Here is a 71,222-nt window from a genome sequence, read left to right as displayed (position 1 = left end):
CACATCAGGGGCATCAATCATCACACCCCCCCCCCCTCCCCCCAAATCAAATCTGTACACTCCCTATTAAAGATAACACACTGGTCACAGAGCAAAGTATTTGACAGAAAAAAAGTACTAGATTTCATTACTTTTGCTGTGTTTAAAAAAGACATGGGAATAGATGGGAAGAAAGCTGTCAACATGTTATATACATTTAGCGTCATTAAACTTGATATTCTGAAAATTCTTGACCATATGGATTGGAACTGAGTTCCAAGGACTACATTTTGTACATGATTGAATTACATGTATTTACAATTATGTACAAAGTGGTTCTCAAAGACACATCACTACCTATTTTTTTCTTTCTCTCTCTTTCTTTTTCTTTCCTCTGTGAAATACATGAAAAATTGTTGACATTAAATTGTAAAGTTGATAATAAATTTTATGAGAGACCTTGTAAACTTTATGAGGAATTTGGATGGAGAATAAATTTACAAATTGGGGCATAATGAAAAGACAGTATTATAACAGAATTATTTTTACATCAAATTTAGACCAAGACATCCCCAGTGAGAATGAAAACATTCTATCAAAGTACGACACTACATGTATGTAGTATTCAGGTTTAGGCAAAAAAAAAATTTAAAAAGTTTTTTTTTTTCTGGCATGCGTCACTTAAATACCCAATGTCAGTTGTTTTGTGTGTGTGTGTGTGTGTGTGTGTGTGTGTGTGTGTGTGTGTGTGCTTGTCCAACTCATGCAGTCTGTAGATCTGAGGGGGAAAACAAAAATAACCCTCTCTACTTCAGTGAAGACAACTGCAGAGCCAATCATGAACAAGCAAATGACATCTGCCCCCATATACACACTTGCTCTAAAGTACTAAATAAAAAGAACAGTAACTGCCATAAATAGTAGACTGAGTGATAGGTTTGTTGAGAATATAAAAAAAATTGCATTGTCACACCACTCTAGACAAAATGTTCTGACCAGAGACATATTTTTTTTATAGCTTTACACTAAATAATGTTGCAGAAAATATAATGTATCTGTTTGTTGTAGGGTTTCATCTACATTTACAAGTTGTTGATTGGATTCTATTGGTTTTGTTTCCAACAAACATAATGCTAGCCCTAGTTATATCTGTCTTTCTCATTACCCAGTTGACCATAGATTTCTTCAATCTAGCTATATAATAAAAATAAAATAATGCCCTCTATGGCAGGAAAAGAAAAATTCACAGTATCACTGATGCCAGTGATGGTAAGAATATGAACCTACTAAGGCATATCTGGGTGAAAATTATCATTTATCGCTGAAATTTGGGAAACAAATGGTTTATAGATTCCTTATGACTTTACTTATCATTTCTACGGTATCTAGACTGGTAAAATATGATTATGAAATAAAAGTATTATGAAAATGTACAAATACACTTTTTCAAAAACAACAACCAACCATCCCATCCTTTTTCAGGTATTATGAAGCAGAATCATAGAATGGAATAGGGCTGCCCTAATGTGTAACATTGAATGAAATAGGGCTGCCCTAATGTGTAACATAGAATGAAATAGGGCTGCCCTAATGTGTAACATAGAATGAAATAGGGCTGCCCTAATGTGTAACATAGAATGAAATAGGGCTGCCCTAATGTGTAACATAGAATGAAATAGGGCTGCCCTAATGTGTAACATAGAATGAAATAGGGCTGCCCTAATGTGTAACATTGAATGAAATAGGGCTGCCCTAATGTGTAACATAGAATGAAATAGGGCTGCCCTAATGTGTAACATTGAATGAAATAGGGCTGCCCTAATGTGTAACATAGAATGAAATAGGGCTGCCCTAATGTGTAACATAGAATGAAATAGGGCTGCCCTAATGTGTAACATTGAATGAAATAGGGCTGCCCTAATGTGTAACATAGAATGAAATAGGGCTGCCCTAATGTGTAACATAGCTTGAAATAGGGCTGCCCTAATGTGTAACATAGAATTAAATAGGGCTGCCCTAATGTGTAACATTGAATGAAATAGGGGTGCCCTAATGTGTAACATAGAATGAAATAGGGCTGCCCTAATGTGTAACATTGAATGAAATAGGGCTGCCCTAATGTGTAACATTGAATGAAATAGGGCTGCCCTAATGTGTAACATTGAATGAAATAGGGCTGCCCTAATGTGTAACATAGAATGAAATAGGGCTGCCCTAATGTGTAACATAGCTTGAAATAGGGCTGCCCTAATGTGTAACATAGAATTAAATAGGGCTGCCCTAATGTGTAACATTGAATGAAATAGGGGTGCCCTAATGTGTAACATAGAATGAAATAGGGCTGCCCTAATGTGTAACATTGAATGAAATAGGGCTGCCCTAATGTGTAACATTGAATGAAATAGGGCTGCCCTAATGTGTAACATTGAATGAAATAGGGCTGCCCTAATGTGTAACATAGCTTGAAATAGGGCTGCCCTAATGTGTAACATTGAATGAAATAGGGCTGCCCTAATGTGTAACATAGCTTGAAATAGGGCTGCCCTAATGTGTAACATTGAATGAAATAGGGCTGCCCTAATGTGTAACATAGCTTGAAATAGGGCTGCCCTAATGTGTAACATAGAATTAAATAGGGCTGCCCTAATGTGTAACATTGAATGAAATAGGGGTGCCCTAATGTGTAACATAGAATGAAATAGGGCTGCCCTAATGTGTAACATTGAATGAAATAGGGCTGCCCTAATGTGTAACATTGAATGAAATAGGGCTGCCCTAATGTGTAACATTGAATGAAATAGGGCTGCCCTAATGTGTAACATTGAATGAAATAGGGCTGCCCTAATGTGTAACATTGAATGAAATAGGGCCGCCCTAATGTGTAACATAGAATGAAATAGGGCTGCCCTAATGTGTAACATAGAATGAAATAGGGCTGCCCTAATGTGTAACATTGAATGAAATAGGGCTGCCCTAATGTGTAACATAGAATGAAATAGGGCTGCCCTAATGTGTAACATAGCTTGAAATAGGGCTGCCCTAATGTGTAACATAGAATTAAATAGGGCTGCCCTAATGTGTAACATTGAATGAAATAGGGGTGCCCTAATGTGTAACATAGAATTAAATAGGGCTGCCCTAATGTGTATTATCATTTGTCTGTTGTGACATAGCCACATGTGTGACATTATTGTGAAATCTTATGAGCTATACAAAAACATACATACCAGCAATACAAATATACAATATATGTTTAGATTAATTTTTTATAATATATTTTCAAAAATAATGTCAGGGGACTAGGTTTTATCTAGTCACTGTTAAAAAAGTTGTGTAAAATTTGCACACATTCTAAGGTCAAATGATTCATTAGCCATGTACAATTTTAGGGAGTATCATATTGCCCAGTACACTATTTCCAAAATGCATGTGATTTATCTTTTTGAGTTCAAGTATTGATTTCACCTTAAATACACAAATTTCATCTTCAAAGTTGTGAAAATAAGATACAAGATACTGTGTGGTACTGTAAAGGATTGAGTCCTTCACATTGCAACCATTATCCTACCAGGTCCCCACTTATACATTTGGGTTAACTTGTAAACAATCTTGGTCTACATCTTGTCCAAGGGCTGTAGTCATACTGAATTAAATGCTCGTGAAATGGCTCAACTGACAAGTTTGCAGAATCTCAGCTGGCCACACTAACCAACCAACCATCTTGACTCCAGAAAAGTCAATAAACATGACTTGACAAATATGCCATAGAGGGCGCTCTTTACTTGACATGATATTGTGTACTCTATTTTTTAATCCAGATATGTTTTCATTTCCATTCCAGTAATGGTAGAGTGTTTGATAGAAGGAAAGATGAAATGATTTTATACCAAGATGTGAAGTCTATCCTGCAACTAATCCAGGCTAAAGGGATTCAAATAGCTGCTGCTTCAAGGTATCTTATCTTATGGTATTATAGCGAATAATAACGATAATAAGAAGAATCATTATTCATCCAATTAAATAAAGAAATTTGTTGAATGGTTACCACGGATTAGCACCCTAATGCCCTAGTATTGAAAAGCAGGAGGAAACCGAAGTACCCGGGGAAAACCTGCATTGTTTGGCAGGGTCAAACTGAGCATCACCCTTCTTACATACAGACATGGTTAAATTTTAAATCAAACCCAGCCAACACCTGGCGGGTTCGAACCCAGACTGTAGGGGTAAGAAGCGTATGAGCTAACCACTTGACCACTGACAACCCATAATTGGAAACTGTTGTAATAATATATTGATATTATCAGAACTATGTATACTGTTCTAGTTGATAACAATCACATATATTACTTTGGAAAATGTGCTATTGGCTAACCAAGATAGACAAACTGTGGAAAATGCGCTATCGGCTAACTAAGATAGACAAACTGTGGAAAATGTGCTATCGGCTAACTAAGATAGACAAACTGTGGAATATGTGCTATTGGCTAACTAAGATAGATACAAACTATGGAAAATGTGTTATCGGCTAATTAAAACATCCATGGCCAGAAGTCAGATATTTTGCACGAAATACATTTTTTACATATAACTCATGCACATTTTACATTTTTTAAAGAGAAGTTAGAAATCATTAAATGCAAGCTACCCGGACCATCACCGAGAAAAAGAATGTATTTCGTGCAACTCTAGAATGTATTAAATGCATTAAATGCATTAAATGTATTAAATGCAAGCTACCCGGACCATCGCCGAGATATAGAATGTATTTCGTGCAACTCTAGAATGTATTAAATGCATTAAATGTATTAAATGTATTAAATGTATTAAATGCAAGCTACCCGGACCATCGCCGAGAAATAGAATGTATTTCGTGCAACTCTAGAATGTATTAAATGTATTAAATGCAAGCTACCCGTACCATCGCCGAGAAAAAGAATGTATTTCGTGCAACTCTAGAATGTATTAAATGCATTAAATGCATTAAATGTATTAAATGTATTAAATGCAAGCTACCCGGACCATCACCGAGAAATAGAATGTATTTCGTGCAACTATAGAATGTATTAAATGTATTAAATGTATTAAATACAAGCTACATGGACCATCGCCGAGAAATAGAATGTATTTCGTGCAACTCTAGAATGTATTAAATGTATTAAATGTATTAAATGCAAGCTACCCGGACTATCGCCGAGAAATAGAATGTATTTCGTGCAACTCTAGAATGTATTAAATGTATTAAATGTATTAAATGTATTAAATGCAAGTTACCCGGACCATCGCCGAGAAATAGAATGTATTTCGTGCAACTCTAGAATGTATTAAATGTACTATATGTATTAAATGTATTAAATAGTTGATTTCCCGTCGATAGAGGGTATTGCTAAGCACTAGTCTCCACACACGGGAGATCGCAGGTGATAACAGGTACGATTTTTGGACAAATTTGTCGTTTTGTCATTTCTTTCATGCTCTTCTTCCAAGTGCGCTTACGAAAAGCAATATCCACTGAGTAGAACGACAAATAACGTGGACAAACATTCGATAATGTCTACGTTATGAAGATTAAGTGTAGCCTACTGTAGGGTTTCTTGTAATGTTATAATGCATTGGCAGCCATGTTTACAAATTGGAGTTGTTGCTGAGCAATTGCTATTATGAAGATCGAGGACCGGCTATGTGTTATTTTAGTCAACATTTCAGTTTGGCAATCTTTACACTCTCACATCCAGATTACAATAATGTGTTGACAGTTGTGAAGTTTATCTTGTCAGTTTTGAATACAACCACAATTTCTATGGTTGACTCAAGTTCAAGAAAGAGGGACATTATGTTTAAATTTTGACAGTAAATGGGTGTGTTGATAGAATAGTATTCTAATATGGCATGAATATAAACATTGTAATATTTACAGCCCCATTTTAGGACCGTCATCTGTAGACAGTCTAGGATATTTACCTGTGTTTTTTTTTGTGACAACTGCACAGATAATGAACTCTCTTGCAAACATATGTATATGCGGCCTTACCTCTCTATTTGATATTTATTTTTCACAGATATTTTTTTTTACTAAAATTGTTGCATAATTACTAATCTATAATAATAATAATAACAATAATAATAATATCACTTGTAAAGCGCCATATATCCTAAAAGTCCATAGGCACTGAAACACTACAAAAGTGATAAAAACTACTAGTGGAAAACATACTAAAAACAGTCTCAAATCTCAACGATGTTCAGCTTTATGATAGCCATTTAATATTTTGTTTGTTCTGAGCTGAATGTAATACAGAAAGATCAACAGTTTATTTCATAATATTATTCAATTTTATTGTAAAAATTTGTGCATATTTATAATTCATCACCTAATGAGCTATTTCCAAATATTTATTCATTTATGTTTATGTTTACTTGAATAAAAGGGAAAACAATGGAACATCGTTCATGATGCCTGAAAGAACTATCAATGTATTTATTCTGTTTATGTTTACTAGAATAAAAAGGGAAAACCGTTGACGTGAATCTGACCACAAGGGCACAACTGGACATCATTCAAGATGCCTGAAAGATCTATCAATGTGTTGGAGGATCAGATCCGAACTAAGATTCTCTCCAGACGAGCTCGTGTGACCGAGTTCTTCAAAGACTATGACAGACTCAGATCTGGTTACATTTCAAGTAAGTTGAAATAATCTACATAACATACATTGCAGTACACAGTTTCAGAAGTGTGGGGACTTTCACTCTCTACATACCACATATTACAGCTCTTTGCAGAAAAGCTTGCCCAAGCTGTTAAATGAACTATTAAGATCAGTGAGTCTGATCACAAGGTTTCATGTTGAGATAGACACAAGAAAGATAACAGACAAATATCACATACACAGTGTAGACTCTTTATTTAGTTAACTTAATGATATGAACAGTAACTGCATGAAAGAAACAGTTCAGTTGATTGCTGACCATGGATTTTGTTTGAACTTCAAGAAATTATACCTCGTGTCTAGTGTAATTGTAGTAGTGTGCATGCTGTTACTGTTAATATCGTTAACTAAATGAAGAGTTGATATCATAATTATTTGCCTGAGTTGAACAATAAAAAACATCTTTAAATGAAAGTTCATCTGTGTTGGTAATTCAGTGTTGGTAATTTTTAAACTTTTGATCCAAACACAAACTTGAAAATTGTTATCTGATATTTTTGACTGCGTACTTCAGTCTTTGTCAACAGATTGACCCATTTATTCAGAAAATTATTATTAAAAAACATATCTATATTGCTATTCTACGTATTACATATTTCTCACATGATGGCAAATAAAAATGTAGATAAATCCAACATGGTCAGCATGACGTTATGTATTCAGATCACTAACTCCACATAATCATCAATTTTCTAGACTGTCATGTGGGGATTTATGGCTCTTGCCTTCCCTACAAAGACAAGAGCCAAAAATCCCTGATGACTATTTCCTAGGCTAAACTCTCCTTAAAGTAACGTAGTCTGTTATTCATTCTACTGATAGGGAGTTCAAAGCAACAAACCTATAGACTTGTTGTAAGGCAAAAAAATTGTTTGGTTCTGGTTACCCGAACCCCACCTATAGGTTTTCACTGTCGACCCTAAACATTATTTTACATATTCAAGGGAAAAAATCAGGACAATTGTGATATCTCTCACAAGAAATAGTGGATGATGCAAAAACTGGCACCATCTTAAAAAGACAATATAAAACTGTTCTTCCAGTCTGTACTGGCTGTACATCTGATGAGAAGAAACCAATAACACAGAGACCATATGGAAAACAGTGGAAAACATAACTACCTAAACTAGACACTCACACATGAAAAAATATATACCCCGGTATATAAAAAATAACGATTCACACCTGATAACATAAATCTGTCTTTATTTTACCTTTACTTATTTACAAAAATGCACCATTAAAAGTGTGTGTATTTGAATCTGGAAACACTGACTACAACATTGTTGAGAGGACAATATTTGTAGAGAAAGTAGAAAGACGTGTGTTTCAAAGTGTGCTACGATGAAAATTGAAAAATTCATTTTTGTTCACTAAAGATTATGTGCCTAAGGGATGATTGCACAATGTTGCACAAGCTCAATAAATGAACTTTATTCGTTTAGGACAAAACCCCTTTCTTCCCTCCCCTAACAGAACATTCACAAGTGCGACACTGTCATGTTTATATATGATGTAAACCACAATGACAACTGTAGCGGTCACACTACTACGATCGATGCAATGTAAAACATGATGGCAAACACTTTAAAATACTACTGGAAATGTTCAAACCCAACAATGTATCTCACATTAGAAGTCAATTGTAAAAATATAGATATCAACATGTCGGTAGTAAATACAGAACCTGTTTTCAAAATTTGGTTCGAAGTGCAAAAATGAAGTTCAACAATCGTATTGGTGCCAGAATCCTCTAAACGAAAAAAGTTTGTTTATTGAGCTTGTGTGACATTGTGCGATCGTTCCTAAGTATCAAGGTACAGTAGCATTGAGTTGCATTTCCTACTAATACCAGTGGTATTAGCTATTGTTATGGTGATAACTTGACGATGTGTATCATACCACTGTATTTACATCTTTTTTCACATATACAACTACTGACATCAGATGGTGGACGAACTGAACCTCTTATAAACAAGGAAAGTAAACAAATGAATTGGATTAATAACCTTGGTTGAGAATGTTGGAATAACAGAGACTTGTATTACACACCATGGTTTGAAAAGAACAGTTTAATGGCCTCTTTATGTGTACATGAAATGCCATGAGAACTGTACATTTGTTTGTGAACTCAGCTAATAGGTAAAGTGGCCATAAAACTGTTCTTATCAAATGATGGAATGTAATACAAGACTCTGTACTTCAAGCATGCTGTGCCAAGTGTTATCATTTGTTTACTTTCCCTGTTTGTAACAGGTTCTGTTTGTCTGTGGTCTGATGTCAGTAGTTGTACATCTGCATTCATATTCAAACCAGGTCACAGTGGTTGCAGTGACAAATATTTCAATCTAGCAATGATGTTGTACAAACACAAACGACGCACTGTACAATATTTTACTCACAACTCTCTCTGATTTATACAAATCTCACCTGTGTACAGGATTTTGTAAAAACATTTTTGCCATTTTCAAAACGTAGATTGACACTGATGAGTTTCTGAATACATATTTTCATTGGTTCTGGTATCAATGATTTATTGTAGAAGTAGCAATTTTAGAAATTTGTCAACAGATTTTCTTGAAAGATATGCAAAATATTTTCTATGAAACTAAGGAAAATATATGCACCTGTTATGACTTTGCCAAAGATATAGATTTATTTGAATAGGTATGACAAAAGAACTTTACATATTAAAACTCATCATACACACTGTCTACCCAAGTTAGTGATACTTTGACATTGAAAAGTGTTTTATTCACAGTACATGTTTCATTTAGTTGTTAGCACATTTTATGCATAATTTAGAACTTTATTTTTGATTCCTAGACGCACTTTTGTTGCATATTGATTAAATGTAATTACGATGCTTAAAATGTTGACAAATATGGGTTATTGATGATGTTATAAAATAAGGAACTTCCAAGCATACCAATCAGAGAGAGTTGTGGGTAAGATAGTGTACAGTGCGACGTGAAATGTTAGTAAATGATAAAAAAAATGCTTTGAAGAGTATAAAGTTGACAAAATCACTGATAATTTACAATAATAGTAAGTTTATAAAAAAAATAACATTCCAAAATGTGACACAAGTCTCACTATGAAACCAGAGTAATTTTTCCCTCTCACTAAAAAAGTGAATGTTACATTATTTACAGATGCCATGATGGAATAATTCCACTAAAGGTGATATCTAATCAATATTTACTATCAATATTTTTGCTAAAGTGGTCATATGGATGAGGATTGGGTATTTATTTTGGATTTTTAATTTATAAAACAATTTTATCATGGCTTCCTACTTGAAAATCAATGTGAATCAACACTGACAAAGTCTGTATTTGTAACTTAATACAGAGCAAAAAGGTTTATTTTTTAAATGTGTAAAAATATTCATTATTGTACGTACACATTAATTAATGAGTTGCAAACAAGGACTTTGTTAATGTTGTTTCACAGTGATTTTCCAAGTAGGAAGCCATAAAAATCTGAAATAAATACCCCCAATCTTCATCCATATGGTGACTTTTAAGGGTGGTAAGCAGGTAAAATCTATCGGAGGTTCCCCTCATTTTACCAGAGATCGCAAACAAAATTAAGGTAGATTGTATGGAAAACTTTACAACTTTTACAATTTCCACATTTCTGTTATTGGGGTTCCCTAACCTTAGCAAAAAACACTGACTATAAAGTATAAACTTAAAGTTAGATATTTTTAAGAAATTTTTGCGATTGAAAGGTGTTCACCAGTTCCTATAGTCTAATTTTTGCACGTTACTAAGCCCAGTACAATGGTCAAGAAATTTCACCTTCATATTTTGTCTTTGGTGAAAATTTCCATGTTTACAACATAGTGGATAGGTAATACGTTTTTGTAATCTTATATGAGTTTAGTAACTCTCTGTGTTTGTAGAGACAGGAAGCTATTTTCTATGCAGACTGCACTGAGAACAAGTCAACCCAAGACTATGGATGATTACTAATACATCCGTGTCAAGACAAAAAATTACATCATACTTGAAAGTTTTAAGTAGAGAGAAAAAAGAAAGAAAAAGCTTTCACCAGAATACATACTCCTTGTCTATGAGATAGAGAAATAAATATCTATTTTAGCCACATACAAAGCAAGGGTTAGTTCAAAATACAAAAACAGTACATCTGCTTTATTCATCATTTTCATGTACTATTTTAAGATGTCCACTTCACTTGTTTGGGTAGATACAACTAACATTTGTTCTCAGTACAGCCTGTTTGTAAATAGCTTCCTGTCCAAACATAAACAAGACTTTGTTCTCAATTATACTCCCACTGTGTACAGACAGTAAAACTGCTGTTATAACCATCTACTGCTACTAGAACAGCAACTGAGGCAATAAAGTGTTGCCATTTCATTTTATTACCCTGAGGGCTGTTATGTAGCAATTATTTCCTGAAACTGAAAGCCAACAGAAATAGCTGCTACATTAATTCTTGTTTAGAATTCATAGATAGAAATCTACAAATGTATTTCAAAATTTGTTTTACCATGTAACTAAAATGCAGAGACAATATATACATGTAAGTATTGATGGGTGCTTACTTTGATTCTTTTTGTTAAACTGTATGTTATTCTTGTAATTTCAGTTGTAATGGATGGTAGAGCATACACATATGAAACACTTGACTTGGCAGGTTGTAATGCCATGTTAAATAGTAACGATGTGAGTGAATATCTCAAGATATCACCCAATGGTTTAGAGGTAAGTAAGAATAACAATTCTCATAAGACAGAGTGTATTTTCCTAGTGACGCAATGAAAACTTGTCTCACGGTGGCACATGTTGTACCTTTGCAGCAATGAATAGGTCTGTGGTTTTATGATGATGAATATACTGTAATGTCACAATAACTGTAACTTTCTCTTATTCTTCATCACATGAAAAATACACCCAACTTTTTGGAAACAATTCAAGCTGTCTTACTACTTGCTGTATATACATTACCGTACCGGATGTTATAAGCTGTACATTCTGTGTTGATGTGTTCGCTGTACATTGTGTGTTGATTTCTTTGGTACATCTTACATATTACAGGCACGATGCGATGCTTCGTCATTTGAGAGTGTCCGCTGTACATTCTGTGTTGATTCTGGAGTCTGGTATTATGAAGTAACCATTATTACACCCTGTGTTATGCAAATTGGATGGGCAACAAAAGACAGCAAATTTCTTAATCATGTGAGTGTGTAACAGTTGTTTCCATAGTAACATAGGATTATTCTTTTGATCAGTTTTTTTTCTATAGCTCTGCCAGACAAGTTTTTCATACCTAAATCCCTAAACTTAAACTTAACCTGAACTAAACTAAACTAAACTAAATGGTAAATTAGTGGACAGTGATATCTCTCTGCACTTAATGTCATAGATATATTCAATAATTCCTTGATAATTTCATATCGTTTACCGCCCTCTACAGGAAGGATATGGTATAGGTGATGATGAGTTTTCTCTCTCCTATGATGGATGTAGACAACTGTTCTGGTACAATGCTAAAAGTAGAGCACATTCACATCCAACGTGGCAGCCAGGTATGACAATGTCTGTCTGTCTGTCTGTCTGTCTGTCTGTCTGTCTGTCTGTCCGTCTGTCCATCTGTTCATGTCTACATTTGTACGGCTGTTGGCATAGTATGTATGTGTGTGTATGCATATGTGTGTGTGTGTGTGCCTTTATGTCTGTTTGCTTGCGCATGTATGTATGTATGTATGTATGTATGTATGTGAGTGTGTGCATGCGTGCGTGCATGTGCATGCATGTGTGTACGCGTGTGTGCATGTGCATGTATATGTATATTTGTTTGCAAATGAAGAAAGTTACAACTGTAGATTTATTTTTGTTGTAGGAGATGTGGTTGGATTTCTTCTTGATTTAGAGAAACAAGAAATGATATTTTCATTAAATGGGAACACTTTGCCACCTGAGAATCAAGTCTTTGAATCAGCTGGGTAAGAGAAATTTCATTTGTATTGCAAGTGGTAGGACTGTAAGAACAGAATAGAATTACAACATTTGACACAGTGCACAATCAGAGGCCAGTGAATGATCTCCATTGAAATTCTGTCATTATCATGACATTTGAATACATTGCATACATGAATACTAAGTGGCCAGACATTTTACACTAGATTTTGTTTTACATATATTTCATGTGTGTATCTTTCAAGGAATATACACTCATCTCAGATTCCAGCTGATGTTTCCAATTTTGCATGTTTGCATGAAGTTAGAGTCTGTAATGGAAAAAGTCTTTCACAAATCTCTACTTGAAGACAAAGTGATGAACGCAGAGACCCTATTGAATAACTTAAAGTTGAAAATTGCTTAAACCAATCATACACAGCAAGAATAACAAAGTATTTCCAAAAACTATCGATCGAATAGAACCTTTAGCCTGTCTTGTTTAGTACTTGTTTACTTATTCATATATAGCATTGTGTTCAAACCTGAGAGTTGTGTATTTTAGATACTGGATACTAAGCTAACAAGACATTTCTGTTTTGATTGCAGTATTGGCTTCTTTGCAGCAGCTAGTTTTATGTCCTTTCAACAGTGTGAATTTAATTTTGGTATGATGCCTTATAAATTCCCACCATCACAGAAATTTAACAGTTTTAATGATCATGCATTACTAGGTGATGAAGACAGGGTTATTCTACCAAGGTAAGTACTTCCTGGGTCAACTTTGAATCTATTTAACAAAGTAAGTACTTCCTGGGTCAACTTTGAATCTATTTAACAAAGTAAGTACTTCCTGCACCAAATTTGAACCCATTTCGATACATTTTGCTGAGTGTTATGTTGTTATTGCTCAGTAATCGACTCAACTTAATTCCGATGTAATCCAACTCCCGGCAAAGTGGTTTGGGTGAGATGGACTTGAACTTGTCATTTGTATAGTATATGTCACTTGTCTGTTTGTCAGCAAGCTCAGCACACAGTCAGAGAGGAGAAATAGATATTCCAATGTTCCTGATCCTTACCAGAATATACACAAGAATTGTGATTCCCGACAAAAGAAATTCTTATTTACCGCACAACACTTTCAAAAATTCCTACAATGTTATGACTGAAAAGCCAAGTAAACAACTCCTAGACTGTAGCTGTGATTTGCTGTGATTTGATGTCTATATGTCACAACATGTTGATACGACAGTGATAAGCTATTGAATGTCTGTTCGTTTTGGTAGGACAGCTCTCTGAAAGCTAGTTTTATAAACCTGCAGTGTACAGTTTTAGGACTTCCACTGTTTACACTATCTTGATCACAGGATGATTAGAATTGCACAACAGAGGAACCACTATCAGCCACTTGTGTAATCTACCACATCAAACAATATTACTTTTAGTTTATATCTATCTTAGTAAACTGAAGCCTCGGCTACCAGAGTCGTATTTCAGAGTTGGGAGTTTTGTATGTTCTTTCAATTTGACCATTTGTTTATTTGGTACAATGTATAAGTACTGATTTTATGTTATATTTGTTTGCTCTATCATTACCACCTTACAGGCACAAGAAGCTAGCCTTGTTATGGCATATCAGTGTGAGTGAAGGTGCCTGCAATCTCTGTTTTGACAAAATGGCAAATACAATGTTAAAACCATGTGAGCACAAGTAAGTAGTATCAGTTTTATCGTATTTCCAAATTTTGCTACTTCAATTACTCTCAAAGATTTTACTTGTGTCCTACGTAGAAAAAAACATTGTCAATATTCTTTTGTAATAACAAGCATTGTGAGTCAACTTTGAAAATTACAAAAGTTGTCTACCCATACACTTTATTTATATCTGTATTATATGAAATACCAAGTGAATTGAACACTGGTGGGGAAGGAGACTTAATGTGAAATGGGCCATAGAAATAAACCTTTACTGTTAATCTGTTCAAGAAATGTCCAACCCATAGTTAAAATTAAGAGTTGGGGTCACCTTACAAGTACATGTAGATACAATAGAGGTCAAAATGATGTAAAAAATTGCCATTTTAAAATCCAATATGGCCACCAAATCCAATATGGCCACCAAATACTGCATTAACTATATGGGAAATTATTATTGTCAATCCCATTGCAAACAAGACAAGAGACAGACCTCAAAATTTCTTTTATTATTTCAAAAATACCACAAGCAAGTTTTCTGATGACAAATATTGGGGAAATGTTAAAAATCTTTATGTGAAATTCATCTCTGAGGCATATTGTACCTTAAGTTGCTTTAAATGAAATTCAAATGACCAGTATGAAAGGAATAGACACAACTGTGATTTTCAAGATAAACTCAATTGATTCGACCCCTGTTTTATAAACAATTACACTCTTTGGAAAGTCCAATTCAAACAATCAACGCCAAGTGATCTGATAACAGGAGGTTGTAAAATATAACACCGATATGTAGACTGAGTGAAGTTGACCTTACTAGAAACACTATTTTTAATAGACAATCTTACAATACAATGGATTGAACCTTAGACTGAGATTGAATACAAGACATCTATTTTACGACCTCCTGTTATCAGATACCACACTTAGTTGAATTGTACTTTCCAAAAGAGTGTAATTGTTTATATACAGGAGTTTATCTTGAAAATCACAGTTGTGTCTATTCCATTCATGCTGGTCATTTGAATATCATATATAGCCTTAATAATATATAGTTTTTATTGCATTTCCAGGCCTCCGGCCCATTTGCAAGGAGGTTACAAAAATTCAAAGTCAGATCATGACTTTCAGTTACAGAGTGCGTGAAATCAAGGGATCTACATTACAGTGAAATCAAAGCACAGTTACATACAAACATACAGAGGTACGGTAAAGTTATAAAAAATCAGAATCAACACTTAACTTGAAGACAAAATTTCTTTACGTCTCTGAAAAGCCTTATAGATATAACTTGATAGTTTTCTAAGGACAGCATCATCTTTTGAATTTACAATAAATTTACATAGGTTAGGAAACAGTATGAAATTCTCTGGAATAAATTTCAATCTCAAATCATTATAAAGGAAGCATTCAAACAAAAAATGGTACTCGTCTTCAATCATATTTCTTTTACAAATTTGACTAAATCTAGCCGTACTTTCTATACCCTCATGTCTACCTATTTTAATAGCTAAAGGCAAACATGCACACCGAAAACATGCCATAATCTGTTGTACTTTAAGATCACAGTTCAAAAACAAATATTTCTCGGGTTCAAGTAAACTCTTAAAATTTACATATGTACGCAATTTAGGTTTAGACTGTATATGAGTCCACCATAATTGTTTCGAAATGTCTTGTGCTCTTGCTACAAATTCGCTAATAAAGGTATCCTTATTTCCTACTTCTTGACAAAGCCATACGTGTCCAAACCCATAAGAATATAAAATATTTTTAACAGAGGATACCCAGTTGTGTCTACCCATTAAATCTAAATTATATAACATAAGATACGCTTGACGAGGCAATCGATGGGGAGGTAGCTCGATTAATTTAAGCCAAAAATTAACACAACGTTTAAGTGACCATACGAAAACTGGTACGCGTCCACACTCTCCTACAACTGCCTCGTTAGTCGCACTAGGTGGTAAGCCCAGAAAGACCCTACACCATCTACGCTGAAGACGTTCAATAATATCAAAACACTGATAGCCCCATATTTCAGAGCCGTACAGGATAATGGGTTTGATCATTGTATCAAACAGCATGAAATGTATGTCAAAAGGGAAACCGCCAATTCTTTTACTTGCAATTAACAAAATATTCAGAGCTTTGTTTGCTTGCTCAGCTAAAGTAGCAACGGCCTTGCCCCAAGTATTTCTGGAGGAGAGAAGTAGACCTAAATATTTGTAATAGCTTACAACATCAATAATTTGCCCATTCAAAACCCATTTTTCCGATTTGGCTCTATGTCCCCCTTTCTGAAAATCATAATTTTCGTTTTGTCCATATTTACCTTCATTTCCCATTTTTCACAAAATTGACCTAAAATATTGATAAGTCTTTGCAAGTATACAACTGTATCCGCAAAAATAACAACATCATCTGCATATAACAATGAGAAAAGGTCATGCAAATCCTGTGTTAATTGAATGCCAATAGAATCAGAATTAATTAACATATTATTTAGTTCCTCTATAAAAAATGTAAATAAAATTGGGCTGAGCATACAGCCCTGTCTAACACCAACTGGACAATCAAAAGATCTCGACGCAATTTCACCTGCCTTAACACAAGACTTTACACTTGAGTACATTGAACGTAAAATGGAAAACATATTGCCATCAACACCAAGAACAGAAAGCTTATACAGTAATAAAGAATGGTTTTCCTTATCAAAGGCTTTAGAAAAGTCAACAAATAAACAATAGAATTTGCCTTTTCTGACACTTAAATATTTTTGAGTTACGGCATGCAAACCAAAAATGTTGTCTACAGTGCTATGATTCTTACGAAAACCAGCCTGACAATCGGAAATAATATTGTTACTGTCAGCCCAATTTGATAGCATAGAGTTTAAGATAGACGTGAAAATCTTCCCAAGAACATTCAATAGTGATATGCCCCTATAGTTGTTTACGTCATTCTTGTCTCCTTTCTTAAACAATGGAATGATGACCCCTCGTGACCATGTATCTGGGAAATTTCCCGATTCAAAAATTGAATTGAATAAGACAGAAAGAAAAGGCATAATAATATCTACAGAGTATTTGTAAAATTCACCAGGTAATCCATCAGGACCAGGAGCCTTTCCAGATTTCAAACTTTTCAAACTTGCCAATATTTCATTTTCTGTGATCGGAGCATTTAGATCATTGTCATCTTCAACTGGAGTAAATAACGAATCCAAATTCTTTAAGGTATCATCAACTGACTGTAGAAAATCTTTATCACCACGCTCTGAATCCCCACATTGCTGATAAAGATTACAAAAATACTCGTACCACTCATATAAGCTTATATCATTTGAAGCATAACTTTTACGTTTGATAAAAGAGTTCAGAATTTCCCAAATATTTGAAGAACCAACTTTCGTAGCTTGCCTGAGTTTCTCCCTCACAACATTCTGATAAATTTGTTTCTTTTCTCTGCACGTAAACTTCCATTTTCATCCTTCCCAATTCTGCCGTTCAAAACATGAATATTAAATTTCTTACATAAATCAATCAAAGCCTTACCAGCAGGTGTTATAGCCTTGTCTTTAGACGTGCGAGCTTTACAAAAATCGTCAGACACATACTGTACATTATCTAATGCAGGAATGTGATCAGTTGCATCGTCGATTATATAATCGTTCAATTGACCAATCCTTGCGTTAAAATCTCCTGCTAAGATTATACATTTGTCTAAATTTACACCCAGCACATCTGTTAGATGGTCACTCAACTTTTCAATCTCATCTGTAGAGTTTTGCGGCCGAAAATAGCAGCAACCCAATATGATGTCCTTGTCAATATTTAATAAACTTTTGTCGAAAGTGAGAAAGACGCAATTTTCTAACGACTTGTCATCAACCTTCAAAATCTTATCTACCAGAACCTGTCTAACATAAATAGTAACACCGCCACTAGGACGTCCCCTATCTGACTTTCTAATTGCTGGAAAAGAAAAGGCTCGATAGCCATGTAAAAAACTAATTTCGTTTTCCTTACAAAATGTTTCCAAGACACAAACTATATCATACTCTTTACAAAAATTTACGACATCTTCGTTATTTTCATGTCTTTTCAAACCACGAACATTCCAGGTTAGCAATGACACTGAATTCGCGCACCGCTTGTTCGGACCTTGGCCACACCCCTACGAAGAAACCAAACTCCCATCAACTCCTCGGTGCTTAAATAATCGTTCCACTATCTCATCGGAAAATTCGTTTACTCGAAATTCTCGTTTACAGTCCGACTCTACAACAACAAGTTTATCATACTGTAGATAGGCTTTAACGCTTGGGTTGCCTTCTATCAGGGTTTGTCTATATCTTAATAGCCTTGCACGTATATTGCGTACTCTCCTTGAAAAATCTTCCCCAATAGAGATACCGGTACCTTTTAATTTAAAGGCCTTGTGTAGAACTTGTTCTTTAATCTTGAAACTTCTGAAACCTGCAACAATAGGTTTAGAGCCTCTAACATGTGGTGCGTTGGTAATTCTGTGTACACGTTCAAATTCCACATCTCCGTCCACTTTCAGCTGGTCATGAATAATGTTTTTCACTTTTTCTTCCGAGTCCACCCACTTTTCATTTTCTCTGTCTTGTGGTACACCAAAAAACACCAGATTGTTACGTCTGCTTCTATTTCCTAATTCATCCTTATCTCTTTTGATGACATCAATAGACTTTTTCATATCGCGTAAAATCGAGGTCAACCAATTTTCAGACATTTCTCCCGAAACAGCCATATTGCCGTCTACTTTTTTTGCGTGGTAATTTTCAGCTGTAAAATGCTGTAGTTCAGATTGAAAAGCTTCAAGGCCAGCTAGTTTCTGAGTGTTTTCCGAAGTTTGTTCTCTCAATTCGGACAGGTCGTCTTCCACATTGTCTATTCTCATTTGAAGCAACGTAAAGTTGGTTTTGAGATCTTTAGTTTCTTCTAAAATGGTGTCCAATTTTACGTGAAGAGTGGCAATATCCTCTTTTGTAGCTGCCTCTGAGCTTCTCAGTTTGGGAGGACCAGGGTATTGTTCGACATTGCCGATGATGATAAGTAAACCAGCTAGACATACCTTGATGGCCAAAGACATCTGACAGTTAATGAGCGGGATACAAAGGGAAGCCATCTTGGGTAGCCTTAATAATAAATTTATTGTAAGCTTACACTGCCAATATTGTAAGTCCTTCAATCCTTGAAACATTTCAAAACTAATTAGCTGATTTACCTCTCTACTAGTTATTGATGGTACTATGTACACTGGTTTCTTTTTATACCCCAATGTAATGAGAAACCCCTCTGATTTAGATGGGGGGGGGGGGATTCCATCTCTGTCAGCAAAACTTGTGAAAACACCAACGTAATAAAATACTCAAAAGAGGAAAACAAAAAAAAACATATAAATGAAATTGTACATGTTCAGACTCAGTTAATTTATACAAGCTTTTGTTTTTCCTCAGCATAAAGGTTTAATTCTTATTACTGAAATACCACCTAGGCAAGTCATTAAAAGTAACAATATTTGATTTCTAAGTTGACATTTTGACGTCCATTCTACACATGCATTACTATAGCTGTACTATAGCTGTACATGTCAACTTTGTTTTACTCCCTAGGAGCATGATATAAAATGATGTTACACAGGTACCAAGATTTGACTCAATATTATGATCTTTCTACAGGGGGCTGTGCATGGAATGTGCAATGCAAGTTGAGACATGTCCACTGTGCCGAACTTTCATAACAGTACGAGTACACAGTGGAACTTTCATAACAGTACGAGTACAGGAAGATGAGAAAGCGTCATAGCAGACAACATGTTTTTGTGTGTACATGTACAAACTGTAATTTACATGGACACAGTATATCATAACAAGGGATATTGTTTTTTTTGTTCTTTTGAATGCATTTACCATCAAGATAATATTTGTTGTACAATATTGAACCATAGTTTTAATACAATATGTACATGATTACTCTTCAGTATTCACTTGTATCAGAGGTCATAAAATCATGGGTTTTTTTTGTAGTTACCTGTCTGGGGAACACCAGATTACAAATGGATTTGTTACCCCTGAATCAGTTTGTGCAACCCCTTCCCGGGTGACAATATGCTTCCAAATAGCACCCTCTAGTGGCCAAACTATACAATCTTTTGTTTTTCAATAATCAAAGCATAGTCAACACAGAGACTTATTCCAAGATAACTGGTTATGACTATGCCTAACCAAATGCCACAGCTTAGCTGGTTATTTTTACAAATTTAGAATTATGTGGTCAAGCAAAGAAACAGAATTTAATGTTGATATTACTGGCATTGCAGATGGCTAGAACTTATCAGACTTGTATATGTAGGGCATTTTGTGTAAGTGAAATTTTGTGTACACTGATGAAAAAAAAAAACGTCATTCAGAAAACTTTCGTGCAATGTTCTTATTTTCATGCAGGAAAATCTTTTCAGTGTTTCAGTGATTGTTAATACCCATAGATGAATAATTCTATGTTTATGTTTATACCATTTACATACAAATGTTTTGTTTTTTTTAGACCAGAAAGTTTGTTAGTCAGAGTTTAGAGAGAGTTTTGTCACTAATTCTCTAGTAAACAAGCATGTATAGGAAATTTAAATATGACATGAACTTTAGACTGTAAGATACGTCGTGATGTTTCACCCTCACTGGCCTCCTCTAACAGTAGGTGGAAGGGGTTGGTCGATGTGTGAGGGCGCCCTGTCACGGCATACCTTACAAACTACATGAACTTCAGAAGATGTCAAAAGACCCCTTCCCCCACTTCACTCTGTTTCTCTATCAAACAGTTAAGATATATAGAATATTCAGAATTTGACACTAGGTCCTCCCCCTCTTCCCAACCGGGACTTTATGTTTTCATGCAGGTGTAGACAGCCATGTTCTAATGTGATATTTGCTAAGACTTGCCAAAAAGTCAATTGTAAATTGCCATATTGAATATATACATTCACTGTAGTACATTCACTCTGAGTATTACATTAGTAGTAATCCAGTACAAAAACAGTTTGGTTCTTTGACTAGTTGTGCACTTGAGTGGTCTTTTTCATGAAGAAATTCAAGTATTAGGGCAAACACTTTGTATTTTGGAACTTCATGTAGTAAAATTGTACTATTTCATTCCCCGAGAAGCCTCATTGTCAGTCAAATTGGATGTATTCTACTAGCTAGTGGTTCACAGATACTTCTATGGTGTTTGCATACTTGCTGTCTTGTACAAATGCTACTTTTATGAGTTTGTGCATATTAAATTAAAATTTTATTTTGTCTCTCTCAGACTTAGCCATATAGGTGAAATTAGTGTTGTCATGGTAACAGACCGATTCAGAGAAAAGTAAGCTAGCCAACAGATTCATCAGTTATCAAGAGATCAATTATTGCTTAGGTAAAACACACACCCCCCCCCCCCCCTTTTTCTACATCTACCAAGGTTTTCAACCTCCTTGCTGAGTCACAACTGTTGGAAAACCAGTTTTGTGCATGAACTCCATCACCAGCAACAAAGTCAACCATTCCACCTCCTCGTTATAATAATAATCGTATAGGGATAATGTCATTTATTGGTCCAAATGAATTTAGGAATTTGTTGATATGGTAACCACTGAACAGGGTGCAGGTGTCTTATATCGTTAAACCAGGAAACTGGAATACCTTGGGAAAAGCTTTGTTATTTTGCAGGGTCAAACTATGTTGCAACTCTTAACATGCACCCTCTGCATAACCAGTGTCTCTTTAGTCTGTGAGTAATGCAGTGATAGAGCGCCCTCACACATCGACCAACCACCTTGGCCTGTGAGGGCAGTGACATGATGTATCTTACAGTCTAGTATATACTCCATCAAATTTCAAATTTTGAAATTATTCTTCCTTCAAATTATCATATTTATTCAGAAGAGTATAAAATTTACAAAAGTATAATAATAATAATAATTATATAATAATATGGTTGTGATCATAATGTCATATTCCTGGAATCCTGTATTTCTATTGTTGAGTTATTACGTTTTCAAATTTTACAAATTCAAAGACATGGAAATCTCCAGAGAAAAACCATTTGGACGATGATATTAATAATTTGAAAAAATTATTGTGATGATTAAAATGAAGTTACCAGCAACTGTCGAAAAGTGAGCAAGAAAACTAGCTATGTAAAACAACATAATTGGTCACCTTGAGTCAGGGTAATTTGTAAATGACATTACTGTGGAGCTTTGGGTTACGTGAAAATGGAATGCATTTCATTGCATTTTGGGTACCCAGAGAAGCCATGAGCTAGCTACATGCGCTAAATCTGTGATTCTCAATAAATAAATTGTTTCATCTCAAGTTTTACAGGGGAGGTCAACAAAATAATGAAAGCTGTGGCCAAATTTCTTTCCATTAGTCTGTGTATGACTTACATATAACAAGCAGTCTGCCAAGTGTAAGAACACTTACATCTGCATTTTTAAGAAAGTATAGCTTTAGTTGTATTAACACCCCTATTTCCTGCAGTAGAATGGACTAATCCATTACATTGGCTATGGAGGGTTGTTTCAATAGACATGTAGATAGGGGTGAACTGTTTAGGGAATGATCCATTTGGTGAAATGACTTTTCAAATTTACTCAACTTTGTTATGCTTATTCCTTTTGTCTAGTACAGCATTCTATGGTGGTTTACATTTTGTAATATATAGCTCAATAAATTAATTATGTATGAAATTATGGGATATATGTGTCAGGGTTCCATGTCAGCCAGAAAATACCTTGAAAATCCTGGAATTTTAATCCACTCTGGAAATTCCTTTGAAAGTCCTGGAATTGTAGACCACTCCTGGAAATGTCTTTGAAAATCCTGGAATTTCAACCACTCCTTGAATGTTGAATGTCCCAGAATTGCAGACTAATCCTGGAAAGTCCTGGAATTTCAAACATCTTGTAGAAATTTCTTCGAAAGACCTGGAATTGTAGACCATTCCGGGAAAGGCCTTTGAAAGTCCTGAAATTTCAAACTACTCCTGGAAAGACCTTCAAAGTCCTCAGAACCTCACCAGGAAAGTCCTTGACTGTTGTGGAATTTCAAATAACTTTTCAAAGACCTGTTATTTATTCTATGTCAAATCTGTTCACAGCCCAGTAATTTAATAGTCTATTGGTACAAATCCAAATATCACTCTATGTATCTCATTGACACTAAAACTCCTGAAAAATGTTATTTGTGTAAAAATAACCCCAAATGTCATTAAAAACACTTAAAATTGAAGTTTTTGTGAAAGAATGGACCGATAAAGGTCATATTTAGCATTACATGTGCATGGCTGTGTTCATTTATTATGTTTTAATACTGTGTGATATGCTATTTCTCAATATCTTGAACTTGTTGGGATAGATCTTTAGTATATCACCAGTTGCCATGGTATCTGGTTGCTAGGATGTGCTGTAAAACTTACAACATTAACACATCTCTTCATATTCATGGTTTTATAAGTGCAACTGGACTTCTTGAACATGTCTGTCTGTGTGTGTGTGTGTGTCTGTCTGTCTGTCTGTCTGTCTGTCTGTCTGTCTGTCTGTATCTATCTGTGTCTGTGTGTCTGTGTCAGTCTGCGTGTGCACGCTTTACTTGGATGTCCAGCAGATTCCATTCCTGTGATGTAATCTTGTTGGTATGACATACAAACTTTTACTATGGAACAAACTCAAATCTTTCATAACCTGTTATTCTATTGTGACCAGGAGTAAGTATAGTCTGTAGTATACCCCATGATGGGGCGCCCTCACACAGCAGGCTGGTGAGGGCAGAGTGACACAACAGTATCTTACGTTCTCGATTGGGTACTTAGCGAACACATGAAATAAAACACATCACAACAATATTTACAATTAATGTAGCTCAAAAGTTGACAGATGTCTTTATTACTGATTAAATGTGGATGCCGAAAAATACATGAAATGAAAAATTCTTTACTGATTCAGAAGTACAAATATATTCTTTAAATCACAGTCGCTTGTAAACTGTTATTCCTTTCCTAAATGGTTTTATTCTTGTCTATGACGGTCCTAATACAGAACAATGACGTTATTATAGGTATTGGCGATATTCTTATAAAATCGGTAGCGATGTCATACCCCCCCCCTACTGTTGTATGTATGAACCAAAACTTATATAGCATCACATAAACTAGGTATGATAAAACAGGTATTATGAATAACATGGGGTCAGAGGTTACCAGCACTTAACCCACCGTTGGGATAGATCTCTACCATCTATCCAGATTTCATCTTCTTTTGAGAGGACAAATTTGAATATTCCAAGATTTCGTAAATAATGTTGGGGTCAGAGGTTACCAGCACATAACCCACCGTTGATATAGATCTTTACCATCTATCCAGCTTTCGTCTTTTTTTGAGAGGATAAATTGAGATCTTTACCATCTATCCAGATTTGATCTTCTTTTAACAGGAAAAAATTGCATATTCCAATATTTCATGAATAATATGGGATCAGAGGTTACGAGCACTTAACCCACCGTTGGGGTAGATCTTTACCATCTATCCAGATTTCGTCTTCTGTTGACACGATAAATATATACATTACAAAATTTGGTAAATAACATGGGGTCAGAGGTTACCAGCACTTAACCCACCGTTGGGATAGATCTTTACCATCTATCCAGATTTCATCTTCTTTTGAAATGAAAAAAATGTGCATATTCCAAGATTTCATAAATACTATGGGGTCAGAGGTTACCAGCACTTAACCCACCGTAGGGATAGATCTTTACCATCTATCCAGATGTCATCTTCTTTTGACGGGATACATTTGAATATTCTAGGATTTCGTAAATAACATGGGGTCAGAGGTTACCAGCACGTAACCCACCGTTGGGATAGATCTTTACCATCTATCCTGATTTCATCAACTTGAAATAATTACGTCAATGAATGAAGTTCGTTAGAGAGGGTAGGGAAGGGAAGGAACTTTACTTTATTTCTTGAGAAACCCCCTAGGGGCTTTTCGCATCGCTTCAATGACCACAAACAAGTATGTGTTAGTTGTCTGTACAATGACGAAGTAGATATCACACACTGAAAGCAAGAAGTTATGTTGGTCGTATTGTTATGACGTCATGAGAAATACTTTTTGGGCACAATGATGCTAAAGTCGACTTTATACATTTTGTCTTCAAACATTGCTGTATATTATAAAGGTATTCGTAGTATACTTCTTACTGCACTGGGATAGCGTATCTAACCACCATTTGCTATTGACTGATCAGAACTCAATACTTACTTACTTACTTACTTAGAAATGATATACTCTAAAAATATATACTTTGCAAACAATTGTTCTTGCAATGTCAGAAGACAAGTGTAATGTCGTGAAAGGTATGCACGGACATTATCCTACAATAGTTGAAGCTATAGCTAGGTTTTATGTGAATATTGTGAATAGTGTAAAGTTCATAACCTCATCAGTGATAATCCTGAATCTGTTTTCGATGGCAAATAAAATGACGGATACCATTATAATGTGGTATGGGATATTAATCGATGGGGATATTGAAAGTAATCTAAATTAATCAATTGCTGCACGAACCTTTGCACCATGAAGTTAAACGAAAATGATAGAAAATTGAAACAATCGTAGTTGTCATAAGAGTTTTCAGATGATACTAACTCGGTCCTCGAAAACAGTTGTATTCGTATGGCGTACGTATATGCGTAGTGGATTGCGCCCTCTGTGTTGAGAATGGTAGTAACGCTTGTTTTCGGGACGAATGGTAAATCTGCTCATCTATAGTTGTTTTTAGTCGTAAATAATGTTGACTGCGAGTCTAACCTGGACATATGCACCTTTCATGACCTCCGTAACATAAAGAGAAAGTAAATTTTCAGTATTTTGAATCCATGTACTTACAAATTGACGATTTTCTGTGGTATATGGAGAGAGGACTGTGCCGCCGCTTTCATCGTCTTCGCTCACAACCGAATTATGGAATCGTCATCGAACGAATAGTAGATGATACACGTGACCGTACGGTATTTTTGTTGCCCTTGGCAACTAAGTTCTCTGACTTGTGTGTGCGCATCAACAGTAGCTATCACACAGATCTCGTGTATTACGAGACTCAAATGGTCAAGAAATAAACCGTCAAAATAGAGAGAAATCTTGATAAACTTGTGGAAGGAAAATTGATACATTTGATGTATACGTACACAAAAGGTTATCAGAGGGAGGGGAAAAGTCGCGATAAATGTTTAGTTATAAACTTGCTTCATTTGTGTACGTAGGTGTATGGGTATAGTGCTTTGCACATTAGTGTTCACTGTTTTCATTTGATACAAACATGCATACAGAAACCAATATTAAGAAACTGTACATGCTACACTCTGAACTATGGACAAGAGATCGTTATTTGACATATTTGACATCGACAGTATTGACAGTCTAAAATACATCAAAAGTGTAATGATGGTGCTTTCTTTGAAGACAAGACCAAAAATGTCAATCGAGTAGCACGATTGGCATTTTTGAAAGCTGACATAGTCGGGGAAAACTTTCCATGATTAATATTTTTGAAAAAAATGTCAATCGTGCAATCTGTGTAATCCAGAAATATTTTAATTAGCACCTTCTGATATATTTTGAATTTTATAGCTGAGATTTTCCTTACAGAGAGGGATATGTATGGAACAAAGAATAAATACAGTGATGAACTATGTTTTTCTTGTTTTAGGGGTACAATGAAAGTATTTGCTTACTTACTCACTCACTCACTCACTCACTCACTCACTCACTCACTCAATCACTCACGCACGCACGCACTCACTCACTCACTCACTCACGCACGCACGCACGCACTCACGCACGCAGGCAGGCACTCACTCACGCACGCACGCACGCACTCACTCAGTCACTCACGCACTCACGCACGCACGCACGCACTCACTCACTCACTCACTCACTGACGCACGCACGCACGCACTCACTCACTCACTCACTCACTCACCCACTCACTCACTCACTCACTCACTCACTCACTCACTCACTCACTCGTTCGTCATGTATAATGTGCATTGTTTAAATGGTTGGTGTAACTATAGTACTGGGACGATGCGTACTTTAAAATTGGCATATAATAACACAATGTGGTTAAACTTTGACTTATTAGAGGTGCAGTCGGCATTAGTAATATCTGTGTAATCCAGAAATATTTGAATTAACACTTCTGATATATTTTGAATTTTTGTTACCTACCAAGAAATCAGCCAATGTGATAAATTTTACATCATAATTTTCAATATTACACTTTACAGGTGAAACTACTGCAAAACAATAATTGTTATCCAAGGTTTTGAAATGTTGTATTTTAATTGCAAAATATCAAAAAAGTGGAAGAAATCAAAATAACAAATAGATTAGGTGTAAATTTTACATCATTTCATCGAAATCTGCTGCATTTAGTAGATGTATTATATTTTAATTCGTAGACACACTTGCTCAGAATCCCACTTTTTCTCCGGTTTCTGAAAAAAATTGTAGCCTTGTTTATGTATAGTTAGGTAATTGTTTCTTTGTTTGTTAAAAACTCTACTTTTGTATGGCATGACATGTAAATATAATGAACCTAATAATGGTGTGATACAGTTTGTAGAGCTTTAGATAATTGGTAGTCTGTAAGGTACGCCGTGACCGTCGGGGCGCCCTCACACATCGGCCAACCCCTACCTAGACGAGGTCGGTGAGGGCGAAACGTCACTACGTATCTTACAGTCTAGATAATTGGCTAACCTTGGATAGTATTGTCATGTACCAACTACAGCTTATTAGCCACATGTAGTGGTACGTGTAAATCTTGGAATACAGTGACATTTATCGACTATGATTTCATTGAAATCAGGGAGATAGTGATACAAACGGCAAATATCCTTGACTTTGTTAATATTTTTCCAGACGAGTCCGATAGATTTTATTCAGTGACGTACTGTTTTATTGTAATAGTAAAGGTGAGTGATAAGAGTGTTGATTTGGAATAAAACCTAAACAATGACATACTTAGACTGTAAAATGCGTCGCTGAGGGCGCCCTTTTCACCCCTACCTATGGTGTAAAAATGCACCCCTCCCTACAATGTAAAATGCGTTGCTGGTGGCGTGCTTATCATCCCTCCCAAGAATGTTTTGTGTGTACGTTTTAATATTACATTTTGTCATTAGTGTATGTATATTGTTTTATTTGTGTATTTTATTTACTATTTTCTTTGTATTCTATTTTTTATTGTTTTTTTCTCATCCTGTTATTGGACTATGCCTATTGGATGGTATGTGAATAAAATAAATAAATAAATAAAGATGTCGCCGGGTGCGTCGTTATAATCCCTCCCTCGACTAACTTAGTCTCGGTTACCTAACCTCACCGCTGATGGCTCACTTCATAGCCTAGGTTGAGAGTCAGGGTAACCGAGATTAGACTGTACCAGACTATAAAATGCGTCGTCGGGGGCGTCGTCGTCATCCCTCCCTAGACTGTAGACTACATCACTGGTGGCATCCTTATAATAAAGGGTTCAAAAGAGCGCCCACAACGGCCGAATTTTCTTTTGTGATCAGGATTGCCTATAACCAATCTGATTAAAATCCGATGTAGATGTCGGCTAATCGTTCATTTTGCTATAATACTTCGTTATTTAGCCTGAATTGACGTACCTTCGTGGTACGCATGTTTACGTTTTTATCCTGATCGCCTCCTCTGATCGCCTTCTCTAGTAGAGGAGGCGACCAGAATAAAAACGTAAACATGTACCATGACGGTCAATTCAGGCAATATAACGAATGTAAAATAGCAATGAACGATTAGCCGACATCTACATCGGATTTTAATCAGATTGGCATATAACCAGCACACAAACATAAAACACGTCACAACAATATTTCCAATGTACCTCAAAAGTTGATGGGAATGTCTTTATTACTAATTAAATGTTGGTGCCAAAAAATAAAGGAATTACTAAAATCCATAATTGTTTACTGATTCAGAAGTACAAATGTATTCGTTAAATCTTGAGATACAAATACTCTGTCTGATTATTTGCTGCGAGGCGGCTACGAAACCCTTCCTTCATGCCAAACATTTACAAGGCAAAAATGACCCGAGAAGTGAAGCGAGACTAGACGAGACATAGCTTGGACAGCGATCTTGATGGGTGTACAACTTACAAGGAGGTGCTGAGCTCTAAACAACTTCTTCAGCAACACCACTCGGTTGAAATCTATTGAAACAATCAATCTTACACTCACAATAACACCATCTAATCTGAGTACGGCACAATGAAAGACATGGGGGAAAAAGCCTTGTTTATGGAACAATACAGTAAAAGTATATGCTGACTAGACAGATTATCATTTCACCTTGGCTTGTTTACTTTGCAGTAATATCTCAAAGAATTATCAATGAATTTACATGAAACTTAGTAGAAAGATTAATAATGTAAGGACCCAAGTATGTGTTTATTCACGTGTCTGATGGTATTTTGGTTACATTGTATGGTATGGTGCCAACAAGTCTTGAAAACTATAAACAATGTAGCAGTTAGAGAGACGTCTTTCGAGAAACAATTTGGACCAGCTGTCCTTGATACATCTTGCTTTAGTCTATCAAGAAAACATACATCATTCATCACTGGTCAATAATAAATTGCATGATTTCTTAGGTTAGGTCATCGAATCAACTGCAAATTTTTCCATGATTTTATTTTAAAATAGTTCTGTGAAAAAAGAAACAAACACTAGTGACTGGAGGAAATATAGTAGATGTGCAAGTGGAAGTAAAAGAAATATATTGACATGGGACATGCACAAGAGGAAATATTTAGCAAGATTTTATATAAATGTTGAAATAAAAAAAAATAATATTGATATTTATATAAAGGTTAGAACAAAAATTCTTCATATTGACATGTCACAATATAATGTGATTCTACTTATAATAACTGATCATGAGCCAAAAAAATCATGTTATGCTATATTATTTTTATATATGAATATAATAATTTTGATTTTAATTAGGCCATGACAATTAATATAGTCCGGTATATTATGGACAGAACTGTCTTGTACCTACAGAAACTTGCTGAGTAATATTTGTTGATAATGGCAATAAGCAAATGAAAATATAAATCGATTGCAAAGGTGCATAGACCACACAAATTATCAACTATGTGGACTCACTGGACAAGTGATAAGTTTTCATAATCTTTTTTTTCACCCCTTCAACCTGTCCTACTAATGTTCAGCTTGGTATAGGAAATGAATAGAGAAACACATGTAGGTTCTAAAAAACAAGTGTGCAATACTCCATGGATCTGCTACATGCAGGCTGCAAGAGAAACAAAAAAAAAACATAATTGACAATAAACAAGAAATGGTCAGGCACTACTCAAAATGCTATGATTAAATAAAGTGAAAAAATACAATCAACACACACAATCAATACTGACATAACCTTTTTTTTGCTAGAGCTGTTAATTTACAAAGATTTCACAATGTAGTGTTCTGATGCAGCCAGTGATGACACTAAATTAGATATTTTTACCACTGAAGAATATCATCGACAATTCAAATAAAATTACATCACAAATTACAAATAATTGCAAAAGTGATCAACACATTTTTCTCAACAAGAGACATTTGACTGGTTTTGGTATGTAAATAAAAATTCTCAAATGTTGGGTGTGAAATCATCAAGGTTTTGAATAAAATTGGCCATTGCATGTTTGATATATGGCTTTACACAGACAGACCTTGGACACATTGAAATAGCACCCACCCCTTTTTTTCAGGCACAGAACAAACAAAAAAAATCTTTTTCAAATGTCAATTTATTTCAATGAATGACCTGCAATTGTACATGCTCAGTCATTTATGATTTACCAATTGAACCTTGCCCTTGTATTTTAGCAAGATATATGGTAAATGTGTGAGAAAAATGGTAACATTTACATACTTCATAACCTACATGTAGAGGCTCTGGCACAGGTAAAAGGAAGGAGACAGAGCTGTGGGAGTGTTGTTTCAGTGTTTTTTGTTAAGGGCGGTAAGTAGGCAAAATCTACCTGAGTTCCCCTTTCATTTTACCAGGATTCCCCATCCCACCACAATCCTTGTAAATAGTGTATGGGGTAACTGTCAGTTTTACCAGATTTACTACTTCTTGAATTGTTACCAGGGTTCCAAACCCTTAGCAAACACACTTTCCATTAGAAGAGTACAGGACAAATTTAGTTTCCTCAAGAATGCTGAAATGGGGATTTAATGGATGATGCAGCAAGGCAGTTGGTTATTTTCATCTATTTCGATGAAATAAAATACAGCAAATCAAACTGTCAATTTATGATTAAATTAGGATTATGTTGCTTAATTGACACACACTAGTACTTCAAACTTTCTAGGTGCAAGAAAACCTAGATTTATTCTTAGATATTTTTACACCAAATGTGATGTTTTTATTTATTATTATTATTATTATTATTATTACAAGTGAAGGGGTTTAAAAAGTATATAATAATAAAGCATTGTGTGAGAAACAATTTAGAGGAATGGTGCCTTTTGGTCCTATTGTCAATAAAATGCATCCGTTTGAGCATATATTAGCTTAGTCTGTAAGGTACGCCGTGACGGGGCGCCCTCAACCATCGGCCAACCCCTAACTGTGTGAGAGGAGGCCGCCCCCCCCCCCCCCCGATATTTGTCTGAACAGCTCGCATCACGACCGAGCAAGGTACAGACAAATACATTGTTCTGTAATGATTTATAAAGTTGCTGATGACATTCCCTGAAAACAATATTTGCAATGCGTCTCACAATATTTGTAATATTATTCCGAAACCACTGCTGTTTTCAAATCATCGTAGACTTTCACAACATACTGTTACAAATATTCCATGAAGTGTTTAGTAGTAGTATTTCTACTACATTGTATGCAGCAGTACATTGACAGGTACAAAATTTTGATAATACAGTGTTGCAAAGTTTACTGAAAAGATAATCGATTTTTCCGACACCCTACAGGCGCTCTGAGCTGTGCGAGTGTTATAAAATTTGAGCCAGGTTTTTGAGCTATTGCCGTGCTTATTATATTGTGGAGTCAAATGATGTATCCATTCGTGGCAAAATTTGGCCTCAGATTTCTGTTTGCTATGAAGACAGGTGTACTTGATATTTAAGGACCATTTACAAAAATAAAAGTTACCAACGTTAGATTTGTTTACGAATTACGTCACTGTACCCATCAATGTCGCTCATCAGATTTCACACTAAATGCTTCCCATCAGAAAATTTAACTGAAAGTAAGGGAATTTATGATCGTAACATATTCAGTCATAAAATAATCAGGTTTCTGGCAATTTCCATGACTTGTTTAGAAAGATTGCAGTTCAATAATATTTGGAAGCAACAGCATAAAGTTAGTGCTAAATATTACGTGATCACAATCAATCGCAGTCAACCAGATGCACATGTGGTATGTTTGTGCCTCCTGTATGGTGTACTGACTGGCCTGTCTGTCAGTGTCACATTTGCTTCTTATCGTCAAGATGTTGTAAGAATTTGAAAATAGTCTGTGTCTGATCAACAGAATTTCTCTTCCACTAAAGTTTAGACAACATTTAGTTGTACTCACTCATGCAAACGTTGTTGATCATGCTTGAGATGTCACACTGACCTCGTTAACTTCGACGTCCTTATGAAAATAGGTCAAGGGTTAAATTCACCTAGAACACTTTCGCTCGTGATTGCCGCGCAATCGTCAAATATTTTCTAGATATCTTATTTTACACTTTGGGCTTTTTAGTTTTGTCTGATAACCAGCCACCTTGAAAACTATGTACTCACGTTATTTGATTTTCTCTTGATTGCGTTCATTACCATCCACAGAGTGACACGAAGCATTTTCGTTGTCTTTCAAAAAACTTCCCGTCCCGTGCGTGTACTGAAGACTCACTGTACATGTGGCATGGTGTATCGTCTATGACTATTTTTGTCTTGTAAAATAAAATTTGAACATGCTGAAGAGAACTATGGCTAGGAATGTCTTATTTTTGTTTTATCTATTTATCATTTTGTTTTGACGTATTGACTGTACTGTGTTATGACCATATATGTTATATGAATCTGTGTTTGCCATGATCCAGGTAGACACAACAATATGGCAACACTGAATTGCAACACCAGTACAGCGTTGTGTCTTTTTATGTTGATTTCGACAATGATACATGTTATAATTATGTATCAAAATAAAAGCAATCAACTCTCGGTAGTCTGCTATCATCATGAAGCTGACTTGCCTTTATATCAGTTCAAACACAATTTTCGATTTCACTTTGATCATGAGCCACAAGCGGGGAACTACTTAATTGGTCAGGGAACCAGTTACATTTACTGCTGGCCTTCAAAACGTTCGTTGAATCGGTAAAGTTTATTGTGATGACCATTGGCAAGTATAGTGTGTATATTTTTTAGAGTGTTGTGTTTCTTGGTTCATTGTGCACGATTGAAATAGAAACAGGTGAAATGCACATAAAATCGTAATTGCTAATTCGGGTTGGAAACGTGGTAAAGGCAAGGTACTAACCAGTCTAACGCAACGTACTCCTACTAATGCACGAGTCAATGTATGAATGCCCGAGGGACCCCACCTCGGGCGATTCGAGACAAATGTGGGGGATTAGACCGTGTTTGCCATGAAACAATGCCCGAGGGGGTGGGGCAATTGCCTCATATTCACCCCCTAGTCATTTTCACGGACGTAAAAGAGTGGTTGTGTGTCAGTCAGAATTTGTGAATGCCCCACCCATTAGGGTGGGAGAAATGTTGGGAGTATTACTTCTTTTAGGTGGTGATTTTCCAGAATGTCTTGCCCCAGGGAGTGGGGAATTTGACAAATTTTATAAGACTAATTTCCAAATCCCCCACTATGCCCCGAGGTGGGGGGGTGACATTGACTCCTGCATAAGGCACATGTTGAAGCCTGTATTACATGTAAACAGACGTGTCGTGTAGTTCTCAACTTGTCATACTATACTATACTTGCTATACTGTAATGTACGATGAAGCAAACTGAATCTTTACAACAACAACAACAACAACAGCAACAATAACGACGTTACAAAGAGATACAGAACAACATGTTTTAGGTCAAATACATGTATCGGCCATGGATATACATGTATGTTATGCAATTCCCTAGAAAGTATACGTAAATAACCGTTCCCCCACATCATCTCAGTTTCACGTTTGCTCGCGATATAGACATCATTAAAGATCAGTGGATTCAGTGTACTTTATTAGGCAACCGTTTATCAAAGGTAACCAGTACTTATTATTATTCATAGAAATACTCCTCAAATTGATGTCATAAATATCCCACACCTCAACAGACACTCCGAAAAAACACTGCATATTAACATTCGCCTATGAAATGTCGGAAAAAATATATGCAATGTCCCTTGTTGTTTTAACTCATCCATAATTTTAGCAACTAAGTTTAATGTAAATTAATGATGATTATTCCTCATCGTCGGCAAAGTCATGTAAACAATACATTTGTAAGCTGGCGAGTTTGTTTCTATCGTTGTCTATTTCACTTTGTATGTGATGTGTGTACCGCGGTACCGCATATGCAAACATACGACAATAGCCCCATCTACACGTAGGTCGTCCTACCTGAGGCAGCCGGGCCAAGTCATACCTGAGGTAGGATAGATTTGTGTCTTCACGTAGGAAGGTTACAGCGTGGATGTCGCGCGTTCCGTCCTGACTGTACATATAGGACGAAGTCAGGAGGGTTTCAGGAAACCTCTCAAAGGTGTCCTAAGTCAGGACGGTTTCAGGACAGGTTCAGGACGCGTTTGCGTCTACACGGGCTTCAAACTATCCTGAATCCTACCTCAGGTAGGATTTTTAGTGCCGTGTAGACGGGGCTAGTGTAACGCACTTTGCTAGGTGACGGATCATCTCGTCCCAATTTCAACTCGTCCCATTTCAACTCGTCCAATTTTCAACTCGTCCAATTTTCAACTCGCCCCATTTTCAACTCGCCCCAACTCTTTGCAATATAATTTACCTGTGCATATATGAAATCGAAGCTAGTAGTACTCAGTTTGGAGGGTCTGTGGTATCTCGTATTCCACTAATGAAGTACCACTTGCGCTGTAAACACATACTACAATACTTAGTTGCGTTAACTAGGGAGAGGAGACACGTCTCCAAAACCCGTACGCGCGGAAGTCGTAAGCGTGTCAGTCACTAATATTCTCCCTGGTTATTATCATTATTATTTCTTATTTGGGTTGTAAACATTAAGTCCTAATGTGAAAAGTGATATTCCATGACTGAGGAAATTTAAAGTTGTTGTGCTAGTATAAGTTCGAGATCTACCAAACACTTAGCCAAAACCCACACCACTTTCTGCTACGAAATGTTACATTTATGATTTACTACGCTTCGACTGGCTACGTAGGTAAAATCATGTAAATGTTTCGGTCCCTGTACTTCGAGTCCATGTATCGTTTAGATTTATAAACGTTTCCTAGTGTTGTTGGGGCGAGTTGAAAATGGGACGAGTTAAAAATGGGGCGAGTTGAAATTGGGGCGAGTTGAAATGGGACGAGTTGAAAATGGGACGAAGTGAATCGCAATCCTTTGCTACATTGTATTCAATTCTAGTGACGTCATTCACCTCGCGCACACACAGTAGTATTAGTAACGGACGCCATTTCTCACACTCGACACTTCGCAAGCCTTTATGATCGAGAATTTCTGGATAATTTATAAGTATTCCTGTAACAATGAATGCTACCGTGATGTCACTTGTCCCCGATGACATGAATGATATCGGTGTCTGTTATCGTCTGAATTTGGGACCCAGAAATACGTACATACGCATGTACACACATCAAGTTTCACAATACTAACTACAGTGTCAGCTGGAGCAGCAGACGATCTTTGAAACTGTCGGATTTTGAATTTCTATCCATAAACAAACGATATACAGTATGGAGTCGCGTATGTCAACTTGTACTCAAATGTATGTGTACACATTTGGAGATTTTGTGATGAAAGACTGAACCAAGTTGACAAGTGTAGTTCGAATTCTCAAGGACTGCTGGTATTTAGGTATTTAGTAAATTTACAATTTATTCTGGTGATTTTTAGAGTTTTACTTTTAGAATTGCATAGGTTTGATACAGATAATTTCAAAAATCATGAAACCTTGTTACAACAGATATCACCAACCCATACATTCCAACAGCAATGATGTTTTTTTCCTAAATTTGAAATGTTTAAAGTGTTTTATGTCTAATTTGTCAAAAATTCACGTTATATGGTTATTTTGGTTACCATGGCAATCGATGTTATTAAATGACCACTTTTTTGAACTCAGCATGACAAAGTACCCTTGGTAGTAGGGTCAATGTGCAAATAAGAAGATATTTATCAGATTTAGAATGTTGTTTGTGAGATGTATGTGTATATAATGAAAACATAATTTTCACGTCTACCATACGTTTCCATGGAAACAGCTATCCAATTTTATACAATTTATGTTACATCAGGTAGCACTAACCCATACATGTCTAATACAAGGGCATTGTTTCACTGTATTATCTTTTTTTTCAATGTTTTATGTCAAGTTTTGGAAAAAATGGTTAACATATTATGGTGGTTTTGGTTACCATGGCAACAGATGTTCATAAAATGACCCCCTATTTTGAACTCAGCATACAAAACTACCCCAGGTAGGGTGGTTAGTATTGAAATAAACTTGATTATTATAAAATTATTACTATATAATTATTATTTAATTATTTAATTATTTAATTATTTAATTTTTTTTTTTTGGGGGGGGGGGGCATAAACATTTGTTTAAAATTGACACTTCAAGATTGACTGAAAATAGCATTTTATAAAATAAAAAGAAATAAACAGTACTAACTAGTCTATAGCTGTTTATTGTATGACAAATAAAAGAAGCACTGAAAATAAACCTCATGTATGGAATGTACTGTTGCACACCAAAAATGCAACAATTAATACTTTTGACACATACTAACAAGTATTTACAAAGTGTTTTACGTGACTGGAAACTTGCAAAAGGCGCGAAAATGAGAATGGCCTAAGTGTGTGTGTGAAGTTAAACCGGTAAATTTATATCAGCCGATACATTTTCTGAACAGGCTCTAGTCTAGAGTGCAAAGTTACTTGCTTCACGCACGGCCCCGGAACCTGTAATAAATTCACGACGAACTTTTACTTGCATATAATAAAGTCACTGTCCCGGCATGCACTACGTTCCGCCGGCTTTTCATAAACAAATGTTACAACTATTATTCGGGAAAACTTGACCATAAACAAATATGCTGGATTACAAAATAACTAAGCAATGACTAGACTGAAAGCAACATTTTCAAAACTAATTTACTGCAACTACCACAGCATGTTAGGCGTCGGCAAGACGTAATCAAACTCTGGAAACAAGACAGGTAAAAAAATCACTGTAAACATTACCTTGTAAGTGAACTGCTCATATGTAATCACGCGTACGCACGGTGACCATTGTAATATATTGCCAATGATGAAGCAATGAAGGCATGTCAAAACAAACATATAGGTGTTATCGTGGGTTATACTTCCATGGCCTTACCCACAACTTGAAGATAAACAAAGCCGATCGCAACAAGGTCAAGGACGTACACCATCGAGGCGAGATTGATCGAAACACACATTTTTCACAGATATTTTTTTTACTAAAATTGTTGCATAATTACTAATCTATAATAATAATAATAACAATAATAATAATATCACTTGTAAAGCGCCATATATCCTAAAAGTCCATAGGCACTGAAACACTACAAAAGTGATAAAAACTACTAGTGGAAAACATACTAAAAACAGTCTCAAATCTCAACGATGTTCAGCTTTATGATAGCCATTTAATATTTTGTTTGTTCTGAGCTGAATGTAATACAGAAAGATCAACAGTTTATTTCATAATATTATTCAATTTTATTGTCAAAATTTGTGCATATTTATAATTCATCACCTAATGAGCTATTTCCAAATACTTATTCGTTTATGTTTATGTTTACTTGAATAAAAGGGAAAACAATGGAACATCGTTCATGATGCCTGAAAGAACTATCAATGTATTTATTCTGTTTATGTTTACTAGAATAAAAAGGGAAAACCGTTGACGTGAATCTGACCACAAGGGCACAACTGGACATCATTCAAGATGTCTGAAAGATCTATCAATGTGTTGGAGGATCAGATCCGAACTAAGATTCTCTCCAGACGAGCTCGTGTGACCGAGTTCTTCAAAGACTATGACAGACTCAGATCTGGTTACATTTCAAGTAAGTTGAAATAATCTACATAACATACATTGCAGTACACAGTTTCAGAAGTGTGGGGACTTTCACTCTCTACATACCACATATTACAGCTCTTTGCAGAAAAGCTTGCCCAAGCTGTTAAATGAACTATTAAGATCAGTGAGTCTGATCACAAGGTTTCATGTTGAGATAGACACAAGAAAGATAAGAGACAAATATCACATACACAGTGTAGACTCTTTATTTAGTTAAATTAATGATATGAACAGTAACTGCATGAAAGAAACAGTTCAGTTGATTGCTGACCATGGATTTTGTTTGAACTTCAAGAAATTATACCTCATGTCTAGTGTAATTGTAGTAGTGTGCATGCTGTTACTGTTAATGTCATTAACTAAATGAAGAGTTGATATCATAATTATTTGCCTGAGTTGAACAATAAAAAACATCTTTAAATGAAAGTTCATCTGTGTTGGTAATTCAGTGTTGGTAATTTTTAAACTTTTGATCCAAACACAAACTTGAAAATTGTTATCTGATATTTTTGACTGCGTACTTCAGTCTTTGTCAACAGATTGACCCATTTATTCAGAAAATTATTATTAAAAAACATATCTATATTGCTATTCTACGTATTACATATTTCTCACATGATGGCAAATAAAAATGTAGATAAATCCAACATGGTCAGCATGACGTTATGTATTCAGATCACTAACTACACATAATCATAAATTTTCTAGACTGTCATGTGGGGATTTTTGGCTCTTGCCTTCCCTACATAGACAAGAGCCAAAAATCCCTGATGACTATTTCCTAGGCTAAACTCTCCTTAAAGTAACGTAGTCTGTTATTCATTCTACTGATAGGGAGTTCAAAGCAAAAAACCTATAGACTTGTTGTAAGGCAAAAAAATTGTTTGGTTCTGGTTACCCGAACCCCACCTATAGGTTTTCACCCTAAACATTATTTTACATATTCAAGGGAAAAAATCAGGACAATTGTGATATCTCTCGCAAAGAAATAGTGGATGATGCAAAAACTGGCACCATCTTAAAAAGACAATACAAATCTGTTCTTCCAGTCTGTACTGGCTGTACATCTGATGAGAAGAAACTAATAACACAGAGACCATATGGTAAACAGTGGAAAACATAACTACCTTAACTAGACACTCACATATGAAAAAATATATACCCCCGGTATATAAAAAATAACATAAAAAATCTACCTATCCCACCTATTCTAAAATTGAGCATAATTGGAACCACATAATTTTCATTTTTAAGCCTAAGCAATGAATAATACAGAAATAATGCAAGTCACATTTATTGTTATTCATCTAAATGTATCATAACATACACAAATATTTGTATGAACCATTAAAATTGAAATGTTTTTATAAGAAATGATGTACATATTGAACTATTTATTTAAGAGATATTATCATATTTATTGTATCATTATTGTTAGCAGCTGGTATTGATTGAACCATAACGGTAGATTACTCTGTAGATTTGATACTGTTATTGGGAACAGATGTTTGTAATTAAAAGTATGCATTTTTTTCCCCACAGCATCACAATTTAAGCGTGTTCTGGATCAAAGCTTTGGAATACAACTATTCCCCGAAGATGAGCAGGCACTGACAGATAAATACGAAGATAAAAACGATGGAATGATTAATTATCGTAAATTCTCTGATGTCATCGATTGTGGTGAGTATTCTGGGATAGTACACAGAATATCTGTTTAATTGGGTAACAGGGTTATGAACTAGTAAAATCAAAATCAATAACACATATCGACCACAAATTTTGGAGTAGTCACATGTTTCTGTTCAAAAGATGTTGTCCTGTCGATGTATGTTTTTTTTTCATTAAACCTGCATTACTGACATTATGAGAGTCACTAAAAATGAAATGTTTTCAGTGACAATATTAAAATTAATTCCTTTGGTGGCCATGCTTTCTCACATGCCACACCTCGTCTTTAAAACAAATTGACACCGGAGCTCTGACAGACACCCACAGTCAATGCCTTCAGGAAAAACCTTAAAACGCGAAGGTTTTCAATATTTAACTGTACAGTGCCTCTGAACTTTACTTTGTATTGGATACAGGCACTCGATTGATTGATTGATTGATTGACTGATTGACTGATTGAGTGAGTGAGTGATTGATTGATTGATTGATTGATTGATTGATTGATTGATTGATTGATTGATTGACTGACTGACTGACTGACTGACTGAGTGATTGATTGACTGACTGACTGACTGACTGACTGATTGATTGATTGCGTGATTGATTAATTGATAGATTGACTGATTGATTGATTGATTGAATGATTGATTGATTGATTGACAGTAATTTAGAACAATTTATGTGACATTATTTTAAAAGTGAGTGGTAACTTTTTTATCTAAAATTGTATTTTTCACAGTTTTTGAACCAAATGATTTGAAGACTGAACCACAAGCAAGAAAAGTAGAAGTCACAGAATAGTAAGTATATCACTTTGCTATTGAATACTTATTACAGATGAGATAATGAAATATATTGCCCAGATATCACAAAGTCATTATTGTATTGTTAACCTTTTGAAATTCTTGGGTCATTATATCGATTATTCTCCTGGTATGATAATATTTCATAAGTAGCATTATAAACCTGTGATGTCACAAAGTTATTAATGATATAATGAGGTTATTACTCATATAATCATAGTGGGATATGACAAAGTCATTATTGGTATTATTACCCTGGAATATAGTGAAATTGCTATTGTTATAATTATGAAGGGATATCGTGAAGTTTATATTGTTGATGTAATCACCATGGGATATTGTGGAGTCATTATTAATGTTTATTACCCTCAGTGACAATTTCAGAATTATGTTTATCTTTTAGACACATTTATTATAAGGTCGTTATCAATATTTATCACCCTCAATACTAGTGGCTGTTGTTTTCCAAAATGCAATTAGATGTGTTTATCATCTGACACATACTGACATTTATTGTGAAGTCGCTATTGATATTTATTGCTCTCAGTCGAGATTTTATATAGTTGTTATGTGACACATTTCCAAAACGTTATTTTCTTTATATCCTTTAGTCTGGGGACACATCGCTCTCAACGTCCTCTCAGTCCATCCTTTCGTAGTAGATGTACTGATATTCTGAGGAGAATTGCACCATTTTATAAATACCATGGAATCAATGTCAGAACTTGTTACGAAGACTTTGACAGACACCACAATGGATTGGTCACAGAAAGCCAGGTAAGAAAGAAATCACATGGACACCATGTGACAGTCACATGACAAATGTGTTATGTAGATGTTGACAGACACCAGAATGGATTGGTCACAGAAAGGCATGTCAGAAAGAAATCACATGGACATCATGTGACAGTCACATGACAAATGTGTTATGAAGATTTTGACAGAGTCACCACAATGGGTTGGTCACAGAAAGTCATGTAAGGAAGAAATCACATGGACATCATGTGACAGTCACGTGACATACATACTGTGTTTGAAATTAGACTTTAAACGCTACATCACAGTGTAACATAGATACCTGATATAGTTACATATCACAAATCAAAACAGCGTAGTATAGTTATTGATGCGAGGATTTTCTGTTGGAATATCGTCCTATCTGTAGATCTTTATTTTTTCGGTCAGACGTTGAACTTTATTTTCATTTGTGTTACAGTTCTATCGTAGTTTTCCTGGTCCACCAGACGTGACAGAGAATGAGATGCAAACACTGGCTCAGAAATACCTGGATCCAAGTAAAGCTAGTCTCTGTAACTACTTGAATTTCCACCATGATGTAGAGGCTATCAAAGACACCTTGGTTGAGGATTTAGAATATCCAGGTAGCCCAGCTAAAGCTGAGTATAACATACCAGCCAAGGTAAGTCAACGTGTAGGAATTTCTGATTTGATGTATTTTCCCCAGAGGATTAATTTATCATTATTGTCTCATCAGTGATGCTGATGAGGCATTGGAAATGTCTGTTATGAAGAAGAAAATTAGTCATCCAATAGATTGTTTTCAAATTACATCGTTTGGCTATTACCAATACACAAGACCTTCCTGTGGTACTCGAAATGGGTAGTTGAGACAGATAAAATGTAGTATTGTACCATGCGCAAGCCAGGTTCAATAAAAAAATATGGAATATATACTCTGGTCGTTCTACCTCACAACAACGCATGCCTATGTCACGACAACACATTGTCTATGTCACTGGTTCTGCTGTGTTCGAAATATGAGTAAAAACTTTCAAAAGTGCCATTACTTTCCCCAATTTTACTTTTATATCACTGGCGATGGTATAATTATATTATTCCCAATATTGTTTCTTCATTCAGCTGGAAAATACTCATGACCTAAGGGTTGTCACTATGAGTCACTTGCCGAGAAGTATTTTCCTTGGCTGAACAAAGAAAAATATTGGGGCATAATATCTAGTTATAGGAATATATCACATTTGCAAACTACTTCTATCAACTATGATTTCTGTTGTTTGGTTCTATATTGGTTCAATGAATTGTGTAGATTAGGGGTTGGTATAATTACCCCCCCCCCCCAAAAAAAAAAATAAAAAAATAAAAAAATCAGAAGGTTTGATATTGCTCAGTGATCAAATCAAGATTATATAAGTCTTAATGTGGTGTGTTTTTTCTAATTCAGACTGTAGCACCACGGTCCGTTGATGTCTTTGACAAGATCCGTACAGCTGTGTACAAAAATGGTATCCGTACCACTGAGTTTTTCCGTGATCACGACAGACTACGTAGCTACATTATCACCGAGAACCAGTTCATCTGTGGTCTGTCATTGGCTGTGGGCAAGGAGGCACAGTTATCACGCAGTGATATACAGAAAGTGGTGGATTACTACAAAATCAAAGACGGCAGAGTACGATACAAGGAATTCTGTGACCTGATGGAAAGTGGTAAGTCTTGTTGAAAGAGATCAATGAAGTGAAATGGTTAGGTGACGTCACAAAAAAGATTGTATGTGGGAGGGAGGTAAAATTTCAATGTAAGAATATAGACATAAGCTAACTCAGTAACATCTGCCAAGCACAAGGGGACAAGCTTTGATGTAAATTCTCTTCACTCTTTTCATGAAGGGATAAGTAGGAGTGTATAAACACAGTAAACCCATTCAATAACAAGTGAAGACGAGGCAGTTAACTGGATCATATTGATTGCTTTCTTGTCAGATGACTAAATAAAAAATCTTTTGGAAAATAAAAAAAATATTTAAAAAGAAAAAAAAAAAATGTTCATCCGCCCCCTGCCCACTCATATCCAGGGGGGGGGGGGGGGGGGGGGATTACAATTCTGCAAGTTGTTGACGAAAATAGATTTGAAATTCAATTTTAATCGGACAATTGTATTAAAGAAAATAAAGGAGCATAGCATAAAATGTTGGTGTATATATTTTAATTTTATGGTGCATTCTTACCAATCAACTTGCTATCTATATATATAATTGATAAATAACATGGGATACCGTCATCATTTCACTTGTTTGTATCTGCAGCATTTAATGACCCAGACTTGGAGAAGAAACCAACAATGGAAGTGAAAAGACCACCACTAGGTGCTTTGTCCAGATATCTCAATCCATTGAGTGATGTAGAAGAAGCCAGAGTAGCTGAGGTATTGATGGATTTGTCAGTGACCGTACAAGAACGACGTATCATGATGTATGCCTATTTCAAAGACTATGACAGAGTATGTACAATTTTTAACTCTTTTTTTTTTTCTTTTGAAGGAGGCTTAGTTTTTAAACAGGAAATTGAGAATACACCGCCCTCACTCAAATTGGAGGTATCATCACCTCATAGTATCGTTTCTTAAGAGCTTTGTTTCTTGGTATTCTGTAGAAGTGTAAATCAGGGATTTTTTTCGTATTGTTCAGACATCGGGGAAAGCAGGAGTGTTCTATGATTAACTGAGTAACCTATACAATGTATACCCCCAAGGTACACAGACAGGAAGTAGAGCGCCACCATGGCAAATTTTGGAAAGGCCTATTATAAAATCTTTTCAATACTTGTCTATCTATAGACAATACAATCTGTTACATCCCAGAAAAGCAAGTTCAGTGTGTACCACTATCATTTATAGCATAAATATCAGGTATATAAGTGAAATCATTTTGCTTGGGTGTTAGGCCTAAAAATAAAAATTGTGCGGTTCCGATTACACTCAATTTTAGAATAGGTGGGGTAGGTAGATGTTTTGGGAGTTTTTTTTGGATTTTTTTTTTCATGTGTGACTAGTTCAGGTAGTTATGTTTTCTGTAGTTTTCCATATGGTCTCTCTCTGTGTTATTGGCTTTATCTCATCAGATGTACAGCCATTACAGATTGGAAGAACAGTTTTATATTGTCTTTTTAAGTTGATGTCATTTTCCACATCCACTATTTCTTGCGAGACTTCACAATTTTCACGATTTTATTTTATTTTTCTCGAATACATTAAAAAAAGTTTAGGGTCAGCGTAAAAAACTAGGTGGGGTCGGGGAACCGGAACCAAACAAGTTGTTTTTTAAGGCCTTGTAGGTTTCAAAACTCTGTGACACTCAGTCCCAGTTCAAAGAACCATGAGGTTCATTACAAGTTAATTTCTGTCTTTTCAACAGAGCAAAGCAAATACAAGAAACATCACATTTTCCCAGTTTGGTCGTATCTGACATTTCTTGAGTCTCAATGTGCAATCAGAAGACTTCAAGTTACTTTGTCGTAAATTTGAAGACCCAGAACGCCATGGAGATGTCAACTATCCAGCATTTGTCCAAGCTGTGGACAGAGGTAATATATCTGATTTGTCAAGTTACAATCATTCAATCCAGAAATTTACTTCAGTTAACTTTCTGCGCCCGTACTCTCACGAGCATAGCGAGTGTAGTGTGGCGTACTCAGTGTATTTGTATGAGTGCTTGCAGTGTTTTCTGCACCTGCAATTTCACTCACCACACTTGTGAAAGTGCAGCAGAAAGCATGAGTGCAGATACCCTGAGTACCCACACTGGAACTCATGTGGCATGGGGTTCTGTTATTATATATGTTTATCTGATATGGCAAATTTCCATAAAAATCATACAGTGCAATCACATGATTTTGTGTGTAGTGAACGATTGCGTCCTCACTTGTATATCATTTGCATACAGCTAGGTATGCAATAATGTTTTTGATATTGCACTGCAGTGAAAATACCACTAGTATGTGTGTGCACCAGTGCAAGTAATTTGTGGTACATATCTAATATTACCTTGTTGTTGTTGTCGTCGTCGTCGTCGTCGTCGTCGTTGTTGTTGTTGTTGTTGTTGTTGTTGTTGTTGTTGTTGTTGTTGTTTTTGTTGTTGTTGTTGTTGTTGAAGAAGAAGAAGAAGAAGAAGAAGAAGAAGAAGAAAGGATAAAAAAAAAAAAATTTCTTCACTATGATAAGTTAATTTGTTTTCTTTCTATAATTCATTTTCAAATTGTGTTCCTTACCCAAAAACTCATGCAAACTTTATTAAGATAACACTAATGCAATGACCTGGGATTGAAACATAGTCCTTTAAACTTTAAATTTGAGATTTGTCTGCCACACTCATATTTTTTGTTAATGATTGTTATACATTGTCTATTTGATTGCAGAGTTTGTTGGCTTTACTATTGGAAGTGATGAAATGAAAGATGCAGGAGATGCTTCTGTTGTGACCAAGAAACCTGTTGATATCAGTAAAGTCAACTTTGAAGAAGTTTTAGGCAGAATACGACATCATTCATTAGTTAATAGGATCTGGGTAGGAACATGTACTTTATTTTTTTTATCTAAGATGTAAAAAGGAACGATAGGTACACCAGTACACTGGTGGGCTAAGTGATGGTTCACTGCAAAAGAAGGGAAAAAAATTCAAGGTACAAACATACACATATGTGTAATTAGTGTGTCCTCTCAGCCAATTTGACACGCCACTGATGCACACAATATCTAGTGACGCACCAAAATTTGGCATTCCCCTATCTCTTTATACTATGTGGTGACTCACAAGAAATCTCGGTTTTTCTCATTTTGACTCACAACAACAAATTTTAGCTATCATTAGAGGGCACACTGTGTGGTTGAAAACAAGTACCAGCCTCTGTACAAAGTGAAACTTTTACATTAGAAAATGTATACATTTGTATACTTGAAAAAATATACATACTTGTACACTAGAAAACAATGTATAAACTTGTACACAAGAAAATAATGTGTACATGTTTACATTAAAAATATATACACACTTGTACACTGGAAAAAAACCTACCGGATACTAAAATCAAAATGTGTGATAGATATATGTACTTTAGTATGATGTTATTTATGTGGTATTTTTTATTTACTAATTCTTCTTTATCTTTCAGGTGAATGAATACTTCCAAGACTTTGATCCGCTACGCAATGGTTCAATCTCACAGACCCGTTTCCGTATTGGTCTAACAGCCATGGGTTTGAGTACTATGGGACAGAGTAACTTGTCCGAGGCAGAGTTTCTTGCTCTGTGTGCTTACTATAATGATCCTAAACACCCCGGTAGAGTACTCTGGCCAAACTTCAAAGTAGATGTCGACACAGGTAACTATAGCAACAGTGTCCATGTAATGTTAAAAAAAATTGCAATATATTTTTCGTTTAGATGTGTAAAGGCCCACTGCAAAGTAGGATTTGAATTTAGGTTTGAAAATTATTTTTTTTGCCCCAAAAAGTTGGTCTAGAACAAAAGAATGATCTCAATTAATCCTCATTAAGATAATTAACACTGATGTGATGGCCTAGGATTGAAACATAGGCCTTTAAGATATTGAAAAGTAATAATAATATGATATAAGATTTCTATAGTGACTACTAAAGTGAAAAACTTAAAAATCCTAATCTAATGTGGGCTTTTACATCAAGATGAAAAATAGATTGCAATTTTTGTCACTAAAGAAGCTCGGTGAGCGTTCCCTTTCTTACACTGCTTCAGTTTTGAAGTCTTCACTCTTTGTCACTCTAACTCTAAGTCTTCCTTCCACTCTGCCCTTAAAACCTACCCATTTCAATCTTAACTCTCACTCACTTACACACTTCTCTCTGCATCCTTACCATATTTTCAAATTGTCTCTCTGTATCCTCTCATTCTGTTAGTAGTTCTGTGTCTGCAACTGGAGCTCTTCAAAAAACAGGCACATTATAAATTCACTCTATTGTTATTATTAAAACTGTATTTGACCAACTTGCTAGATCGCATTAATTACAGAGAAATATTTGTGTCTTATAAATGTCATAATTTATTCAATATTAGTTGTCTTTTATCAAATTAATGTACATGAAAATAAAAATTTGATGTTCTGTGAATACCGAACTAATACTTAGTAACTTCATTTTTCATTAGTGTTTTGATTCAAATTTGATATTTAGAAATCAGCGTTTATATCAAAATGAGAAGTTGTCAAACTTATTTTGAATTCCTTGGATAAAGCTAAATGTATGTCAACACTTGGTTAAAACAGAAAAATACTGTTTCCTGTGTTGCTTAAGTAGGATTTATGGTTTGTGGATCTTTTTATCTATTACCAGTGTTTACTCAAGTTGAGCCAAACTTAGAGAAGACCCCAACAAACGAAGTTCCTACACAAGACACCTTCTTAATGGATAAACCTGGTACAACAAACTGGAACAACGTCGATGGAATGGTGGTTTCAATCGTAGACAACGTAATGGAGAGAATGCGACAACGAGCCATGCAACGACGAGTTCTCGCAAAGCCTTGTTTCCAGGACTTCGATCGTCATAATCGCGGCCACGTGACCAACTCACAATTTCGTCAGTGTTTGACGTATCTCAGCCTCACCGCAACAGAAGATGAAATGATTGCTTTGGAAATGAAATTTGCAGATAATTTTGGGTTTAATTATTTGAGGTTCTTAGAAGAGTTACAACCAGGCGTCAAACAAGACATGAAGTATCAGGAAAGATTGGTTGAACTACACGCTGTCAACAGTAGAGTGGTTAATCTAGAGAAGAATGCATGCACAGACGTCGACAGTGTTCTCACCAAAATCAAGTCCAAGGTGAGTGAAATCAGCAACAAACTGACAAAATGAAGTTCCTGCAAATTAATACATGAACTATAAAAATATCAGTCTGTGTTATAACTTATATCTTAATATTTTGGTATTAGTATTAATACAACAGGGACTACTATTTAAGAGTAGATGAACCTGTCATTTTTTTTCTTGAAAACTTCCACAAGCTCAATTTACATGATGTACACCATTTTTTTCCAGTATGATATAGTCTAGTTCCTATACAGTATTGTTTCCATTTACACCTCCACTCACAGTCTAGTTCCTATACAGTATCGTTACCATTTACACCTCCACTCACAGTCTAGTTCCTATACAATATCATTACCATTTACACCTCCACTCACTAGTCTAGTTCCTATACAGTATCATTACAATTTACACCTCCACTCACAGTCTAGTTCCTATACAGTATCGTTACCATTTACACCTCCACTCACAGTCTAGTTCCTATACAGTATCGTTACCATTTACACCTCCACTCTTATAGTCTAGTTCCTATACAGTATCATTACAATTTACACCTCCACTCACAGTCTAGTTCCTATACAGTATCGTTACCATTTACACCTCCACTCACATAGTCTAGTTCCTATACAGTATCATTACCATTTACACCTCCACTCAGTCTATTTCCTATACTGTAACAGTATCTTTACCATTTACACCTCCACTCACTAGTCTAGTTCCTATACAGTATCGTTACCATTAACACCTCCACTCACATAGTCTAGTTCATATACAGTATCATTACCATTTACACCTCCACTCACAGTCTAGTTCCTATACAGTATCATTACCATTTACACCTCCATTCACATAGTCTAGTTCCTATACAGTATCATTACCATTTACACCTCCACTCACAGTCTAGTTCCTATACAGTATCGTTACCATTTACACCTCCACTCACAGTCTAGTTCCTATACAGTATCATTACCATTTACACCTCCACTCACATAGTCTAATTCCTATACAGTATTATTACCATTTACACCTCCACTCACAGTCTAGTTCTTATACGGTATCATTACCATTTACACCTCCACTCAGTCTAGTTCCTATACAGTATCGTTACCATTTACACCTCCACTCACATAGTCTAGTTCCTATACAGTATCATTACCATTTACACCTCCACTCAGTCTAGTTCCTATACAGTATCGTTACCATTTACACCTCCACTCACAGTCTAGTTCCTATACAGTATCGTTACCATTTACACCTCCACTCACAGTCTAGTTCCTATACAGTATCGTTACCATTTACACCTCCACCCAGTCTAGTTCCTATACAGTATCGTTACCATTGACACCTTCACTCACATAGTCTAGTTCCTATACAGTATCGTTACCATTTACACCTCCACTCACATAGTCTAGTTCCTATACAGTATCATTACCATTTACACCTCCACTCACAGTCTAGTTCCTATACAGTATCGTTACCATTTACACCTCCACTCACAGTCTAGTTCCTATACAGTATCGTTACCATTTACACCTCCACTCACATAGTCTAGTTCCTATACAGTATTGTTACCATTTACACCTCCACTCAGTCTAGTTCCTATACAGTATCGTTACCATTTACACCTCCACTCACAGTCTAGTTCCTATACAGTATCGTTACCATTTACACCTCCACTCACAGTCTAGTTCCTATACAGTATCGTTACCATTTACACCTCCACTCACAGTCTAGTTCCTATACAGTATCGTTACCATTTACACCTCCACCCAGTCTAGTTCCTATACAGTATCGTTACCATTGACACCTTCACTCACATAGTCTAGTTCCTATACAGTATCGTTACCATTTACACCTCCACTCACATAGTCTAGTTCCTATACAGTATCATTACCATTTACACCTCCACTCAGTCTAGTTCCTATACAGTATCGTTACCATTTACACCTCCACTCAGTCTAGTTCCTATACAGTATCGTTACCATTGACACCTTCACTCACATAGTCTAGTTCCTATACAGTATTGTTACCATTGACACCTTCACTCACATAGTCTAGTTCCTATACAGTATCGTTACCATTTACACCTCCACTCAGTCTAGTTCCTATACAGTATCGTTACCATTGACACCTTCACTCACATAGTCTAGTTCCTATACAGTATCGTTACCATTGACACCTCCACTCATAGTCTAGTTCCTATACAGTATTGTTTCCATTTACACCTCCACTCACATAGTCTAGTTCCTATACAGTATCATTACCATTTACACCTCCACTCACAGTCTAGTTCCTATACAGTATCTTTACCATTTACACCTCCACTCACATAGTCTAGTTCCTATACAGTATCGTTACCATTTACACCTCCACTCACAGTCTAGTTCCTATACAGTATCATTACCATTTACACCTCCACTCACATAGTCTAGTTCATATACAGTATCATTACCATTTACACCTCCACTCACAGTCTAGTTCCTATACAGTATTGTTTCCATTTACACCTCCACTCAGTCTAGTTCCTATACAGTATCATTACCATTGACACCTCCACTCACAGTCTAGTTCCTATACAGTATCATTACCATTGACACCTCCACTCAGTCTAGTTCCTATACAGTATCATTACCATTGACACCTCCACTCACAGTCTAGTTCCTATACAGTATCATTACCATTGACACCTCCACTCAGTCTAGTTCCTATACAGTATCGTTACCATTGACACCTCCACTCACAGTCTAGTTCCTATACAGTATCGTTACCATTTACACCTCCACTCATATAGTCTAGTTCCTATACAGTATCGTTACCATTTACACCTCCACTCACATAGTCTAATTCCTATACAGTATTATTACCATTTACACCTCCACTCACATAGTCTAATTCCTATACAGTATTATTACCATTTACACCTCCACTCACATAGTCTAATTCCTATACAGTATTATTACCATTTACACCTCCACTCACATAGTCTAATTCCTATACAGTATTATTACCATTTACACCTCCACTCATATAGTCTAGTTCCTATACAGTATTGTTACCATTTACACCTCCACTCACAGTCTAGTTCCTATACAGTATCATTACCATTTACACCTCCACTCACAGTCTAGTTCCTATACAGTATCATTACCATTTACACCTCTACTCACAGTCTAGTTCCTATACAGTATCATTACCATTTACACCTCCACTCACAGTCTAGTTCCTATACAGTATCGTTACCATTTACACCTCCACTCACTAGTCTAGTTCCTATACAGTATTGTTTCCATTTACACCTCCACTCACAGTCTAGTTCCTATACAGTATCATTACAATTTACACCTCCACTCAGTCTAGTTCCTATACAATATCGTTACCATTTACACCTCCACTCACATAATCTAGTTCCTATACGGTATCTTTACCATTTACACCTCCACTCAGTCTAGTTCCTATACAGTATCGTTACCATTTACACCTCCACTCACAGTCTAGTTCCTATACAGTATTGTTACCATTTACACCTCCACTCACAGTATAGTTCCTATACAGTATCATTACAATTTACACCTCCACTCAGTCTAGTTCCTATACAATATCGTTACCATTTACACCTCCACTCACATAATCTAGTTCCTATACGGTATCTTTACCATTTACACCTCCACTCAGTCTAGTTCCTATACAGTATCGTTACCATTTACACCTCCACTCACAGTCTAGTTCCTATACAGTATCGTTACCATTTACACCTCCACTCACATAATCTAGTTCCTATACAGTATCATTACCATTTACACCTCCACTCAGTCTAGTTCCTATACAGTATCGTTACCATTTACACCTCCACTCAGTCTAGTTCCTATACAGTATCTTTACCATTTACACCTCCACTCACAGTATGTCAAAGTTGTTACTCTAGAAGTCCTGAGATGCATGAGATGAAATTTAAAATTCATTCACAGCCACCCACACAGTCATTAACATCATGTCTTTGTTAATCAATCTCAAAATTCTAACCAATAAATACAATTTTATGGCCATGTCACATAACTGGCAATAGTTTATGTTCACAAACAAATCACATACACATAAAGAGGCCATAAAACTGTTCTTATTAAACCATGAAATGTAATACAAGTCTCTGCTGTTCCAACACGCTGTGCCAAGTATTATTAATCCAATTCATTTGTTTACTTTCCCTGTTTGTAACAGTTTCCGTTTGTCCACGGTCTGATGTCGGCAGTTGTTATGTATATTATGATTGAACTTGGATATTTAAAATAATTCAAGTCTATCATTTGAAATGATTTCTGAAAATTCAAACATCTGTTCTTATTTTCTCAGGTGATGAAAGAGAGGATTCGTATTTTGGAATTCCTACGTGATTACGACAAACTTCGTACAGGACGCATGAAGAAGGAGACATTCCGTCGTGCTTTGGATCCTGCCAATCTTGGTTTAAAAGGGTCAGAGGTCGCCATTCTTGAACAAGCGTAAGTATGCTCAATGTTTAACTCCAACTACACTATAGATAAGTGAGGGTGCGCCGTCACTGGGTACCTTATACATAGACTAACATTGCTACAGTTGATCCAGTGAGGTTATGAACAACAAACTTCATGTGAATATTGCTCATCAGAGTGCCCTCCTTTATAAAAATTCACGTTTCAACTTCATTTCAACTATACCTTCAACATTCTCTGATTTTGTCGATGGCTGGCAAAATGAAATACTAGTAAATGGCATTATATTATACCAGTATATTGATGGTGCAAATCAAGAGATCTGATTGGTCAAGACAACAAACTAAGACATCTAAAATAGTGACGAATGCACAGTCGTACGTAACACGAACATCATTGAAACGTTCATCATTGAAATCATTAAGGACCTTCAAGTAGTGAATAGATAGACCATCGATATCATAAACATCTAAGTATATAAACACTTGTCTCCCAAGAAGTCCAGTGAGGGCCATCCCTCATGGGTTCAGTGTTAATGTAGGAGTAAACCAGAGTACCTGAGGAAAGCCTGCGTTGTTCGGTAGAGTCAAACTGAACGACACTCTTCTTACAGTGTGGTAAATTTAATCAAACCCTGAATGGGATCGAACCCCGGCCGCAGTGATAAGAGGCAAGTGGTTTAACCACTCAGCCACCATAACCCCAAGCATGGTAAATTCTTAATGCAATAAGTTACAATACTGACAATTAATCGCTATTCATCTCTACTCCTTCAGTTTCCAGTCTCCAGTAGATCCCAACTATGTGGAATACTTGAAATTCAATGATGAGATAGAATCGAAGGCATCTTTACCGTGAAGAATTTAGAGAAGGCACCGTTGTTAACACCACAACAATAAAATGTACCCGTAGAAGTGGAACAGAATGTACTCCCTCCGGAAGAAAAAATGTGCTTGCAGCAGACACTGGAAAGATTAGCTAATAGGGTATGTAATCAATTTAATTAATGGTTAATAGGCCATTCCAGATTGCAAACAGGAAATAGATAATACAGCGCCCTCGCTCATATTGAGCGTATCATCACCTCATAGTACTAGTTCTTAAGAACTTTATCCCTTGGTATTCTGTAGAAATGTAAATCAGGGATTTTTTCATATTGTTCAGACATCAAGGAAAGCAGCAGTGCTCTATGATTAACCGAGTAACCTATACCATGTATACCCCCAAGGTACACACACAGGAAGTAGAGCACACCATGGCAAATTTTTGGAAAGGCGTATTATCAGTTGGGGAGTGGTTATCTCATTTGCCTAGTACAGCTGCAGTCTGGGTGCAAATCAATCTCATTAAAATCTGATGTAGGGAACTGGGCAAAATTTCGTTATTTACCACCTACTTTTATTGTCATTTATTCTTTTTTTGTTCTGTCGACACATGATACCTACATCTGACACAATCAATTAGGAAAGCAATTTTGAACTTTTTGACTCATATTTTGAACACAGCAGAACTAGTGACATAGACATGCATTCTCGTGATGTAGAACGACCAGAGTATATATCCCATATCTTGGCTCCTGTATGATATAATAGAAAATATATCAAAGTGCAGAGCATATTTTATTAATTATCTTGCTCAGCCTACATGCATCTAAAATCAATCCTTTGTTTTGTATATTTGGTAGGTTCGTACAAGGAGTATGCAGTTGTTCCCACTGTTTGAAGATTATGACCGTGTACATAACGGCACAGTCTCTAGATCCCAATTCAGACGTGTCCTCAGTGAACTGGAGCTCAACAGTTTAGTCAGCGAAAGAGAATTCCAACTTCTATATGAACAGTTCCATGTCAAAATCGGCGACAAAGACGACGTTAATTACATCGCTTTCTGTGATGCTATTTATCCGTTAGCTAAGTTGGAGTGGAGAAAACCATAAACCAGAAAAGAAAAAAGTACTTTCTGAATTATCACAAAAAATGTGTATTACCAGGTTGTCGAAAAGTCCATCCATATAATCACACATTTACAAATTATCAAATCGTCCATAAATTGATATGCAAAGACCATTGTGCAGGATATTTTTTGAAGACTGTATGTATATATAAGAAGAAAAAATTGAACAGGACTTTTTATTTTGTTTGTTTCATAATTTCAGTGGCTTTGAACCAGATCAAATGTTTGTATTTTAATGTGCTACTACTCTATGTGTTATTAATAGACAACACATGCTATATATCCCATCAGTTGACTCATTCATCCGAAATATATCATACCATGAAACTGACACTATGGAAGAAAATATTGTGTGTTTTTGGTGGTTTAGCTGTTTTTTAGACATATATTAAAGACAATGTAATAAATTTATGAAAAGGTTGAATGATATAATACTGTGTATATTTCAAAATTTGTCTGTTTCTTGTCACTGAAATATTCAATAAACTCATTTGTATAACAAATGTCGGTTTTCTTTTTTTGTTTTATTTTTTGTATGCTGTGGTTCAACATTCTCAGAAGTACTTTTAACTTCTTTGATTTTTTGCACACTACTCACTAACATCAGTGGTACATGCAATCTCAATAGGCCATTCCAGACTGCAAACAGGAAATTGAAAATACAGCGCCCTCACTCAAATTGGGGTTATCATCCAATGGACCTGTTACCAGTTCCAAGATTCATTGCGCGTCTCTCTATACAATGCCATGTATTCTGTATGCACAGGTGGGGTTTGCACGCGCTAATGAGGGGGATGATTGTCACCTGACCATACCCTGGGTTTTCCAGTAAAATCCAACTCTGTCATCAATGGCATTCAGTCTTTGTTCTGTAAAATCACCCATAATTAAAGAGGTCAACATGTCTTACCATCATTTCCTGATGAAAATGTTATTTCAAATGTAATAAAGACTAAATCTAACAACATAAGCGACGTCCTCTCGTGCAATGCATCTTGGAACCGGAAAATCGACTATAGAAGTGTAAATCAGGGATATTTTTCATATTGTTCAGACATTGAGGAAAGCAACAAGTAACCTATACCATGTATACCCCCAAGATACACACAGACAGGAAGTAGAGCACCACCATAGCAAATGTTGAAAATACCTATTCCACTAATCCTTAATATTTTCAAACTTTACAGATTTAAAGTTAGCTCTTTTATACATAATCTGATGTATCACAAGTCTGCACACTCTATTACAGATTACTTTACTCTTATAGATCATCCCTATGATACAAAACAAAGACATAGTCATAAACATTTTCTAGAATATAATCATACAACATTTGGTCAATCTTCCATTTCATACTCTGGCGTCAAAGCCTGGAATAATCTGCCTGTTGAGATTCAGTCTATTGGTTCATGCATAAATTTTTTAAAAAGACAGTTAAAAAGCTGTTACATGTATTCTCAGAATATGTATAACTGTAATGTCATATACAACTTTTCGTAAATTGATAGTGGAAATTGTATGTGTATCAATTTTACTGTTCCATTGTTGTTTGTTGTGCTTTGTCTTTTTTTAAATGTTTCTTATTTGTGATAGTTCTTATAGCAATCTGTAATGTTGTATATATACACCTAAAAGTAAGAGTATGCTTGTTAGTCACTAAGGGGATACAAGTTTGACTAGCTTTGCTATTTCTTGATCCATTCTGCCATGTATTCTGTATATGTATCTATTTTAATTTTAAGTAATTTTTATTATATTGGTGAATAAAAAACTATTATTATTATTATTACTACTACTATTTATAATCACAATTTGACTTCCCCTCTACTACTCAATTGTAAGTACCTGTCATAGCATTTTATATCTTACTCGAGAGTCAAAATAGAACAAGAACGTTGACTTATTCTCACTGGCACCAAGATTAATGCGTGAATCATATATGAAGCAGAAGTTGTGGCATCAACCCAAGATGATGTGCCTAGGTAGTCAAATTCTATCTCAGGTTAAAAGAGAATCCCTAAGTCAGCTATCCTTCTATCTAAGTCTACATATCAAGCTCCATTTCCAGTCAGTGTGTGAAATTAAAGGAAAATGACTACTGGTCATAAAGACCGACAGGTAGCATAATGCTGCTGGTCCTTATGGAAAACTGCTAGTCCGTAATCAATGCATGCATGCGTTTATCCATGCATCCATGCATCCATCTTGCAGTCATCCATCCATCCATCCACACACACACACACACACACACACACACACACACACACACACACACACACACACAGATGGTGATTTTATGAAACATCATCAATGGTATTAAACCAGTTTCTTGACATGACAAGAATTGATCCACAGTCCATCAAAATTACAATAAAAACGTTAAAAGTTAATCTTTATTACTTTAACTACAATAAAGTCTCAAAATTTAAACACAAATAATTCTGTTAATCTTGTTCATCCTCATACTCGACAATTAACTTTTCAAACTTCTGAATTAATTCTCCCAGACCTGCTCTCATGTTAGGGGTATATAAACATGACTCTAGTATCTCGACCAAGGTATAACCATCAATTTGGTTGAATCCAGTGAGGTGTACATTAAAATATTTCTTGAGTAAAATGGTCAAATATGACTTCAATATCATCGCCATCTTTAATTTGTGGCCATGGCAGGTCTACTATAAACATTTCTATAATAGTTGCTGCTATCGACCATATGTCAAGCGATGGCTGTAAAGTTTCACACATTATCAGGACTGCTTCAGGCGCCACGTATTGCATTGTTCCATTACCAATATTATCGGTTTATCCAATGCAACCAGAAAATCCAAAATCACATAGCGTCAATTTGACACCATCAACCTGTAAATCGTGAATACACAAATGTTGTTCAACCAAATCTTCAAACGGTACCGTGTCTTTCTTCTGTATTTCCCACTTTTTTTCTGTTAATATTTGATATATACAGTAGTTCTCAACTTACAGATACGCAATTGCTAATCATGATTTAGGCGTCATTTTTAAATAGAAAGGTCGCTTTCGGATATTTTATAAACCAAATGTCTCAATTTTACCAATAATTTACAAACAAAACCCGAATTAATTGTTTGCTGAATTGGGCAAAAACAACACACAAGTTCGTTTCCGATAAACATGAGTTCAAAAAATAGGATAGTCAGGTGGACATTTAATTTTGTTTTGTGCTCAGGCCAAGAGACAAGATACTGTTGGTGACAACACCCTCTTTGATGAGATGTGAATTTGAAAGAGGTTGAACACAATTATGTGAAGAAGACGCGAACACAATGTGCAGACTGCTCTGTATAACTCAACTTACAGTTTGAAAAGACCTGGCTTCTCTGGGAAGGGACTTCAAAATTGGTATGGCCAACCGAATTGGAATGGCCAACCGAACTCTGACAGTGTAGTCAACCTGTTTTTCCAAAAAAAGAAACGAAATACATATTTGTCATTTCACATATCTTGAAAATGAAATTCAATATTCATGAAATGTTGATGATGTCATAAGGTCACAGGTCACCAACTCAATTGTAAGTTTTCGTCATAGATTATATCACCTAATGTTTTCTCACCAGAAATGTATGTCATAAATATGGATACTGTAAATATGTTGGTGGCTACTCCGTACAAATGAGTAAACTTGTCACTTTCGTCACAAGTGATATCCCTAAAGAGAGAATAATGATGAACCGTTATTGTACAAAATTTAATCAAATTTAGGCGCACATGTAGATACGATATTCGTGACACATTTCCAGTTGAAGACAGGAAAATGTCATGTGGGTCGCCGAGTGGTTTTGAATCTACAAGTTACAGGTTTGAGCCTCATCGCTGCTGTTTGTTTCTGAATGGCTAAACTCCTTGGGTAAGTTCTAGATTGTGCCTGAGTCAACCCAGTTGTATAAATGGGGACCTGTAGGATAGAGGTCGCAATTCGAATCGTTTGATTCATATGTGTTTGCATGCATACGCTGCAATGGAGTTGAGGAAGTATAAACGGCGGTTGTGTTGCTATAGGGGACCAGTCAGTTTCTTTGGCCTGGGGGTGGGGTGGATTTGTAGGGGGTCACCCTGTTTTTGAAATTAGCAGTAGGGGTCATGCTGTTTTGGAAATTGTGGATGGGGGGGGGGTCATTGTGTTTTGGAATGTGATAGAAGAAAAAAATCCTTTTCTACAATGGCATATAGCCTTATCTGAAATGTGGTACATGTAAATATTTGTTCAACTTGTCCCTGTTTCTTACATGAATTCTTTAATATTACTTAGGGACCGGACAGAATTTACGGCAGGGGGGGGGGGGCCTGGGGAGAAATTGGGGGGGGGGGGCATGAAAAAAATGGGAGGCTTGAAGGGGGGGCCATGGAAATTCTCATGGTTTGAAAGGGGGGGCCGCGAAATATTTTGTCATTGAAAAAAATTAATATATTAGAAAATTTAGCATTGCATGAGATAGCACTTGATATCGCCTTTAATATTGAATGTCTACACTTTCATTTATGTATTAAAATGGAAGTGTGTACGTTTGTATGTACCTATTTAGTGAAGGATAAAAACACTACTCAAGATTAATTTGATACACCCTGAATTACTCTTATATACTCCAAGTTGTTCACACACACACACACACACACAAATATGTATACATACATACATACATACATACATACATACATTTTAGCACTGTGGAAACAGGTTCAGTGTGTAATATATATATATATATATATATATATATATATATATATATATATATATATATATATATATATATATATATATATATATATATATATATCACCAAAAGGTCAGTTTTTAATCACATAAATTACAGGTCCTATGCTAGTATATTACCATATATATATATATGGTAATAAACTAGCATAGGACCTGTAATTTATGTGATTAAAAACTGACCTTTTGGTGAAAAATGTAAATACAAAAACGTCTGGCCAGATTAATTTAGATAGGTGTTTTATTTCTTTCCTTGACACTATTCTTGACTTTCACTCTCAGACTCACTAGAGTCTGAAGATGTGAGGCAAGACTTGTCTTTCTTTCTATCTAAAACCAGTGAAATTAAACTATTTCCCTCCTCAGCATCACCAAATGCATCTATCTGTACTAAATATTGTAAAGCATTTAGATGTCTGCGTGGTGTTAACAGTGACTTTGCACTAAAGAAATGGAGAGGTATATGAATACTCTAGTCAATATACCTGGTTGGCACCAGAGATGGTAAGAATTCCACAACCTGTACCAGACCCGGACAGTCCAATGCTCTATCTTCCAGTTCATAAGTGTCCAACTGTTGACAGTGAAGGAAAGCAGAGAGAGACAGATGACTGGCAACCCAGGTCAAATATCACAAGGAAATTCAGAAAGGGTGAATTGGACAACCAAATAATAGGTGGAAGAATTTTCAAAATTATTTTATGTTGATTGCAAACATATTGAAGCATATGTTCAACACCTACAAAACCTAAAGAATGTTCAAGAAATGAGAATGCGTACAAGGTTAAGTCAGAAAAAGGAGAAGAAAATCAAGCCGTACCAGGACTATAATTGGCTTGACTTAGTTGTGCATGGAAAGTTAAGCTCTCTTCAGGTTGCTGAATTAGACAAGTACTTGAAATATCAGCAACTAATACATACATGGTAGGAAGGATGACAAGTTGAAAGCTGTTACATGTGATGTGTTAAGAAGAACTTCAAGAGAGCAACAGAAGTCAGTGATTGAAAAGAACACAGGTGATGAAAGTGAAGAGGAACTGTGTGACAGTGAAGAAGGAGATATTGTTTTAGAAGAAATTCGTAGTGATAGTGACACCGATACATCAAGTACTAGTGACAGTGACAGTGAGAGTGACAGCGAATAAAATGAGTCTAGCCATCAAAAAGACCAGGATGGTTCCCTTATTGTTCAAACTAGATCAGGTAGACTGGCTGGATCATGGAAACTTGCCTTTATATAAATTCAAGATTATGAATAAAGGGATTGTATTGCAAAGGCTATTCATCATTGACACTGCACTTCAAGCTTAATGTGAATGGTTTAGAAAACTGTGAGTAATACTCATCTGATCCACTGTACAGTGTATTGAATACAATTCTGAATTTGCTGTCCCCATCATGAAGTCACAAATGCCTGACACTATAGGTTTAAATATGTATGGTTTTGGAACTGAAAGCATATTGATTACATCTAAGTATTCCACAACATTCTGAATTTCTTTGCACTTTCATGAAGTCACAAATGTCTTACATTTACATGTGTATTGGTAATGCATTTAGTGTAGGAAAGTGAAAGCTATATTTGTCAGACCTCAGTGTGCATAAAATCCTTAGTTTGCTAGCACTTCATGACATCACAAATGTCTGACATTAGATAGTTATTGTGTTATGAGTATAAATAGATATTTGAATACACTATGTAGGTGATGTGATGTCCTTAGATACTCCCCACAAATGTCCCCACTACAGTTTTTCACAAATCACGCATGTGAATGTGTGTTTACTCTGTGTCTGTGTTTCTGTGTATGTATCAGTGAATGACAGTTAAAACCACCACATCAAATGTCTTGGTATTAAGTGATGACTACTTATGGTGTCTAGTTGGGAAATAAACAAGATTATACCACATGTGTATGATTACATGTATAGTCAAAATGTTTTGTTTTTTTTGTTTTTTAAAAAACTTCCTCTACAACTACTAAGTTGTTTGGGCTGAAATAGTAACATAATAGTAGTACCAAAAGAAATATTACAGTTGTGCTACAGTAACAAAAAAAAATGTACTCTTTTTAGTTATTGTAAGGGGCAGGATATTGTGCACTTTTTTTCTCTTTTTTTTTTGGGGGGGGGGGCCATGAAATTTTTATACTTTTGAAAGGGGGGGGGCTGTGAAATTTTGGTCACAGTGGATGGGGGGGCCATGAAAAAAACCAAGTCACCCCCTACCGTAAATTCTGTCCGGTCCCTTATTAGTTCAAACAATATATACCTATACATATACATGTATTACCTAGCTACCACACTAGTTACAGAACATGTCATGTAAATGCTTGGCTGTTCCACAATCAATGCTTCACTTGTATTGTAACTTGGGGCAAAAGTGAACTTGAAGGTTTCGTAATTTTCGTAATTGGTAATTTTCATAGACAGTTTATAAAAGAAGTTTAATAATCTAAATTGTTCTGAACTTGTCAGAAGAGATTAATACACTTTCTATTTTGGAAACTACATGTTATTGACACCACAAATCACCACATCTCATCAGATTCCAGTTTCTATTATACACTAGGTATGACCACCTAAAGTTCTCTAACATACCGATGACTTTACTATACATGCAATATTGGTGCCCTATAACAATGTCATGGGCCCATTTTTATGTGAAACTTACATTTACATTAGCTTTTCGAAGCTTGGAAATATTACCTCACAGGCTATGAATAATCTAAATATTGCCTAAATAGAAGCAAAAAACTCCAGATATGCCAGGGGGAAACCCCACCCCAGAGGTCATTCATACATTCAATCAACAATCAGATGCACCAACAACCTTTTTACAGTCATAATGGTATTAAACTTTCCTTAAATACTTTCACCCTATTCTAATTTGAGATGGCATTGTCTTTTACATGTAAAGATGTGGAATGTTTGCCAAGATACATGTAGTCTAAAATTGCCTTAAACTTCAAATCTCCCCTACCAACGATACTACCATTAGATGTGCTGACCGTTACTATAATGATGCCATTTAGCTGTTTAAGAACATATTTTAACCCTATGTAAGTTATAAAGAATAGTTAATGATACTTGATGGTGCTGTCTTGTAAAGCATGAATTAAGTTATTGCTTGAAAGGGTCTGAATAGCCTAAATATTGGCTTTAAGAGTAAAAATCCTCCACGGCTTCTTGAGGGAGACCCCCTAGGACACCCCACCCCCACATGAGGTGGACATATCCCATCTCAAGCTCTTACCCCTACCTCTTACTGTCAAGGTGCTATCAAAGTATTTTTCAAAAATATTTCAACCCTATGTACTTGCTTTTTACATGTTGGTGCTGTCTTGTAAAGCTTGGAAATTATTTTCTGAAAATGTCTTGATAGTCTAAAAATTGACTTTTCAGAGTTAAAAACCTCCTGGGCTTCAAGGGGAAGACCCCCTAGGACCCCTCCCCCATAAGAGATGTACACATTCCCCTCTCAAGCTTTCCCCCTACCTTTCACTGCAAAGGTGCTACTAAACTCCTTTTGGAATATATTTACCCTGTGTAGTCAATAATTATAATTATGATAATGCTATCCTGGGATCTTATAAAGTATTTGCAAGACAGTCAAGCAAACCACACTGAGTCATGATAAAATATTATATATGGGGGATCATCATGTTTTAGAATTAAGTGATAGGGGGGTCAGCCTGTTTTTGGTTGTGACCTTTTTGTCGACCCGATTTAAGAATCCACAGGTCAATTCATTATGAATATCACCAAGTTTCAATTCATGAGTTTGATGCGTTTCATCGACGTAATTTTCACGTCATATTTAACTTTATGTACAGATATAAACTACCACTGTAAATTACATCAACCATTTCCCAACTGTCGTAAGGGACAAGGGTATATCTGTAAAGTGAAGGAGAAAAAATTATGATGTCGACATTCTAAGACAAAGATGACTTTCTGAACATTTAGTTCATTGGAATATTGTAACCATCATGGAACTCGGGTTAGTATTATCCAACATTTGATGAAAACGAATAATTTCACATAAAAGTGTTAAAGAAATATGTGTGAAGTTCTTTGACAACAAACTTTGTTTTTACAGTCATGAGATTCTTTTACTCGATCACCTGAAGGTATCATACCACCAACAATATCGCAATCAATAGCCCTACTATCATTTTTGTTTCCGTCTGCTTCGTCTTGAGGGGGGGGGTCGAAATTTGCTTCTGACAGCGGACCACAACGTTTTCCAAGAGTTCTGTTTGAAGATACTCGACGCTTTTCGGGATACCCCAAGCGCAATGTCCACACACTTCGGCCATTTACTTTGACTTTGAAACTGTTTTTTTCCTGAACAAGAAAGACAGCGACAACGTGAAAAGTAACTGAGTGGTTAGAATGTACATTATGTGCTGTCATCATTATTAATCTGAAAATCAATCTAAGGTTAATCTAAGATCTGTAGTAGGAACATACAATCGAATTAGTTCGATCAGATACAGAAATTGAGCATGATCTATTATTTTAAAAGTGGTTACCAGAATTTTGAATTTGATCCTTACTTCAACTGGAAGTCAGTGCAAGTTGACAAGTACTGGAGTGATGTAATCAAACTTGCATGGGCAGTTGACAAGACGTGCAGCCACATTTTGAAGAGTCTGTAGACGGTTAATTTGAACTTTAGTTATTCCGTACAAGAGACTATTACAGTAATCGAGGCAGGATGTTACAAATGCGTAGATTAATTTTTCTGTGGTTGCTTTGTCCAAAAGTCAACAAATCTTTCCAATTATGTGCAACATGATAACCATTTCTACATATCTGACCGATTTGATTAGACATGGCGCCATCGCTATTTAGAATCACAACTAGATTCCGAACTGTAGAAGATGGAATGATATCAATCTCACCAATCTTAAGGCTAGTTAGCTCTGATACAACTGATTTTAGGCGCGAGGAGAATTGTCATGGAGTACCAACATATTGGACATCATCCAGCTACAACTAATTCTTTTGTATTTGTAACATTCATTTCTAACAAGCTGTCTGACTCCAACGTTCAGTACAATTTCATCAGACATTTAACCATTAACGCAAACTCGCTGAGGTCTATCCTTACGAGAGTCACCGATCCAAAGAACTAAGTTATTATTAACATTTAACTCAATCAAATACTTTAATAGATTGTATGGCTTTATAGTATTGAATGTACCAAAAGAAGTCTATGAAAAGAATCCATATGTACGCATTCTTACGTTCTATTAAATTAAATAGTGTAATAGATGCATCCTCTACACCCATGTGGGCTTTTATACTCAAACTGAGAGGGGCTAGGGGTTCGTGTGAACACATTAACAAAAGGTCAGCCCTATATGACGAGGGCACACAGTACAGACATATTCAAGTACTATTATATACAGTAGATATCGTACATACAAAACAACCCAAGTTTTAGATATTTATGTGAAGCTACGAGGACTGTGAGAGAGTCTATCGTAATACTTTATCACACAGCACATCATGTAATGAGCAAATGAAAACCTTAATGGCATCTTGGCATTATAAACTAGGGAAAAAAGCTTGAGATTGGGATATGTACGCATATCATGGGATGAGGGGGGTAAGGTTCTCTCCCAAGAAGCTCTGACCTTTTTGACTTTTAAAGCCATTATTACAGGAAAATATGCTTTCCAAACTATAGAAGATAGTAATCATGTAATTAGCAACTACATAGGGTTGAGATATCGAAAACAGTTAAACAACATCTAGACAGTATATTAGGAGTGGGATTTGAGACAGGGATATGGTGTTTTCACAAGACAGTAGCACTATCATGTATCAGAAACTATTCTTTACACATAGGGTTGAATTATGTTCATGGCATTTTATTAAAAGTCAGCACATCTGATGGTTGTGTAATTGGTAGTGGGAGCATTAGAGAGTTGATTTTCTGTACGAGTCTTCAAAGGCAATCATGTGGAACCGCTACATTGTAGTGCCACCACCCGCGCTATTGCTTGTGACGCATTTCCCAACAAATAAATTACACAGAGTTCCTCAACCTCTTCCATTCTCCCTTAAAATAACAAATGCACACCAATTATTCATTTCTCATGCAACACACAACCACTCAAAAAGTCTCCATCATCAGCCATTTGGACAGGCATGCAGGGTGAACAGGTGTCATGCATATGCACAATAATACTGGTCAACATGTGTAACGACACCACCGCTCAAAACTCTGTTGAGTGGTTATGCGCTTGAATAGTTTTGTGTGATTTATTAGTTGGAAAATGAGATATATCGTGGCTCGAGGTATTTTAGTAGTGGCACGAGCTGTTTCAGCGAGGAATGGCTAGCTAATGTGGCAGTAGTCTAGCCAGTGAGGGCCGGCTACTGACACTGGGGTAGTACTAGACTCAATTGAAACCTAACCCATTTCACCTGATTCTGTCAAAATACTGCCTATAGGGACCGGTCAGTTTCTTCGGCCTGGGGGGGGGAGCGGTGGATTGGTAGGGGGGGTCACCCTGTTTTTGAAATTGGCAGTAGGGGGGTCATGCTGTTTTGAAAATTGTGGATAGGGGGGGTCAGTGTGTTTTAGATTGTGATGGAAGAAAAAAATCCTTTCTACAATGGCATATAGCCTTGTCTCAAATGTGGTACATGTCAATATTTAATCTTGTCCCTGTTTCTTACATGAATTCTTTAACATTACTTATTAGTTCAAACCTAACTATACATATTCATATACATGTACCGGTATTAGTACCTACCTACCACACTAGTTACAGAACATGTCATGTAAATACTTGGCTGTTTCACAATCAATGCTTCGCTTATAATAGCAGTTTGGGGCAAAAGTGAACTTGAAAGTTTCGTAATGGTAATTTTCATAGATAGTTTATAAATGAAGTTAATCTAAATTGTTCTACTCGTCATGCTATTGACACTACAAATCACCACATCTCATCAGATTCCAGTTACTATTATACACTAGGTATGACCACCTAAAGTTCTCTAACATACCGGTGACTTTATTATACATGCAATATTAATGCCCCTATATACTAATGTTATGTGTCCATTTTATGAGATATGAGAAACTCATTTAAAAACGTTTTACGTTAGCTTTTCGAAATATTACCTCAAAGGTTATGAATAACCTAAACATTGCCTTAGTATCTCAAGCAAAAACCTCCAGATCTGCCAGGGGGAAAACTCCAAGGACTCCCTCACCCCCAGAGGTCACTCATACATTCAACCAACAATCAGATGCACCAACAACCTTTTTACTGTCATAATGGTATTAAACTTTTCTTAAATATTTTCACCCTATTCTAATTTGATATGATATTGTCTTTTCAAGATCTGAAACGTTTGCCAAGATAGTCTAAAATTGCCTTAAACTCCAAATCTCCCCTACCAATGATACTACCATTATAGATGTGCTGACCTTTACTACATGTATATAATGATGCCATTTAAACTTTTTAAGAACATATTTCAACCCTTAGTGTAAGTTATAAAGAATAGTTTCTGATACTTGCTGTCTTGTAAAGCATGGATTAAGTTATTGCTTGAAAGGGTCTGAATAGCCTAAATATTGGCTTTAAGGGTGAAAATCCTCCAGGGTTTCTAGAGGGAGACCCCCCTCAGACCCCCCACATGAGGAGGACATATCCCAGTCTCAAGCTCTTCCCCTCCTACTGTCAAGATGCTATCAAAGTATATTTCAAAAGTATTTCAACCCTATGTAGTTGCTTTTAACATGTTGGTGTTGTCTTGTAAGGCTTGGAAATTATTGTCTGAAAGGGTCTGAATAGTCTCAAAATTGACTTTTCAGAGTTAAAAACCTCCAGGGCTTCTAGGGGGAGACCCCCTAGGACCTCCCCCCCCCCCCCCACATGAGGTGTACACATCCCAGTCTCAAGATCTTCCCCCTACCTCTTACTGTCAAGATCCTATCAAACTATATTTCAAAAATATTTCAACCTTATGTAGTTGCATTTTACATGTTGGTGCTGTCTTGTTAAGCTTGGAAATTATTTTCTGAAAATGTCTGAATAGTCTCAAAATTGACTTTTCAGAGTTAAAAACCTCCAGGGCTTCTAGGGGGAGACCCCCTAGGACCCCCATAAGAGATGTACATATTCCCTTCTCAAGCTTTCCTACCTTTCACTGCCAAGATGCTATTAAACTCCCTTTCTAATATATTTACCCTGTGTAGTCAATAATTATAAATATGATTGTGCTAACCCGGGATCTTATAAAGTAGATGCAAGACAGTCAAGCAGTCCACACTGAGTCACGATAAAAAAATACCTGTCAAGCAAATATTATATATGGGGGGGGGGGGGTCATCATGTTTTAGAATTAAGTGATAGGGGGGGTCAGCCAGTTTTTGGTTTTACAGATAGGGGGGGTCAGTGACTTTTTGTCGGCCCGATTTAAGAAACCACCGCCCCCCCCCCCCCCCCAGGCTGGAGAAACTGACCGGTCCCTAAGTCTGTAACCCTCGATGAACCCTCAACCACTTCCATCCTACCTACCATGACTTTTTCTTTCAAATTTGGTAACGGTTGACAAAATGCCTACACAGTATTCGTATTGTAACATTTAGTCAGACATCTAAAGTACTCAATGTTTGTACGTCCGACCCTCCTACTATATAATGCAGTATTACTTGGAAAACTGTCGTAGAGGGCACATCAAACTCTCCAGCAAGCAGTCGTAGTTGTGTGTTTAAGCGTTATATTTTCTTTCATACGTATATCACTTGCTTTGTATATCACTTTTTACATGGCATGTCATTTGTCTTATATGTGTAATTTATTTCCACACATGCATCAGTTACCTTAAATGTGTCATTTATTTTTATGATGAACCATTTACTTTATACGTGTGTAATTTATTTTCATATTTTCATCATTTGTCTTATGTGTGCATCATTTATATTCACACATGCGTTACTTGCCTTATGTGTCACTTATGTTAGCATGTATAAATTAAAAGTTATTTTACATTCATCATCATTGCATATCAAATGTAGATGAATAACATGAAGTAAGTAACTTATAGATGGCACTTACCACTCTTAGCCGTCAGGTGTAGCTGATGTACACTTAATATGCTGTAGATATAATAGCCATTGCCTTGATTGACATCCACAACAGCCAGACAACAGTACTTTCAGTTGGTTAATTTATGTATAGACTGTTTATGGAACTTACATTACATTTTAGCTAAATTCCCATCCTTGAAGATAAAATGGAATTTGCTGTGAGCGCTGTAAACAGGTTATGATATGGCATATCTCTGGCATAAGGTCCCCTAGAAATTCGATGTTAGAATAATGTATACTAACATTATTCTAACAGTCTAATTTCTATATTATCTAGTCAAAGCTAGGGGTGTCATTGCTGCCAAGCAACTCAATGTAGCCTCTTTGAGATGCCATATACCAGGGGAGGGGTGGGGTGGGGGAGGGGGTGTGGCAACTCCACACACACTATGCTTGACAGCAAATAGTGTTAAGTTATAAGGGCATGGGCCCCTATAACCTCAAACATACAAACATATAGTTTGTATGTTTGGGCGCGGACGCTGGCGGAGACACGCGCGCGGTGAAAATGGAGACAGCGAAATTTGAGACGCGACGCGATGTGAGGTAGTTGACGGCGCGGATGCTGACGGAGATGGTGAAATTTGCGACGCGACGCGACGCGAGGTAGTTGACGGCGGTGGCGGCAAAAAGGATTATAGCATTTTTAATACAGAACAACTTTATTTATTGAATGAAATGAAATTCATACTTACTTTTGTAGCATCTGGCATCAATCAAGTGTTCGGTCTTCTTATCCAGTCATCTGTCTTGGGTCTTCACATAAGCTATCCATTCATCTGTTTTTCCGGTCTTCGGACCAGCTTCCGTGGCGCCATCCTGAAGTGAATTAAAAAATAAAACAGTATTAATACAGCATAACTTTATTTATTGAATGAAATGAAATTCATACTTACTTTTGTAGCATCTGGCATCAATCAAGTGTTCGGTCTTCTTATCCAGTCATCTGTCTTGGGTCTTCACATCAGCTATCCATTCATCTGTTTTTCCGGTCTTCGGACCAGCTTCCGTGGTGCCATCCTGAAGTGAATTAAAAAATAAACAGTATTAAAATATAGCATAACTTTATTTATTGAATGAAATGAAGTTCATACTTACTTTTGTAGCGTCTGGCATCAATCAAGTGTTCGGTCTTCTTATCCAGTCATCTGTCTTGGGTCTTCACATCAGCTTTCCATTCATCTGTTTTTCCGGTCTTCGGACCAGCTTCCGTGGCGCCATCCTAAAGTGAATTAAAAAATAAAACAGTATTAATACAGCATAACTTTATTTATTGAATGAAATGAAATTCATACTTACTTTTGTAGCATCTGGCATCAATCAAGTGTTCGGTCTTCTTATCCAGTCATCTGTCTTGGGTCTTCACATCAGCTTTCCATTCATCTGTTTTTCCGGTCTTCGGGCCAGCTTCCGTGGCGCCATCCTGAAGTGAATTAAAAAATAAAACAGTATTAATACAGCATAACTTTACTAATTGAATGAAATGAAATTCATACTTACTTTTGTAGCGTCTGGCATCAATCAAGTGTTCGGTCTTCTTATCCAGTCATCTGTCTTGGGTCTTCACATCAGCTTTCCATTCATCTGTTTTTCCGGTCTTCGGACCAGCTTCCGTGGCGCCATCCTGAAGTGAATTAAAAAATAAAACAGTATTAATACAGCATAACTTTATTTATTTATTGAATGAAATTCATACTTACTTTTGTAGCATCTGGCATCAATCAAGTGTTCGGTCTTCTTATCCAGTCATCTGTCTTGGGTCTTCACATCAGCTTTCCATTCATCTGTTTTTCCGGTCTTCGGACCAGCTTCCGTGGCGCCATCCTGAAGTGAATTAAAAAATAAAACAGTATTAATACAGCATAACTTTATTTATTGAATGAAATGAAATTCATACTTACTTTTGTAGCATCTGGCATCAATCAAGTGTTCGGTCTTCTTATCCAGTCATCTGTCTTGGGCCTTCACATCAGCTATCCATTCATCTGTTTTTCCGGTCTTCGGACCAGCTTCCGTGGCGCCATCCTGAAGTGAATTAAAAAATAAAACAGTATTAATACAGCATAACTTTACT

The 71,222-nt window shown here is 36.0% G+C and overlaps 3 protein-coding genes and 1 long non-coding RNA gene across 4 annotated transcripts; all 4 read left to right on the top strand.

Annotated features, from left to right (window-relative positions):
• Positions 1-11,311: 11,311 nt before the first annotated feature.
• Positions 11,312-13,791, top strand: LOC144438105 (RING finger and SPRY domain-containing protein 1-like). Its single transcript, XM_078127134.1, has 6 exons — positions 11,312-11,422; positions 11,756-11,899; positions 12,138-12,249; positions 12,564-12,666; positions 13,229-13,381; positions 13,644-13,791. The coding sequence occupies exons 1-6, from the start codon at positions 11,312-11,314 to the stop codon at positions 13,789-13,791; spliced, it is 771 nt and encodes a 256-aa protein (XP_077983260.1).
• Positions 13,792-14,252: 461 nt separating this feature from the next.
• Positions 14,253-20,160, top strand: LOC144438296 (uncharacterized). The gene is made up of 3 exons (XR_013481037.1): positions 14,253-14,333; positions 15,391-15,521; positions 20,028-20,160. It is a non-coding gene; the product is annotated as an uncharacterized LOC144438296 (long non-coding RNA).
• Positions 20,161-33,744: 13,584 nt separating this feature from the next.
• Positions 33,745-45,482, top strand: LOC144438104 (uncharacterized). The gene is made up of 9 exons (XM_078127133.1): positions 33,745-33,823; positions 38,589-38,772; positions 40,329-40,469; positions 41,197-41,257; positions 41,872-42,037; positions 42,477-42,680; positions 43,464-43,728; positions 44,325-44,518; positions 45,432-45,482. Exons 2-9 carry the CDS (start codon positions 38,652-38,654, stop codon positions 45,480-45,482), a joined length of 1,203 nt encoding a protein of 400 aa, XP_077983259.1. The 5' UTR covers positions 33,745-33,823; positions 38,589-38,651.
• Positions 45,483-45,502: 20 nt separating this feature from the next.
• LOC144438103 (uncharacterized) lies at positions 45,503-54,182 on the top strand. The gene is made up of 6 exons (XM_078127132.1): positions 45,503-45,600; positions 46,432-46,580; positions 47,185-47,395; positions 48,380-48,873; positions 53,206-53,354; positions 54,101-54,182. The coding sequence occupies exons 2-6, from the start codon at positions 46,464-46,466 to the stop codon at positions 54,180-54,182; spliced, it is 1,053 nt and encodes a 350-aa protein (XP_077983258.1). The 5' UTR covers positions 45,503-45,600; positions 46,432-46,463.
• The last annotated feature ends 17,040 nt before the right edge of the window (positions 54,183-71,222 follow it).

This window comes from Glandiceps talaboti, chromosome 7, assembly GCF_964340395.1.
Source record: "Glandiceps talaboti chromosome 7, keGlaTala1.1, whole genome shotgun sequence".
In the NCBI taxonomy this organism is placed as follows: Eukaryota; Metazoa; Hemichordata; class Enteropneusta; family Spengelidae; genus Glandiceps; species Glandiceps talaboti.
The sequence above is the reverse complement of the archived record's forward strand: the minus strand, read 5'-3'. Positions and strand labels throughout refer to the sequence as shown.

Coding starts and splice junctions, on each gene's coding strand:
- LOC144438104 (XM_078127133.1), top strand. CDS start 38,652: ATGTCTGAAAGATCTATCAATGTGTTGGAGGATCAGATCCGAACTAAG. Junction 41,258..41,871: donor AAAGTAGAAGTCACAGAATA/GTAAGTATATCA, acceptor TATATCCTTTAG/TCTGGGGACACATCGCTCTC. Junction 42,038..42,476: donor GATTGGTCACAGAAAGCCAG/GTAAGAAAGAAA, acceptor TTTGTGTTACAG/TTCTATCGTAGTTTTCCTGG.
- LOC144438103 (XM_078127132.1), top strand. CDS start 46,464: ATGAAAGATGCAGGAGATGCTTCTGTTGTGACCAAGAAACCTGTTGAT. Junction 46,581..47,184: donor CATTAGTTAATAGGATCTGG/GTAGGAACATGT, acceptor TTTATCTTTCAG/GTGAATGAATACTTCCAAGA. Junction 53,355..54,100: donor GTCGCCATTCTTGAACAAGC/GTAAGTATGCTC, acceptor CTACTCCTTCAG/TTTCCAGTCTCCAGTAGATC.
- LOC144438105 (XM_078127134.1), top strand. CDS start 11,312: ATGGATGGTAGAGCATACACATATGAAACACTTGACTTGGCAGGTTGT. Junction 12,250..12,563: donor ACATCCAACGTGGCAGCCAG/GTATGACAATGT, acceptor TTTTTGTTGTAG/GAGATGTGGTTGGATTTCTT. Junction 12,667..13,228: donor CAAGTCTTTGAATCAGCTGG/GTAAGAGAAATT, acceptor TTTTGATTGCAG/TATTGGCTTCTTTGCAGCAG.